This window comes from Trichosurus vulpecula, chromosome 7 (genome assembly GCF_011100635.1).
Source record: "Trichosurus vulpecula isolate mTriVul1 chromosome 7, mTriVul1.pri, whole genome shotgun sequence".
In the NCBI taxonomy this organism is placed as follows: Eukaryota; Metazoa; Chordata; class Mammalia; order Diprotodontia; family Phalangeridae; genus Trichosurus; species Trichosurus vulpecula.
This window is the reverse complement of record NC_050579.1, coordinates 264,910,727-264,982,815: the sequence shown is the minus strand read 5'-3', so window position 1 is coordinate 264,982,815 and position 72,089 is coordinate 264,910,727. Positions and strand designations below refer to the sequence as shown.

General features: G+C 36.4%; 2 protein-coding genes and 1 pseudogene across 2 annotated transcripts; 2 read left to right on the top strand and 1 right to left on the bottom strand.

Annotated features, from left to right (window-relative positions):
• The first annotated feature begins 26,288 nt into the window (after positions 1–26,288).
• Positions 26,289–27,233, top strand: LOC118857378 (annotated as a pseudogene).
• Positions 27,234–44,572: 17,339 nt separating this feature from the next.
• Positions 44,573–45,517, top strand: LOC118858062 (olfactory receptor 2G3-like). The gene has a single exon (XM_036768504.1). The coding sequence runs from the start codon at positions 44,573–44,575 to the stop codon at positions 45,515–45,517; it is 945 nt and encodes a 314-aa protein (XP_036624399.1).
• A 5,900-nt stretch (positions 45,518–51,417) lies between these two features.
• Positions 51,418–52,359, bottom strand: LOC118855880 (olfactory receptor 12D1-like). Its single transcript, XM_036765913.1, has one exon. The coding sequence runs from the start codon at positions 52,357–52,359 to the stop codon at positions 51,418–51,420; it is 942 nt and encodes a 313-aa protein (XP_036621808.1).
• Between the last annotated feature and the right edge of the window lie 19,730 nt (positions 52,360–72,089).

Here is a 72,089-nt window from a genome sequence, read left to right as displayed (position 1 = left end):
TGAGTTTGTTGACCCTTCTTAGGGTACCAAAACTCCACAACTAATCAGCAAAAGGGTATGGGCCTGGGGCTTTATACCTAGGTAGCAAAAGGGTGTGGGCCTGTAGATTTGCACCTAGTAAGACTTAATCAAAGGCATTTGATTACTTTAGCATTCTAAAAGAGAAAACAGTAAAAAAAAAGTCCCACCCTAATTACAGTAACACTCCACCCCTTTCCAGGATCCTTGGCTTTACACAATCTAAATAGCCATGAATCCTGGAACAAATAGAGGCATTATACATTGTGATCCAATCAGGGAACTAGAGCATAACATTCACAACATAACAAAATGTATCATTCAATGTCATTCCCAAAATACTTGTTCGCAATACAAACACGATCCACCCCTAGGTCGAAGCAAAGTACAATTTCTTCAGTCTACACAGAGAGCCCAAGTAAAATCTTTCTTGAAGGTATGTCCTTCTCTCCACACTGCTGTTGCAGGCTTCCTTCTGGTACTCTCAGGTACGGGCATGCTTTAAATAGCAAAGTCCCAATACAGAAAAAAAAAGTCCAAATAAAGTTTTCTAGGGGCTATGTCCTTCTCCCCACACTGACACTGTGGGCTTCCTGGGGAGAAGGACACATCCCCAAGAGAACTTTATTTGGACTTTTTTGTTTGCTTTGGGACTTTGCTGATTAAAGAATGCAGGTAACTGAGGGTAACTTCCAGGAGGAAGACTGCAACAGCTGGGTGGGGAGAAGGACATGACCTCAAGAAGGACTTTACTTAGACCCTCTGATTTACTAAAGAAGATTGTAATATGCTGTGTCACCTAGGGGTGGATGGTGTTTGTATTGTAACAAGAATTTTGGGGAGTGATACTGAATGATATGTTTTGTTATGTTGTTGTGAATGTTATGCTTTAGTTCCCTGATAAGATAACAATGTATAATGTTTCTATTTGTTCCAGGATCCCTGGCTATTTAGATTGTATAAAGCCAAGGATACTGGAAGGGGTGGAGATATATAGGTAATTAGGGTGGGACTTTTTTTAAAAATTGTTTCTCTTTGAGAATGCTAAAGTAACAAAGTAAAAGTAAAGTAATTTAAAGTAATAAAGCCTTTGATTAAGTTTACTAGGTTCTAAGCCCCAGGCCCACATTTTTTTGCCAATTAGGTATAAATTCCCTTTTTGGTGACTATGTATGTGATCAGAAAAAGCCTGTAGAATTGTGTTATTTGCTCTTTCATATTGTCTCTGTTTGTAATTTCTCTTTATGTTTGCTCTGAAGTTCGGAGTATTAGCTTTTCCTCCTGAACTAAGTAAATTATATATATATATACACATATATATGTTTGATTAAAGGGAAATTGTTAACCCCTTAAAGTTGCTTTCCTTAGAAAAGCACATTAAAGAATCTGTGCTGGCAGCTCTTGTTGCTGGTCTTGTTGGATCTTACACCCCTACAGCAGCTACTAGCCAAATTGTTGTTACACTAGATTGTCCTGAATGCTGAATCCATACTGATGCATTGTAGATAATGTTTATTTTTTCTTTTTTTTCCTGGAAGCACACCTCTGATGCCATAAATACTCCAGTATTTAAATGTCAACCATTTTGTTTGGATGAAGACTGAATAATGCTTAAAGGCTTGGAGCTAGCCCAAAATGGTTCTGCCTTTAAGAGAAAACTGCCTGCTTTCAAGAAAAAGGTTTCAAATGGAATAAAAAAAACAGAACAGGAAGTCCTTGAGGGCTTGTACAAAACCATTTTGAGCTCCCAAAGTTTGGCACTAAGCACACAAATTAAGGTGACCCCTGGTTTCCTCTAAATCTTGTCAATTTAGCTATCCAAGTACTATAGTACGCAGAAATCTGATTTTCCTGATTCTGAGGCTGTTTCATGAATGGTGAAAGTGGCCATAAAAAAATGGTGTGATGGAAATGGTACCTCTCCCAGCTTGAGCTATAGATTATTCAGGGTGGGTTGGTGGAAGAGGGTTGTTTACAAGGCCTCTTGAATACTTTGACATTTGCACATTGTTAATTGGGATGAAGGGAATAACTTGCTTTATTTGTCCATCATATTCTGTATCATTTGAAATCACAGAGACAGAATAAATAACTGCTCTATGAAAAAAAATTATTCTTTTTTACAAAAAAATTAAAAAAATAAGTGATGAACATTTTTGTGAAACAGCTTAAACATTATTAGATGGCTTCAGAAAATATCTAAAATATCAATAAATGAAATCTCCAATATCTGTTCCATTTTTATGCTCACATAAAATAATCACACGATCTGGGATATTCTCCAGATTAACAGAGTAAGAATTTGTATTGCATCACGATCTGAAAAGGTTGCTTTGACTACTTCTGCCTTTCTACACTGGATTGTAGAGTAGGAGATGGAGTGAAATGAAGAGAGACTTGAGGAAGGGAGGCCAACTATCAGGCTACTGCAGCAGTGCAGGTATTAGATAATGAAGGCTGACACCATAGTAGTGGCAATGTCAGAGGAAAGAAGAGGGCGTATGTGAGACAGGCTACCAAGGTAGCAATAATTGGATTTGACAACTAACTAGATTGGGTTTGGAAGAGAAAATGTTTGGGAAGGACTGAATAAGTAGATCTGAAAGTCATCTACATAGAGATAATAACTGAAACCATGGGAGAAGATGAGATCATTTAGTGAAATAATATAGATAGAGAAGAGAAAAAGTGTCCCAGAAAGAACCTTGGGAGACACCCACAGTCTGCAGGTGTGACCTAGAAGAGTCAGCAAAAGAGAGAAATAATCATAGAAGTTGAAAGGAGAACCATGAGAGCACAGTGTCATGGAAACCTAGTGAGAGAAGATTATCGAGGAAAAGAGGATGCTAAGGGGCATCAGTGGCTCCAGAGATGCAAAGAAATATGGATATTGAGAAAAGGCCATTAGATTTGGCAATATAGAAAGAATAAAGTCACAAAACTGTTGATACACTTTGAGACAGATGACTATAAGCCTCAAGGTATTCTAAGGCAACAATAAAGGACCTATATATGCCAAAATATTTGTTGCAACACTTTTTATGGCAGGGAAAAATCAGACATTTAGTATGAACCCATAGACTAAGATATGACTGAATAAATTCTACCATACAAATCTAAGGGAATATTATTGTAGAATAAAAAGCGAATATGAAGAACTTGGGGAAATTTGAGAACACGTTCATATCATGAAAGAGACAATGCCAAGAGAATAAAATATATAATTAGTACAATGATGTAGATGAAAACAATACTAAACAGCATTAGAAATCACTCCAAGGATGGGAGCCAAGATGGCCGCATGAAGGCAGAGTCTTACCGGAGCTCTCTCACAAGATCTGTCAGATTCCTATAAAAAAGTGAATTTGAGCAGATTTGAGAGAGTCAGAAACCGCGAGCAGTCGGCGTGGGGCAAATTTCCGAGCCGGGAGAGTCTGAAAGGCTGGAGGAACGAACCTGCAGGCTCGGAGAGTGCTCGGTGCGGAGCGGCTCCAGACCAAGGCGGAAGCGGCCGGCCGGGAAATCCACGTGGGAGACAGGCTGGGAGAAAGCTGGGCGCCCGAAACCGGCAGAGATCCCCAGGACTCCCAACACAGGAAGGCAGTCTGTGGGAGCAACAAGAGGCAGCGCAATGCCACCAGCCGTGAAAACACCCACTCCTGACGCTAGCAAAACCCAGGAACTTGGCTTCTTGAACTTCCGGAAGACTCAATGTCCAGGTAAACGGCTCTAATCCCTCCCCCCCCTCACCCAGAGAATTCCTCGGGAAAAAAAAAAAAAGAGAACTGAAACAGAGGAGAGAGTAGTGGGGCCTCACAGGACAAATACTAGAAGCAGGGGTCAACGCCAGGAGCCCAGACGTAACCTTGCTCCCCCAGGGGAAGTGCCAGACATCAGCTCAAACAACAAACAGCTGAGACCATTGCTGAAAAGCAAGTGCTGGAGAGCACCCGCAGGGAATGAGACGCCAGGGAGCCAGACCCCCTCCCCCACACCTCAGGAAACTGAAGGTTTTAATTCTAGACTCACAACCCCCAGAATAAGAAAGCTGGGACAGAGAGCCCAAAGACAGAAATTCGTTCTAACACCAGGAAAAGGTAAAACAACAAACATGAAGAAGAATACAAAAAAACCGAAGACAATAGATTCTTTTTATGGAGACAGGCAGGATCAAAATATCGATATAGAGGAGGATGGCACTGACACGGCAGATACATCAGATACCTCAAAAGCTAATATGAACTGGTCTCCAGCCCAAAAAGCACTGCTGGAAGAGCTAAAAGAGGATTTTAAAAACCAAATTAGGGAGCTAAAAGAAAACATGGAAAAAATGGAAAAGTCCCTAAAGAATAAGATTGGCGAAATGGCTACCGAGATACAGAATCTAAAGAGAGAAAATGACATCCTGAGAGGTGAAATCAACCAATTGAAAATGGAGGCTCAAAAGCAAAATGTAAACACTAACTCATTAAAAATTAGAGTTGAGCAAGTGGAAGCTAATGAATCTATGAGGCATCAAGAAGTAATAAAACAAAACATAAAGAATGAAAAATAGAAAAAAATGTGAAATATCTGATTGGCAAAACAACTGACCTGGAAAATAGATCCAGGAGAGACAATTTGAGAGTTATTGGTCTACCGGAAATCCACGATGAAAAAAGGAGCCTTGACAGTATCTTCGAAGAAATTATCAAAGACAACTGCCCAGAGGTCCTAGAACCAGAGGGCAAAATAGTCATTGAAAGAATTCACCGATCACCCCCTGAAAGAGATCCCAAACTGAAAACACCAAGAAATATTATAGCCAAATTTCAGAGCTATAAACTCAAGGAGAAAATACTGCAAGCAGCCAAAAAGAAGCAATTCAAATATTGTGGAACTACAGTCAGGATCACGCAGGATCTCTCAGCTTCCACATTAAAAGACGGAGAAATTGGAATATGATATTCTGAAGGGCAAAGGAGATGGGACTACAATCAAGGATCAACTACCCAGCAAAACTAAGCATAATTTTCCAGGCAAGGCGATGGACATTCAATGAAATAAGGGAATTCCAGACCTTCCTGATGAAAAGGCCAGAACGCAATGGAAAATTTGATCTCCAAATACAAAACTCAAGGGAGACATAAAAAGGTAACCAGGGGGAAAAACCCCACAAACCTCATTAACCAATAAGCTTAGGTTGTTTACATCTTTAAGTGGGATTATATCATCTTATGTATGTTTTTTATGTATATATATCTATATATATATATATCTATATATATATATATATATATACATATATAAGTCATTCTTGTGAATGGTACAACTATTATGACAAATGAAAGGGATATACATAGGTTGTGAATGCCTGTATAAATTAACCGATGTAAAGATATAAAATATAAATAAGAGATATAAAGGGAGGGCTATGAGGGAAGTGGTAAGGAGGTAGTAGAAAAGGGTAAATTACACCAAAGGAAGTGGCAAAAAAACATATTATAGTAGAGGGAAAGAAGGGAGGAAGAAGAGCAGTATTTGAGCTTTACTGTCATCTGATCTAATTCAAGAAGGGAATAACATACTCTGATAAGTTTAGAAATCTAACTTGTCCTACGGGAAGTGGGAGGGAAAGGGGGGGAAAAGGGAGGGGGGTGGGCAGAAGGAAGAGGAGAAGTAGCAAGTGGGTAACGGTTAGATAAGGGAGGGGAATAAACAGGGAGGGTTAACTGAGGAAAGCGGCGGTCAAAAGCAAAACTTTGTTGAGGAGGAGAAGGGGAAACGGAGAAATAAAAGCATAAACAGGGGGAATTAGGATGGAGAAAAAGACACAGATAGAAATCATAACCCTGAACGTGCAGGGGATGAACATTCTCACAAAACAGAAGCAGATAGCAGAATGGATTAAAAACCATAATCCTACAATATGCTGTTTACAAGAAAGGCATCTGAAACAGGGGGATACACATAGGGTTAAGGTAAAAGGCTGGAGTAAAATATATTGTGCCTCAGCTAAAGTAAAAAAAGCAGGTGTAGCAATCCTAATCTCAGACAAAGCAAAAGTAAAGATAGATCTAATAGAAAGAGATAAGGAAGGACATTATATCCTGCTAAAAGGCACCATAAACAATGAAGCAATATCATTGCTTAACATATATGCACCAAGTGGTAAGGCATACAATTTCTTAGAGGAGAGGTTAAGGGAGTTACAGGAAGAAATAGACAGCAAAACTATAATATTGGGAGACCTCAACCTCCCCCTTTCTGAACTTGATAAATCTAACCTCAAAATAAATAAGAAAAAAGTTAAGGAGGTAAACAGAATTTTAGAAAAGGCACATATGATAGACCTCTGGAGAAAACTGAATGGGGATAAAAAGGAATATACTTTCTTCTCAATAGTACATGGCACATACTCAAAAATAGACCATGTACTAGGGCATAAAAACCTCACAATCCAGTGCAGAAAAGCAGAAGTAGTCAATGCATCCTTTTCAGATCATGATGCAATAAGAATCATTTTTAATAAAGTACCATGGAAAAATAAGCTAAAAACTAATTGGAAACTAAATAATTTAATTCTAAAGAGTGAGTGGGCCAAAGAACAAATCAGAGAAACAATAATTTCATTCAAGAGAATGACAATAATGAAACAACATACCAAAACTTATGGGATGCAGCAAAAGCTGTTCTTAGGGGGAGTTTTATATCTCTAAATGCCTACATGAATAAAATAGCGAAAGAGGAGATCAATGATCTGGGCATACAGCTGAAAAAGCTAGAAAAAGAGCTAATTGAAAACCCCCAATTAAATACCAAATTAGAAATACTGAAAATCAAAGGAGAGATTAATAAAATTGAAACCAAGAAAACTATTGAATTAATAAGTAAAACAAAGAGCTGGTTTTATGAAAAAACCAATAAAATTGACAAACCTTTGGCCAATTTGATTAAAAAAAGAAAGAAGAAAATCAAATTACCGGTATAAAAAATGAAAAGCGTGAGGTCACCTCTAATGAAGAGGAAATCAAAACAATAATTAGGAATTATTTTGCCCAACTGTATGCCCATAAATTTGACAACCTTAGAGATATGGATGAATATCTACAAAAACATAAACTGCCCAGACTAACAGAGAAGGAAGTGAAATTTCTTAATGACCCCATATCAGGAAAAGAAATTGAGCAGGCCATCAATGAACTCCCTAGGAAAAAATCTCCAGGGGCAGATGGTTTTACATGTGAATTCTATCAAACATTTAAAGAACAACTAATTCCAATACTTTGTAGACTATTTGGGAAAATAGGTGAAGAAGGAGTCCTACCAAATTCTTTTTATGACACAAATATGGTACTAATACCCAAACCAGGTAGAGTTAAAACAGAGAAAGAAAATTATAGACCAATTTCTCTAATGAATATTGATGCAAAAATTTTAAATAAAATATTAGCAAAAAGATTGCAGCAACTCATTACAAGAATAATACACTATGACCAGGTAGGATTTATTCCAGGAATGCAAGGCTGGTTCAATATTAGGAAAACTATTAGCATAATTGACCATATCAACAACCAAACTAGCAGAAACCATATGATCATCTCAATAGATGCAGAAAAAGCCTTTGACAAAGTACAACACCCATTCCTATTAAAAACACTAGAAAGCATAGGAATAAGTGGAACCTTCCTCAAAATTATAAATAGCATCTACCTAAAACCATCAACAAGCATTATTTGTAATGGGGATAAACTAGATGCATTCCCAATAAGATCAGGGGTGAAACAGAGATGTCCATTATCACCCCTATTATTCAATTTGGTACTGGAAGCATTAGCTGTAGCAATAAGAGAAGAAAAAGAAATTGAAGGAATTAGAATAGGAAAAGAAGAAACTAAATTATCACTTTTTGCAGATGATATGATGATTTATCTAGAGAATCCTAGAGAATCAAGTAAAAAACTACTTGAAATAATAAACAACTTTAGCAAAGTTGCAGGATAGAAAATAAACCCACATAAATCCTCAGCATTCCTATACATTACTGACAAAGCCCAACAACAAGAGATAGAAAGAGAAATTCCATTCAAAGTTACTGAAGGCACTATGAAATATCTGGGAGTCTATTTGCCAAGACAAACCCAGGGCCTCTATGAACATAACTATGAAACACTTTTCACGCGAATAAAATCAGATCTAAATAAATGGAGAAATATCAGTTGCTCATGGTTAGGCCGAGCTAATATAATAAAAATGACAATTCTACCTAAATTAATCTATCTATTCAGTGCCATACCAATCGAACTACCAAAAAATTTTTTTACTGAGCTGGACAAAATAATAACAAAATTCATTTGGAAAAACAAGAGGTCTAGAGTATCTAGGATATCAATGAAAAGACATGCTAGAGATGGTGGCTTATCCACACCAGATATTAAACTGTACTACACAGCAGCAGTCATCAAAACTGCCTGGTACTGGTTAAGAAACAGGGGTGTGGATCAGTGGAATTTAATAGGTACACAAATAGGTGAAATCAACAAGTTTAGCAACCTACTCTTTGATAATCCCAAAGAGGCCAGCTTCTGGGCTAATAATTCACTATTTCACAAAAACTGTTGGGAAAATTGGAAAATGGTAGGGCAAAAACTGGGCATAGACCAATATCTTACACCATATACCAAAATAAAGTCAAAATGGGTTCATGATTTAGGAGTAAAAGTTGATACTCTAAGTAATTTGGGAAAGCAAGGAATAGTTTACTTATCAGATTTATGGAAAAGTAAAGAATTCATGACCCAACAAGAGATAGAGAGCATTACAAAATGCAAAATGGATAATTTTGATTACGTCAAATTGAAATGTTTTTGTACAAAAAAAGCCAATGCAACAAGAACTAGGAGGGAAGCAGAAAATTGGGAGAAAATCTTTGCAACTAGTATCTCTGATAAAGGCCTCATTTTGATACCACATCTCTCCTGTCAGATTGGCTAAAATAACAAATCAGGAGAATGATAAATGCTGGAAAGGATGTGGGGAAATTGGAACATTGTTGCATTGCTGGTGGAGTTGTGAGCTGATCCAGCCATTTTGGAGGGCGGTTTGGAACTATGCCCAAAGGGCTATAGAAATGTTCATACCCTTTGACCCAGCAATACCACTTCTAGGGTTGTATCCCAAAGAAATCACGCAAGCAGGAAAAGGACCCATATGTACAAGAATATTCATAGCGGCTCTCTTTGTGGTAGCCAAGAATTGGAAATCAAAGGGATGCCCATCAATTGGGGAATGGCTGAACAAACTGTGGTACATGAAGGTAATGGAATACTATTGTGCCATAAGAAATGGGGATGATGCAGACTTCATAACAACCTGGAAAAACCTACACGACATAATGCTGAGTGAGCGGAGCAGAGCCAGGAGAACGTTGTGCACAGCCACAGATATATGGATTCCGTGAGGATCAACCCTGACAAACCGCGCTTTTCTCAGCAACCTAAGGGGCAAGGACAACTCCAGGGGACTCACGATGGAGAATGCTATCTTCATCGAGACAAAGAACTGCGAAGTTTGAATGCAGACTGAGGCACACTACATGCTCGCCTTTTCTGCTTCTCTTTTGTTTTTGTTTTTGGGGTTTTTCTTTTTTTTTTTTTTTTGGTTCTGTTTCTTCTTTCTCATGATTCATTCCATTGGTCAAAATTCTTCTCCATGACTTGAGTAGTGCATAAATTAATTCAATGCGAAGTTATACGTGACAGTTATATGAGACTTCATGCCGTCTTGGGGAGGGAGGGGGGAGGGAGGGGAGAAAAACTGGAACTCAAAACTATGTAGAATCGTGCGTGGTAAACTAAAAATAAATAAAGAAATTTATAAAAAAAAAAAAAAAGAAATCACTCCAAGAATTGATGATGAAGTACACTCACTTTTCTTGGCACAGAGATTTTAGAGGACGTGTGCTGAAAGTTGAATGCTCTGTCAAATGTGGACAATATTAAAGGCTAAATTATTTTGCTTTGTTAGTAGGTTGTGCTAAAGAAGAGGTAATTTCTTGGAATTGACAGTGGTGTGGAAACATGAAAAATGTTATTGCTATGATGGGGTTTGTTTTTTAAGTGTCCTTTCTGTGTGTGCAATTAGTAGGATCTTTTCATTTTTCTAAATAAAATCTGATATTTTTTTTGCTTTGAAAATAATTTTGTCCCCTTTACGTTCAGGTTTTCAATCATTAAATTTTTATTTTTACTACCCCATATTCTGCTATATTTTTATACCGGTTTGATATAACACGCCTCTTAATTCACTGATATCAATTGTGAAAAAAGTGCTTATAAATCTTAAAGCATTATTTAAATATAAATTATTATTTTAGTGATATTTCAAACTATCAGTAGTTAGGTATTTTGAATGTTTTAAGTGATATCTTTAAGGGAGATAAAAATCGATCTATCAAACTCTCTTAGGGGCCATGTCCTAATGGATGGTGATATGGCCTTGGATCTTGGTTGACGTCCACCTCTTCCACATACTGTCTATAAGGCCCTGGGCAACTCAACCTTTCAGAGACTCCACATAAATCACAGGACAGCTGCTAATCTATACTGGGGGAGGAAGTCTCCTCACTAGAATTTCCACACACCAGTGAATTCATAGGTTTGGACAAAAAAGAAACAAGTTCCTCACCACTTTTAATTTTTGAGGACATGATTGAAGGGAATTTTCAGCTTCTCCTTGGCTATAATTGTTCCTTGAGTTTCTGATGACACGATAGAGATCATTGTTTGTCCACAAAGACAAAGACAGAAGTCCCTGCTGCATTTGTTTCACCAGAGGTATTTCTCTCAAGGTAGTACAAAGGAGTTCTTTGAGAGGGAGTCTCCAGAGGCCTCACCAAAACAACCAAAAGCAAAGTTTTCCATTGAGCGAATTTAAGAAGCATGTTACAAGTGTTCTAGTTTTTCCCATAAGCAGCTTTGTATCGGCACTGGAAATGTAACCAGAAGGTGTACAAGTGGTACATTTGTGTCTTCTATCTACAGTAATCGTAAATGGAGTCTTCCCAGAAAGGTAGATACACTGTGTCTTTGATACTAAGAAGGGTGAGTTACTTGTAGAGGGTATTTTAAGTAGTATTGATGCTTTATTTGAATGTTGAATACTTTTTGATGTTCCCTTCCAGTTATGAAATTCTATGATTCTGATTCCTGACTCTCAATATGAGATGAGTTGTTAGGGCAACATGAAGGAATATGAAGCTGACTGTTGTTCATGAAGGATGAAATCAGCTGTCCAGAGCTTTCCAAAAATGTATTTCCCTACCACCAAGGACAAGATCATCACCCTCTTTTACACTACAGTGACTGTCATTATTTATACCTTCACCTGTACAGGATCCTAACATGTCTCTCCTTTAACACTGAAAAAAAAAACAAGCTAAAGCTTGGCGACGTTATTGACTTACCAAGGTAAAAATCAGTAGTAAGTAGTAGAGGATGTAGTAAAGTTGACTGAGAAATTGCCGACTGCATTATAGACATAAGCCAGGAATCAGGGAATAAGGATATTTTGAAACAGAGTGGTCCAGAAGAGGTCAACTCATGAGTCACCTGGCCTCCATGGAGAAGTACCTTTCAGTCTTTGCAGGCACCAAACTGTCATGTTTTTAATGATCTGAAGGTAAGCAGGTTTCCAGCTGTCATGTAGCCCAGTGTGACACACTTATCAGGCTGATTCCATGAAGACCAAACCACCCACTAGCTATGTGAGAGCCTGCTGGGCAAGTCAATCAGAGCTTGAGTTTTAAGTGAGAGGTGAAGGAAATGAGTGCAGGGGAGACACATTGTAACGTAATGAAATGAACTTTGTTGGAATAATAAACAAGAACAAGTATCAACTGGTAGACTCACCAGAAGTTTACCACAGGTCTTGCATCCTAGATCCTTAATTAGTGAGAAAGAGAGCACCAGTGCCTTAACGAGCCTGCAGTTTGTTCTAGTAGTCAAGACTATCTAATGCTGAGTGACTCAGGAGGTAGGTTTTTGTTCTCTTTGGAGACTAGTTGAGAAAATACTGATATAACTGTATATCATTCAAAAAGCATTTAAAGTGATTATTATATACCAGGTGGGACAGGTAGGTAGTGCAGTGGATAGAGCATGAGGCCTGCAGTCAGGCAGATCTTATCTTCTTATCTGGCTTCACACAGTATCTGTGTGACCCTCGGCAAGTCAATTAACTCCTATTTGCCTCAGTTCCATATCTGTCAAATGGCGACACACTGAGGAAGAAAACGGAAAACTTCCATATCTTTGCCAGAAAACCCCATGGATAGTGTCCATGAAGTCCCAAAGAGTTGGGCATAACTGTGCTAAGCACTGGGGATGCAAAAAATGGCTCTCAAAAAGTTCATGGTTTAACGAGGGAGAGAAGCTGAAGACAATTGTATATAAACAAGTTATATGCAGGATAAATTGGAATTAAGTAACAGAGGAAAGTCCAACAATTAGGGGGATATGGGAAAGGTTTCTTATAGAAAATAACATTTTACCTGGGATTTGAAGTCAAGGAAAACAAGGTGTAGCGATTAGAAGGGAGAGACAGCTGGTGAAAATGAATGTAGTCATGGGATGGATGGTCTTGGTTGAGAATCATCAAGGAGGCAAGTGCCATTGCATTCCAGAGTATACAGAGGTCAGTAAAGCATAAGTAGGGCAGCTAGGTTGGACAGTAGGTAGAGCCCTGGATATGGAATCAGGAAGATCTGAATTCAAATATATCCCCAAATACTTTCTAAGTGACCCTAGGTAAGTCAATTATCCCTTATTTCCCATGCACAATGTCCATTGCGTCACAAAGAGTCAAGCATGACTGAACGAATGTACAACAACAAAAATATGAGAAGACTGAAAAGTCTTCTTACCTGAAAAGGTAGGAGGGGGTCATGTTGTAAAGGGCTTTGGATGCCAAACAAGATTTTATATTTGATCGTGAAGGCAAGGGGCAGCCAATGAAATTTAGTGAATGGACTAAGGATGTCATGGTTAAACATGCATTTTGGGGAGATCTGTTTGACAGCTGAGTAGCAGATAGGCTGAAGAGACTTCTATCAGGGAGACCAAACATTAGGCCATCATAATATTATAATAATCGGTAGTGAGGTCCTGTAACAACACAATAACCATGTATATGTGGGTTTCATTGTGGCCAGTTCTCACTGAACAAGGAATATAGGCCAACTTTTAATAAGGACTTGTGTTTTGTCACTGTTCTTTTTTTCTTGAGAAAATTCTCCTTAGCTGGTTTTCGATGAAGTGAAAGGTACATGAGCTCAGAATGAGTAGCTGTCTTCTGTGACCAAACAATAACATGAATCTTTCTTCAAGGTGATCATTCCTTCAAATTCTTGGAGGAAGCTATTGTGTTTACCTCTGAGCTTTGTCTTCTCAAGGATAAAAATTCCCACTTCTATAAACTAATATTTGTGTGACCTGGTCTCAGGGCTCTGCATCATCCTGGTTACCCTCCTCTGGTTGCTGCCTAGATAATTGATATTCTTTCTATACTTTGGTACCCAAAATACACCAGTCCCATCAAATCACTTATTTGTTTCTGGAGTCTATGCTTTTCATAATGCAGCCTATGTTGACACCACTTTGTTGTCTGACATTCCACATTCCAGACTCACTCATTTGGAGCTTTCCATCCACTGGAGACTGCATATTTTTTTTCAGTTCAATTGCTATCAAAGCATTCTTTCTCCCACTTGTATTTTATATCGTTCCATTTCAGTTTAATATACATTTGTTACATACTTATATTGTGTAGAATACTGGCATAGGTTTCATAAAGCTTATAATATTTAGATAAAATCGTACCCTATTTTGATGAATATGCAATTTAGTAAGGGGAATGACATATATAAGTAACTATAGTACAAAATAATACATAAGTTTATGAGAAGTATAAAGTAAATGTACAAGGAGGCTTGTGGTAGAATTATGGAAGGATTCCAGAAAAAAGTGGACTTTCTAGGAGGATCTAAAGGCTAAGTAGAAATTTAAAAGTTAAAGGTAGAGGAGGGCATTTTAGAATTAGAAAGAAATATAAACAAAGGCTTGGAGGAAGTGAAATATAAGGCATACAATGAGGTGGGAGATTGGCCTTGTTTGGCTAAACTAGATCATAGAATGAAACTGAATAAGATGAGGAGATTTATAGAGGTCATTAAATGTCAAGGTAAAATACCTAAAATACCTAAAATAGACCTTTGAAGGTCTATTCTAAACCCTCTGACTATTCATTACCGTAGTCTAATGATGTTATATCATTTCTTTTCATCAGAGGAAAGAAATAGCTGGATTTAAGAGTCAAGATGTTAATTATGGCAGCATGTATAGGATTAACTGAAGAGGGAGAGAGAAGACACAAGACTGGACTAAATACTCTTAATGCAAAAGCAAAAAGATAGCAATAAAAGACATCACATTGGTTGAAGCTGTGAGAATATAAAACAGATACGAGAGATTTTATTGTGACAGAATTGACAAGGCCTAGGAAATGAGTAGGTATAAGAAGTGAGGGAGAGGTAAGAGTCACTATAATACCAGAGTGTTTTCTGGGAGACATACATTGAATGTTTGTAATCCTAACAGAAATAATGAAGGCAGAAGAGGTTTCGTGTGGGATATATTGCAATCAAATTAGATATGAACCTGCAGATATTGCATAATTGCTTTTGACCTCTGTTTTCTCATATGTAAAATAAGTGATATCTAATATTTATTCTAGTTCAGAAATTCTTTGCATCTATGACTCTTCAAGGCTGTTTTTTGATGGAGAAAAATGATTGGAAGTTATGGCTGGTAAAGAGATAAACACAATTAGGAGGAGTAGCTCAGAATAGCATTGTTGATTCTGTCTCAGTTTTACTTTTAGCACTTATTAGGCATCATAGAAAATAACTCATTTTCAGATAGTCATATTGATTTTTGGTTTTCATTCTTTCAATTTATTCTATTTTATTTTATTTTATTTTTAATTTTTATTTTTAGTTTACAACACATGGTTCTACATAATTTTGAGATCCAGATTTTCTCCCCTCCCTCTCCCATCCCTCCCCAAGATGGCATGGAATCTCATATAACTATCACATATAACTTTCCATTGAATTAATTTATACACTAGTCAAGCTGTGGAGAAGAATTATGACCAATGGAATGAATCATGAGAAAGAAGAAACAGAACCAAAAAAAAAAACCCAAAAACAAAAACAAAAGAGAAGAAAAAAAGGGGGAAAAAAAGGCGAGCATGAAGTGTGCCTCAATCTGCATTCAAACTTCATAGTTCTTTCTCTGGATGTAGATAGAATTCTCCATCGTGAGTCCTTTGGAGTTGTCTTTGTACCTTGTGTTGCTGAGAAGAGCTAAGTCTGTCAGGGTTGGTCCTCACAAAATCCATTTATCTGTGGTTGTGCATAATGTTCTCCTGGCTCTGCTCCGCTCACTCAGCATTATGTCGTGTAGGTTTTTCCAGGTTGTTATGAAGTCCGTATCATCCCCATTTCTTATGGCACAGTAGTATTCCATTGCCTTCATATACCACAGCTTCTTCAGCCATTCCCCAATTGATGGGCATCCCTTTGATTTAAATTCTTGGCTACCACAAAAAGAGCCGCTATAAATATTTTTGTACATATGGGTCCTTTTCCCGCTTGTGTGATTTCTTTGGGATACAACCCTAGAAGTGGTATTGCTGGGTCAAAGGGTATGAACATTTTTATGGCCCTTTGGACGTAGTTCCAAATTGCTCTCCAAAATGGCTGGATCATCTCACAACTCCACCAGCAATGTAACAATGTTCCAATTTTCCCACATCCTCTCCAGAATTTATCATCCTCCTGCTTTGTCATTTTAGCCAATCTTAGAGGAGAGATGTGGTATCTGAGAGTTGTTTTCATTTGCATTTCTCTAATCAGTAGTGATCCAGAGCATTTTTTCATATGCCTATAGATAGCTTTAATTTCTTCCTCTGAAAACTGCCTGTTCATATCCTTTGACCATTTCTCAATTGGGGAATGGCTTGTATTCCTATGTATTTGGCTAAGTTACCTGTATATTTTAGAAATGAGGTCTTTATCAGAGATACTAGTTGTAAAGATTTTCTCCCACTTTTCTGCTTCCCTCCTAATTTTTGTTGCATTGGCTTTTTTGTACAAAAACATTTCAATTTAACATAATTAAAATTATCCATTTTGGAATGGGTGTTGTATTTTGTCAAAGACTTTTTCTGCATCTATCAAGATGATCATATGGTTTCTGCGAGTTTTGTTGTTGGTATGGTCTATTATGCTAATAGTTTTCCTAATATTGAACCAGCCTTGCATTCCTGGAATAAATCCTACCTGGTCATAGTGCATTATTCTCGTGATAAGTTGCTACAATCTTTTTGCTAATATTTTACTTAAAATTTTCGCATCAATATTCATTAGAGAAATTGGTCTATAATTTTCTTTCTCTGTTTTGACTCTACCTGGTTTGGGTATTAGTCCCATATTTGTGTCATAAAAAGAATTTGGTAAGAGTCCTTCTTCACCTATTTTCCCAAACAGTCTACAAAGTATTGGAATTAGTTGTTCTTTAAATGTTTGATAGAATTCACATGTAAAACCATCTGGACCTGGAGATTTTTTTCTAGGATTGACTTCTCTATCTTGTATTCCTATCCTATTCCACTGATCCATTGATGGCAGGCTCAATTTCTTTTTCTGAGATGGGGTTATTTAGAAATTTTACTTCCTTTTCTGTTAACCTGGGAAGTTTATGTTTTTGTAGATATTCATCCATATCTCTAAGGTTGTCAAATTTATGGGCATACAATTGGGCAAAACAATTCTTAATTATTGTTTTGATTTCCTCTTCATTAGAGGTGAACTCACCCTCTTCATTTTTAATACTGTTAATTTGATTTTCTTCTTTCTTTTTTTTAATCAAATTGACCAAAGGTTTATCAATTTTATTGGTTTTTTCATAAAACCAGCTCTTTGTTTTATTTATTAATTCAATAGTTTTCTTGCTTTCAACTTTATTAATCTCTCCTTTGATGTTCAGTATTTCTATTTTCTCCTTGAGTTTACAGTTCTGAAATTTGGCTATAATATTTCTTGGTGTTTTCAGTTTGAGATCTCTTTTAGGGGGTGATCGGTGAATTCTTTCAATGACTATTTGGCCCTCTGGTTCTAGGACCTCTGGGCAGTTGTCTTTGATAATTTCTTCAAAGATACTGTCAAGGCTGTTTTTTTTCATTGTGGATTTCCGGTAGACCAATAACTCTTAAATTGTCTCTCTGGATCTATTTTCCAGGTCAGTTGTTTTCCCAATCAGGTATTTCACATTTTTTTCTATTTTTTCATTCTTCACATTTTGCTTTACTACTTCCTGGCACCTTATAGATTCATTAGCTTCCACTTGCTCAACTCTAATTTTTAATGAGTTAGTGTTTTCATTTTGCTTTTGAGTCTCCTTTTCCAATTGGTTGATTTTACCTCTCAGGGTGTCATTTTCTCTCTTTAGATTCTGTATCTCCGTAGCCATTTCACCAATCTTATTCTTTAGGGACTTGATTTCGTCTTCTTTTACCTCCCTAATTTGGTTTTTAAAATCCTCCTTTAGCTCTTCCAGCAATGCTTTTTGGGCTGGAGACCAGTTCACATTACCTTTTGAGGTATCAGACACATCTATAGTGTCATTGCCGTCCCCTTCCATATTGATATTTTGATCCTGCCTGTCTCCATAAAAAAGAATCTATTGTCCTCGGTTTTTTAGTATTCTTCTTCATGTTTGTTGTTTTGCCTTTTCCTGGCATTACATAGAATTTCTATCTTTGGGCCTCAGGGCTCTCTGTCCCAGCTTTCTTATTCTGGGGGTTGTGAGTCTAGAATTATAGCCTTCAGTTTCCTGAGGTGTGGGGAGGGGTCTGGCTCCCTGGTGTCTCACTCCCTATGGGTGCTCTCCAGCACTTGCTTTTCAGCAATGGTCTCAGATGTTTGTTGTTTGAGCTGATGACTGGCACTTCCTCTGGGGGAGCAAGATTACGTCTGGGCTCCTGGTGTTGACCCCTGTCGACTCTGCCCCCCTGGGACTAATGAGCTTCTACTATTTGTCCTGTGAGGCCCCACTACTTTCTCCTCTGTTTCAGTTCTCTTTCTTTTCCCTGAGGAATTCTCTGGGTGGGGGGGGGGGGAGGGATTAGAGCCATTTACCTGGCCATTGAGTCTTCCGGAAGTTGACAATCAGTCACTTTTCTCTGGGAACATAATAATCTCTTAATTTCTTCCTTACAATGTAAACCTAGAAGTGAATTCAATATTCTAGGAATGTTCTGAAAAGGGTAGAGTTCAGTGGGAGGGAAGGAAGGAAGGAAGGATGGATGGAAGAAAGGAAGGAGGGAAAAAAGAATGAGGGAAGAAAATGAAGGGAGCAAGAAAAGAAGGAAGGAAGGAAAGAAGGAGGAAAGGAAAAAAGGAACAAAGGAAGGATGAAGGGATCTCTCTCATTCTGTAAACTGATTTTGTTAATGAAATTGATAATAATTCTGATGCTTATACTTGTGTAACATTTTATTTTTACAAAAGCACTCATTTGCATGGAATTTGTTTAAAATAAATTGAAAGGGGGCAGAGCCAAGATGGCCGCATGAAAACAGCATCTTACCAGAGCTCTCTCACAAGGTCTGTCAGATTCCTATAAAAAAGTGAATTTGAGCAGATTTGAGAGAGTTAGAAACCGTGAACAGTCTCAGTGGGGCAAATTTCCAAGCTGGGAGAGTCTGAGAGGCCAAAGGCACGAATCTGTAGGCTCAGAGAGTGCTCGGCTTGCGGAGCTGCTCCAGACCAAAGCAGAAGCAGCTGGCTGGGAAATCCACGTGGGAAAAAGGCTGGGAGAAAGCGCCCAAAACCGGCGGAGATCCCCAGACCTCCCAACACAGGACGGCAGTCTGTGGAAGTGACGAGAGGCAGTGCAACGCCACTGGCAGTGAAACACTGACTCCTGAGGCTTGCAACCCGAAGGAATTAAACGCGGTTTCTTGAATTTCTGGGAGACATAATGGCCAGGTAAACGGCTCTAATCACTCTCCCCCTCACCCAGAGAAATCCTCGGGGAAAAAAATAAAAAGAACGCTGGAACAGGGGAGAAAGAAGTACGGCTTCAGTGGTCAAATAGTAGAAGTTCATTAGTCCCAGAGGGACAGAGCTGGCAGGGGTCAACACCAGGAACCCAGATGTAATCTTGCTCCCCCAGGGGAAGTGCCAGACATCAACTCAAACAACAAACAGCTGAGACCATTGCTGAAGAGCAACAGTGCTGGAGAGCACCCATAGGGAGTGAGACATCAGGGAGCCAGACCCCTCCCCCACACCTCAGGAAACTGAAGGCTATAATTCTAGACTCACAATCCCCAAAATAAGAAAGTTGGGACAGAAAGCCCAGAGCCCCATAGGCAGAAGTTTGTTGTAAAGCCAGGAAAAGGCAAACCAACATGAAGAAGAACACAAAAAAACCAAGGACAATAGATTCTTTTTATGGAGAAAAACATGATCAAAATACCAATTTGGAAGACATCAGCAATGACACTATAGATACATCTGATACCTCAAAAAATAATGTGAACTGGTCTCCAAGCCAAAAAGCATTGCTGGAAGAGCTAAAGGAGGATTTTAAAAACCAAATTAGGGAGGTAAAAGAAAACATGGAAAAGTCTCTAAAGAATAAGATTGGCAAAATGGCCACAGAGATTCAGAATCTAAATAGAGAAAATGACACCCTGAGAAGTAAAATCAACCAACTGGAAAAGAGACTCAAAAGCAAAATGAAAACACTAACTCATTAAAAATTAGAGTTGAGCAAGTGGAAGCTAATAAATCTATGAGGCACCAAGAAGTAGTAAAACAAAATGTAAAGAATGAAAAAATAGAAAAAAAATGTGAAATATCGGAATGGGAAAACAACTGACCTGGAAAATAGATCCAGAGAGACAATTTAAGAGTTATTGGTCTACCAGACATCCACAATGAAAAAAACAGCCTTGACAGTATCATCAAAGAAATTATCAAAGACAACTGCCCAGAAGTCCTAGAACCAGAGGGCCAAATAGTCATTGAAAGAATTCACCGATCACCCCCGAAAGAGATCCCAAACTGAAAACACCAAGAAATATTATAGCCAATTTTCAGAACTCCAAACTCAGGGAGAAAATACTGCAAGGAGCGAAAAAGGAGCAATTCAAATATCGTGGAACTACGGTCAGGATCATGCAGGATCTCTCAGCTTCCACATTAAAAGACAGGAGAAATTGGAATACGATATTCCGAAGGGCAAAGGAGCTGGGACTACAACCAAGGATCAACTACACAGCAAAACTAAGCATAATTTTCCAGGCAAGGCAATGGACATTCAATGAAATAAGGGAATTCCAGACCTTCCTGATGAAAAGGCCAGAACTCATTGGAAAATTTGATCTCCAAATACAAAACTCAAGTGAGATATAAAAAGGTAACCTTGGGGGAAAAACCACACAAACCTTATTAACCAATAAGGGCAGGTTGTTTACATCTTTAAGTGAGATTATATCATCTTATGTATGTTATATATATATATATATATATATATATATATATATATATATATATATGTCAGTCTTGAGAATGGTACAGCTATTATGACAATTGAAAGGGATATACATAGGTTGTGAATGCCTGTATAAATTAACTGATGTAAAGATATAAAATATAAGTAAGAGATATAAAGGGAGGGCTATGAGAGGAGTGGTAAGGAGGTAGTGAAAAGGGTAAATTACACCAAATGAAGTGGCACAAAAACATATTATAGTAGAGGGAAAGAAGGGAGGGAGAAGAGCAGTATTTGTGCTTTACTATCATCTGATCTAGTTCAGGAAGGGAATAACATACCCTGATAAGTTTAGAAATCTAACTTGTCCTACGGGAAGTAGGAGGGGAAGGGGGGAAAAAGGGAGGGGGGTGGTCAGAAGGGAGAGGAGAAGTAGCAAGTGGGAAACGGTAAGATAAGAGAGGGGAATAAAGAGGGAGGGTAAAATGAGGAAGGTGGCAGTCAAAAGCAAAACTTTGTTAAGGAGGAGAAGGGGAAAGGGAGAAATAAAAGCATAAACAGGAGAAAATAGGATGGAAAAAAGACACAGATAGAAATCATTACTCTGAACGTGCAGGGGATGAACATTCTCATAAAACAGAAGCAGATAGCAGAATGGATTAAAAACCATAATCCTACAATATGCTGTTTACAAGAAAGGCATCTGAAACAGGGGGATACACATAGGGTAAAGGTAAAAGGCTGGAGTAAATACTGAAAAGCAGAAGTAGTCAAAGAATCCTTTTCAGATCATGATGCAATAAGAATCATTTTTAATAAAGAACCATGGAAAAATAAGCTAAGAACTAATTGGAAACTAAATAAATTAATTCTAAAGAATGAGTGGGTCAAAGAACAAATCAGAGAAACAATTAATAACTTGATTCAAGAGAATGACAATAATAAAACAACATACCAAAACTTATGAGATGCAGCAAAAGCAGTTCTTAGGGGAAGTTTTATATCTCTAAATGCCTACATGAATAAAATAGGGAGAAAGGAGATCAATGATCTGGGCATACAGCTGAAAAAGCTAGAAAAAGAGCAAATTGAAAATCCCCAATTAAATACCAAATTAGAAATACTGAAAATCAAAGGAGAGATTAATAAAATTGAAACCAAGAGAACTATTGAATTAATAAATAAAACAAAGAGCTGGTTTTATAAAAAAAAACCAATAAAATTGATAAACCTTTGGCCAATTTGATTAAAAAAAAAGAAAGAAGAAAACCAAATTACCAGTATCAAAAATGAAAAGGGTGAGCTCACCTCTAATGAAGAGGAAATCAAAACAACAATTAGGAATTATTTTGCCCAACTGTATGCCCATAAATTTGACAACCTTAGAGATATGGATGAATATCTACAAAAACATAAACTGCCCAGGTTAACAGAAAAAGAAGTCAAATTTCTTAATAACCCCATCTCAGAAAAAGAAATTGAGCATGCCATCAATAAACTCCCTAGGAAAAAATCTCCAGGTCCAGATGGTTTTACATGTGAATTTTATCAAACATTTAAAGAACAACTAATTCCTATACTTTGTGGACTATTTGGGAAAATAGGTAAAGAAGGAGTCCTACCAAATTCTTTTTATGACACAAATATGGTACTAATACCCAAACCAGGTAGAGTCAAAACAGAGAAAGAAAATTATAGACCAATTTCTCTAATGAATATTGATGCAAAAATTTTAAATAAAATATTAGCAGAAAGATTGCAGCAACTCATCATGAGAATAATACACTATGACCAGGTAGGATTTATTCCAGGAATGCAAGACTGGTTCAATATTAGGAAAACTATTAGCATAATTGACCATATCAACAAGAAAACTAGCAGAAACCATATGATCATCTCAATAGATGCAGAAAAAGCCTTTGACAAAGTACAACACCCATTCCTATTAAAAACACTAGAAAGCATAGGAATAAGTGGAACCTTCCTTAAAATTATAAATAGCATCTACCTAAAACCATCGACAAGCATTATCTGTAACAGGGATAAGCTAGATGCATTCCCAGTAAGATCAGGGGTGAAACAAAGATGTCCATTATCACCCTTATTATTCAATTTGGTACTAGAATCTTTAGCTGTAGCAATAAGAGGAGAAAAAGAAATTGAAGGAATTCGAATAGGAAAAGAAGAAACTAAATCATCACTTTTTGCAGGTGATATGATGATTTATTTACAGAATGCTAGAGAATCAAGTAAAAAACTACTTGAAATAATAAATAACTTTAGCAAAGTTGCAAGATATAAAATAAACGCACATAAATCCTCAGCATTCCTATACATTACTGACAAAGCCCAACAACAAGAGATAGAAAGAGAAATTCCATTCAAAGTTACTCGCCTTTTTTCTTCTCTTTTGTTTTTGTTTTTGGGTTTTTTTTTTGGTTCTGTCTCTTCTTTCTCATGATTCACTCCATTAGTCATAAAATATTTGGGATTCTATTTGCCAAGACAAACCCAGGGCCTATATGAACATAACTATGAAACACTTTTCACGCAAATAAAATCAGATCTAAATAAATGGAAAAATATCAGTTGCTCATGGTTAGGCTGAGCTAATATAATAAAAATGACAATTTTACCTAAATTAATCCATCTATTCAGTGCCATACCAATAGAACTACCAAAAAATTATTTTACTGAGCTGGACAAAATAATAACAAAATTCATCTGGAAAAACAAGAGGTCTAGAATATCTAGGGTATTAATGAAAAGAAATGCTAGAGAAGGTGGCCTAGCCATACTAGATATTAAACTGTGCTACAGAGCAGCAGTCATCAAAACTGCCTGGTACTCGTTAAGAAATAGGGGTGTGGATCAGTGGAATAGGATAGGTACACTAGTAGGAGAAATCAACAAGTTTAGCAATCTACTCTTTGATAATCCCAAAGAGGCCAGCTTCTGGGCTAATAATTCACTATTTCACAAAAACTGTTGGGAAAATTGGAAAATGGTAGGGCAAAAACTGGGCATAGACCAATATCTCACACCATATACCAAAATAAAGTCAAAATGAGTTCATGATTTAGGAATAAAATCTGATACTCTAAATAATTTGGGAAAGCAAGGAATAGTTTACTTATCAGATTTATGGAAAAGTAAAGAATTCATGACCCAACAAGAGATAGAGAGCATTACCAAATGCAAAATGGATAATTTTGATTATGTTAAATTGAAAGGTTTTTATACAAAAAAAGCCAATGCAACAAGAATTAGGAGGGAAGCAGAAAATTGGGAGAAAATCTTTGCAACTAGTATCTCTGATAAAGGCCTCATTTCTAAAATATACAGGGAACTGAGCCAAATATATAGGAATACACGCCATTCCCCAATTGAGAAATGGTCAAAGGATATGAACAGGCAGTTTTCAGAGGAAGAAATTAAAGCTATCTATAGGCATATGAAAAAATGCTCTGGATCACTATTGATTAGAGAAATGCAAATCATAACAACTCTCAGATACCACATCTCTCCTCTAAGATTGGCTAAAATGACAAAGCAGGAGGATGATAAATGCTGGAGAGGATGTGGGAAAATTGGAACATTGTTACATTGCTGGTGGAGTTGTGAGCTGATCCAGCCATTTTCGAGAGCAATTTGGAACTATGCCCAAAGGGCTATAGAAATGTTCATACCCTTTGACCCAGCAATACCACTTCTAGGGTTGTACCCCAAACAAATCACACAAGCGGGAAAAGGACCCATATGTACAAAAATATTTATAGAGGCTCTTTTTGTGGTAGCCAAGAAATGGAAATCAAAGGGATGCCCATCAATTGGGGAATGGCTGAACAAGCTGTGGTATATGAAGGTAATGGAATACTATTGTGCCCTAAGAAATGGCTAGATACGGACTTCGTAACAATCTGGAAAAACCTGCACGATATAATGCTGAGTGAGCGGAGCAGAGCCAGGAGAACATTGCACACAACCACAGATATATGGATTCTGTGAGGACCAACCCTGACATACTTCACTCTTCTCAGCAACGTAAGGTGCAAGGACAACTCCAGGGGACTCACGATGGAGAATGCTATCTTCATCCAGAGAAAGAACTGTGAAGTTTGAATGCAGATTGAGGCGCACTTCATGCTCACCTTTTTTCTTCTCTTTTGTTTTTGTTTTTGGGGTTTTTTTTTTGTTTCTGTCTTCTTTCTCATGATTCACTCCATTGGTCATAATTCTTCTCCACAACTTGTCTAGTGTATAAATTAATTCAATGCGAAGTTATACATGGTAGTTATATGAGATTCCATGCTGTCTTGGGGAGGGAGGCGGAGGGAGGGGAGAAAATCTGGATCTCAAAATTATGTAGAACCGTGTGTTGTAAACTAAAAATAAAAAAAAAGTAAAAAAAATATAAATAAAAAAATATTGAAAAAAAATAAAAATAAAAAAAAAAAGAAAAATGACTGATTGTAAGCAGGATAGAACTGATACCATAAGAGAATCATTTGAGAGAACAGTGAATTTTTGGCTTGGAAAACTGATGTTGGAGGACATTATAACTTTCTCCAATGTTGAGAGAGATGTCATTTGGAAGAGAGGTAAGACCCAATATGCTTGGTCCCAGATAGCAGAACTAAGAGCAATGATAGGAAATTGGAGAGGGGGATTTATGCTCCAAAACAAAAAACTTGCAAGCAATTAGTCATTCAGTGGTGGAATGAAGGACTTATTGGGTATATATTTGGAAGTTTCCTTATTCAGGTATTAGTTGTAGTAAATTATTTCTAGATACCTTCCACTTTTGAGAGTCTGTGATTCTAGGTATAATAATAATAATGATAATGATTGCAATGACTTTGTCTATCACCCTCCTTTATTTTTTCCTCTATCTCTACCTCTCAAAGACTCCATTTCTTTATAAATTTTACACAATTTTCTTTGTTTAACAATCTCTGCATAACTAACAATAGGTATTGCTATTTTTATGAATTTATCTTTTGGTCAACATGTCCATTTCCTGAGGTAACTATGCCATTGAGGGTAGCCTAGCTTCAAAACCAGGAAGATTAGGTTGATTCCTGCATTTGACATACATTGGTTGTTTAATTCATGTCAAGTCAATTAATCTCTAGGGTTCTAGAGTGTGTTTTAAATTAAAAACATGGTGACTTACAGTAGTAGAGGGAATTTCTTCACTCCGGATTACCGGAGAAGCCACAGGCTTAGTCCCTGTGCCTGAGTATCTCACTATATCTTTCATTTGGTATATGGGTTATGTCAATGATTTTGTTTAGCATTTTATGCTGCAGTGCTTTCCCTCCTTTTCTGCTTTTCCCTCCCTCCTTATTATAAGATATAGAAACTGTTTAATGAAAAAATAGTTTGTTGAATTGAGTTGTTTCCTGTGCCTTGGAAGCTCTTTCTACACATCTCACTCTGGCTAAGAGCTCTCTGCATCCTATCCATTCAGTGATGTATTTAGTTTCCATCTACTTTCAGGTCTATGTATATAATCTTGATTTCTAATCTCCTATCTGTTTATTTAGCCACCGATCCATTAACATGCAGGTACAATTACTACCTATCACTGAAACTTTCTGAAACCCTTGTTACAGGATGACACATGGGAATGATGAATAGGAGGAGACTCACAGTTAAGAGAAAATGGAAAGGACCAATGAGAGCAGCCCAGCAGGCTTCATCCTATTGGGTTTCTCTGACCAGCCCCAACTGGAAATGGTCCTGCTTTTTGCCATCTCCATCTTTTACATCTTGACCCTGGTGGGGAACACAACCATCATTCTGGTATCTTACCTGGACCCTAAACTCCACACCCCCATGTATTTTTTCCTCTCCAATCTTTCCTTCCTGGATCTCTGCTTCACCACCAGCATTATCCCTCAGATGCTATGGAACCTTGGGGGTCCTGATAAGAGCGTCACTTACATTGGTTGTGTGATTCAGTTGTTTATGGCTCTGGGGCTGGGTTCCACTGAATGTGTTCTCTTGACTGTCATGGCTTATGATCGCTACATTGCCATCTGCCGGCCCCTTCACTATGCCATTATTATGCACCCAAGGCTTCTCAAACAATTGGCAGCTGTGATCTGGGCCAGTGGCTTCATAGAGTCCTTGGTTCAGTCAATATTGACTTTCCAATTGCCTCTTTGCAGTCACCACAGGGTGGATGATTTCATGTGTGAGGAGCCAGCTTTGATTAAAATTGCTGCTGTAGACACCACCTTCTTAGAGACTGAGCTTTGCATAGCCAGTATCCTTTATGTTATAATGCCCCTGGGTTTTATCCTGATCTCCTATGGATAAATAGCTAGAACCACATTGAGGATAAAGTCAACTGGAGGGTGGCAGAAGGTTTGGGGGACTTGTGCTTCTCATTTGTTGGTGGTAATTTTATTTTTTGGAACCATACTTGTTGTCTACATTCAGCCCAAGAATAAATATACTCAGAATCAAAGCAAGTTCCTTACACTTTTCTATACTGTGGTAACCCCAACTCTTAACCCAGTGATATACACCTTGAGGAACAAAGATGTTAAGGGGGCAGTGAGAAGGTTGCTGTCTCAAAAACAATCTTCTAAAGAAACATAAACTAAGAGTCAGCGAATACTTTTTCCAGTACTTCACCATACATTTCCATATTTCTCTAGGACCACCAAACAAGGACAGGTCCTTGCTGATTTTATTTCCCTTCAGTTGGGGAATTACATTGCTTCTTTAAGCTTAACTGGAATGCTTAACTTAAAGTTATTAAAATATCATAAAACCTCAATTGCTAATAAGTATCCTTCCTGTCTTTTGATTAGAAGATATCAAAGTGTCATAAACAGGTAGAAAAGAGAGATTTTAAATGAATTTAGTCATAGATGGAGAATTTGGCTTTCTCTATAGCAACCAAGATAAAAATTTCTTGCTTTCTGTGACTACAATAATGGCTTCCTGTAGGGTGATATGCAAACTAAAGGCAAAAAAGGACCAATTTACCTCTTATCATAAATGAAATTTGGACTTTCCCCCCAGATTTCACCCACTTTGCTAGGTGATCTTTTGCCTAATCTTGCCGAATCTTGCCAGTAATTATGTATCCTTGTCATTACCATTTTCTCCAATTTCTTACAATTTCCTCACTGTGCCCTCTCCTCACAACCCCTGCAATGGGTACCATCTTCTGTTTTTTTAGCATCCCATTAGAATGTAAGCTCCTTGAAGGCAGGGGCTATCTTCCTAGTAGCACTTAGCTTATGTTCTCTCTCTCTCTCTCTCTCCCTCTCTCTCTCTCTCTCTCTCTCTCTTTCACTCTCTCTCTCTCTCTCTCTCTCTCTCTCTCTCTCTCAGCAAAACCCTGAATTTCCTTCTTTAGGATAATAGTCTTCATTCTAATTCTGTTCCCAATAAAATGTAATTTATTTTCTATTTTTAAAAAAAGTATTGTCTTTGACGAAAGTATCTGTTTTTCCATTCCAGTCAGGACAATTGCATCTGCCATAAAATAAAACAAACTACCAAAAACTCAGTCAGGAGTTCCTAATTGCTAGAGTAATTAGTTGTGAAACCCCTCAAAATCAGTATCTAAGTAGCTCAGTTTACTCACATGTAAAATTAGAATACTAGTATTTGTTATCTTTAGTTTAAAGCCCCTTGTGAAGCCCAAATTGTTTCATTTCTTTATTTTTTAATTTTGATATAGACATGTGATTTTATGCTAGTAACATCTGTTGTAGAAATCCCTTCCACCAATCCAGACTGGCAACTTGTTTATTAAGTCATAATTTTAGACAGTTTCTTGAGGACCTACGCGGTAAATCAACTTACCCATGTTTGCAGAGTATGTGTCAGATGCAGCATTTGAACTTATTCCTTTCTGTATCCAAGTCCAGTTTTCTAACCATGATACCACTCTGCTTCTAACACAATGTCATTAAAGTGAAAATGTCTTGGAAAAAATGTAATAATATTTGAATACAAGTGGTTATTGTGAACAAGATAAAACAGCGTCACTAATTCACTCTGATAACACTTTTGTAGCAACGGCCAACCTGGAAACATAGTAATTTAAGGGATACTGATATCTGTCTTTGAGAGTTAAATGGGTCCTGGTAATATTGTGATCTCCAGAAGGAATAAAGGATTTTACTGTTACTATGATGATTAAACTCCTTCACCAATTGGTGTCCTTCTTCTTGAAGAGGACCAAAATGACACCACTATACTACAGTCAAGTTACAGGGTGTGCCATTGTGGCTGATCACATCAATATGAGATTGGAATGTTAGACCACAAGTCAGGCACAAATAGTCTATGTGAACATTTGGGGTGGATTCTCCAAATCTGTGTAGCTCTTGTTTCTTTTCAGTTACTTCAATTCTGCTTTGCTCGTAGAGCACAGCTTCTTCTCTAATGTGGGCATGCCATGCCGAGAGGTTCTGTGCTAGTGTCTCCCATGTCACAAAATCAATTACAAAGATCTTTTTAATTAAATTTATTTATTTTCAGTTTTTGACATTCACTTCCACAAGATTTTGAATTCCAAATTTTCTCCCAATCTCTCCCCTCCCCCAACCCAGGACCGTATGCATTCTATTTATCCCTTCCTCCAGTCTGGTGTCCCTTGTATTATGCCCCTTCTCTTATCCCCTTCCCCCCACTTTCCTGTAGTGTACAGGTTTACATACCCAATTGAGTGTATATGTTATTCTCTCCTCAAGTCAAATCCTATGAGAGTAAGGCTCTCTTTTTCCTTGTGACTTCCCTTCAACTACCCTCATATGGAGAAAAGTCTCATGAGTTACAAATATCATCTTTCCATGTAGGAATGTATACAATGTATACACACACACACACACACACACACACACACACATATATATATATATATATATATATATATATATATAATACACACACACACACACACACACACACACATATATATATATGTATATATATATATATATGCATGTATATATATGTTTGGCACAGGTGAGTTGAATAAGAAGGGATGATATCAAAAAAGAATCAAATTAAGGGATGAGAGAGGAATATATTGAGAGAGGGAGAAAAAGAAAGATAGAATCGGGTAAATCATCTCACATAAAAGTGGCAAGAAAAAGCAGTTCTGTAGGAAGGGAAGAGGGGTCAAGTGTGGGGGAATGAGTGAATCATACTCTCATTGGATTTTACCTGAGGAGGGAATAACATACACACTCAATTGGGTATCTTACCCCATAGGAAAGAAGGAGGGAGGAGGTAAAAAAGGGGGGATTATAGAAGGGAGGCCAGATAGGGGGAGAAGGTAATCAAAAGCAAAAACATTTGAAAAGGGACAGGGTCAAGGGAGAAAATTGAATAAAGGGGGATAGGATAGGAAGGAGCAAAATATAGTTAGTCTTTCACAACATGAGTATTGTGGAAGGGTTTTGCATAATGATACACATGAGGTCTATGTTCAATTGTAATGCTACCCCAATTAAAGTATTTAAAAAATCATAATGAGTTAGAAAACTAATAACAAAGTTCATTTAAAAGAACAAAAGGTCAGGAATTTCAAAGAAACCAGGGGAAAAAGATATAAAGGAAGCAGATTCAGTAGTATCCCACCTTATACTATATTATAAAATGAGAGTATTGTTGAAGTGTAAAATGGATTTTTCTGATAATTTTAAATTAAAATTTTCTTGTATGAATTAAACCTATGCAGTGAAAAATAAAAGGAATTAAGAAAGTTAGGGAAAAAAATTTTTATACACAATCTCTCAGAACGTGATTGGGTTGTAATAATGCAGTTGTATAGGAAATGATGAGCTGCTTGATTTAGAAAAAGCATGGAAAGACTTAGACTTATGAAACGAGATTGCATCTACCTTCAAAGAAACAGATAACAAGTGAAAATAAGCACAGTATGATCTTACATGTATGAATGCATATGTGTATATGTGTTTCATTATAGCTATGCATGTATATGCACATATATATCTATATGTGTGTGTGTACATAGAGACATGTCTATAGCTATCTGGGTTTAATTGTAGCATTGGGAGGGAGGGGAAAAAAGTTAAAAGTGCACAGCAGAGAACAAAAGAAAACCTACAAGGAACCAAAGAACAGCTTGACAGCTTTGAAAACAATCTGTAATATTTATTTTCATGAAATGGAAATTTATAGCTTTTTATTGAATCCTCTCATGTTCTGCTGTGTGCATGGCATAAAAAAAACATTAAAAAAAGAAAAGAAGAAAATCTAGCCCATAAACTGCAAGATTTCTTATGAGGTTTTAGCTATCAAATTTATATTCTCTGGTAGAGAACCCACAGGCAAGGGTGCAACCCTTTGTGGACAGAGGGAAAAGAAGGAGGAAAGGAGAGGTGAGGAGAGGAGAAAGGAAAAGGAATGAATGAAGAAAGGAAGAAAGGAAGGAAGAACCTGTGTTGCCCAACTGGGACTGGCTAGTTAGGTCACCAGTAGGACATTTGATACTACTCACAGGTTGTTCTTTGTCCTTCATTCTCAAAGAGGGCATCAGGAAGATGATGCCATGACTTTCAAGTGAACTGGATTTAATTGGGGAAGGAATATGCAAAGTCACCAGGCCCACTATCTCCTCCTGAGCCATCTGGGTCCAGTGCCTAAACATCGATCAGTATAAATGGAGATGGCACACACCCATAGGCATAAGAGAGAAGGGAAAGAACAGGTAGAGGGGTGGAGCCAATATGGCAGAGTGAAAGCAGGGACTTCCTTGAGGTCTCCTGCAAACCCCTCTAAATACCTGTAAAGAATTACTCTAAACAAATTCCAGAGCAGCAGAGCCCATAAAATGACAGAGTAAAACAAATATCTAGCCCAAGAAAGCTTTGAAGGTGAACAGGAAAGATCTGTTGTGGCAGTCTGAGAGAGGAGCTCATTCTGTGCTGTGCTGGCACAGACTGGGCCTCAGCAAACTGGGAGTAGGCCTCAGGGGACTGAATCACTGGCAGCTGTGGTGGTTTCCAGGCTTCTCAACCCATAATTGCCAATGACAATTTAGAAGGTCATCAGAAAAGGTCTGTCTGACCTAGATGAGAAAGGAGTGGGGTCTGGCCTCATCCCTAGCCTGAGGGCAGTGGTGGCAGGAGCAGCAGTGGCAGCAGTAGCTGCTTCTGGAGCTCATGGCCCACAGATAATATGAGGATCAAGCAGGTGGTCAGAGGGGGATTTCAGGGATCTCTTTGCTGGTGCTGATGCAGGATTCTCTTCCTTTGTCTTTGCTTGGATCTGGGTAACAGTCCTGGGTGGCAGTTCTTGGGCTGGAGTGGCAGAGCTTGTGGTGACTGGGGAGAGGAAATCCTCCTCACAGTTCCAAGGCAAAAAAAAGAGTGCTTATGGTCACTTACAGACCACAGCCCAGACCAGGAAAGTAATGAACATATTTTTATCTCTTTTTATCATACAATCTTGGAAGAACTAAAAATTTGCAATTCCCTAGAAATATCTCTGAAAATATGTGGACAAAACCCCTGAAGCTTGGGATGCTGGACTCTCCAGTCTGGAAGCAGAGACATACCTTAACAAAGAGCTGAAAAGTGAAGTAATTGGCTGGGAAAATGAGCAAACAGTGGAAAAAAATTAAGACTATAGAATCATACTTTGGTGACAGGAAAGATAAAAACGTACAAAGAAGACAACAAAGTCAAAGTTCCTACATCCAGAGCCTCCAAGAAAAATACGAATTGGTTGCAGGCCATGGAAGAGCTCAAAAAGGAGTTTGAAAATCAAGTTAGAGAAGTAGAGGAAAAACTGGGAAAATAAATGAGAGTAATGCAAGACAATCATGAAAAATGAGTCAACAGCTTTCTAAAGGAGACTCCCAAAATATTGAAGAAAATAACACCTTAAAAATAGACCTACCCAAATGGCAAAAGAGGTCCCAGAAGCTGAGGAGGAGAAGCCCTTTAAAAGCAGAATTGGCCAAATGGAAAAGGAGGTCCAAAAGTTCACTGAAGATAATAATTCCTTAAAAATTGGAATAGAGCAAATGGAAACTAATGATTCTATGAAAAGTTAAGAACTTATAAAACAAAACCAAAATAATGAAAGAATAGAAGACAATGTGAAATATCTCATTGGAAAAACAAGAGACCTCCAGGAGATCCAGGAGAGTTCATTTAAAAATTATTGGGCTACCTAAAAACCATGCTTTAAAAAAAACCTAGACATCATCTTTCAAGAAATTATCAAGGAAAGCTGCTCTGACATTCTAGAAGCAGAGTAAAATAGAAATTGAAAGAATCTACAATCACCTCCTGAAAGAGATCCCCAAAGGAAAACTACTAGGAATATTATAGCCAAATTCCAGTGCTCCCAGGTCAATGAGAAAATATTTCAAGCAGCCAGAAGGAAACAATTCAAGTGTTGTGCAAACACAGGCAGGATAACACAAGATATAGCAGCTTCTATGTTAAGGGATTGAAGGGCTTGGAATATGATATTCTGGAAGTCAAAGAGGCTAGGATTAAAACCAAGACTCACCTACCCAGCAAAACTGAGGTAGATATGATACACCTCTGGAGAAAAAAAAATGGGGATAGAAAGGGATACACATTTCATTCAGTGGTACATGGCACATACACAAAAATTGACCATATACTAGGGCATAAAACTCACAATCTATTGCAAAAAGGCAGAAGTAGTCATTGCATCCTTTTCAGATCATGATACAATAAAAATTATTTGTAACAAAGGACCTTAAAGAGTTAGATTAAAAGTTAATTGGAAACTAACCTAATTCTAAAGAATGAGTGGGTCAAACAACAAATCAGAAACATTCAACAACTTTATGCAAGAGAATGACAATAAAGAGGCAACATTTCAAAACTTATGGGATGCAGAGAAAGCAGTTCTTAGGGGAAGTTTTGTATCTATGAATGCTTACATGAATAAAATACAGAAAAAGCATATCACTGAAATGCACATGCAAATGAAAAAGTGAGAAAAAGAACAAATTGAAAATCCCCAATTAAATATCAAATTAGAAATACTGAAAACCAAAGGAGAGATTAATAAAATTGAAATCAAGAAAACTGATGAACTAATAAATAAAACTAAGAGCTCGTTTTATGAAAAGACAATAAAACTGATGAACATTTGGTTAATTTGCTTAAAACAAAGTAAGAAGATAACCAAATTACCAGTATCAAAAATGAAAAGCATGAATTCACATCCAATGAAGAGGAAATTAAAACAATAATTAGGAATTTTTTGACCAATTTATTGCCCACAAATACGATAATCTTAGGAAAATGGATGAATGTATACAAAAAATAAATTGCCCAGATTAAAAGAAGAGGAAATAAAATACCCAAATAACCTCAACTCAGAAAAAAAAATTGAACAAGCCATCAATAAACTCTCTAGGAAAAAAAAAAATCTCCAGGGACAGATGGCTTTACAAGTAAATTCTATCAAACATTTAAAGAACAATTAATTCCCAATCTTTGTAGACTATTGGGGAAAATAGGTGAAGGAATCCTACCAAATTCTTTTATGACACAAATATGGTACTAATTCCTAAATCAGGAAGAGCCAAAACACAGAAAGAAAGTTATAGACTAATTTCCCTAATGAATATCGATGCAAAAATTTAAAGAAAATATTAGCAAAAAGATTGCAGCAACTTTTCACAAGAATAATATACTATGACCAGGAAAGATTTATTCTAGGAATGCAAGGCTGGTTCAGTATTAAAAAAATACCAGCATAATTGATCGTATCAACAACAAAACAAGCAGAAACCATATCTCAACAGATATAGAAGAGCTTTTGACAAAGTACAACACCCATTCCTATTAAAAACACTACAAGGCATAGGAATAAACAGTCTTCCTTAAAATGATAAGTAGCATCTACCTAAAAACATCAGCAAGCATTATATGTAATGGGGATAAGCTAGATGCATTTCCAATAAGATCAGTGGTGATACAAGGATATCCATAATCACCCCAATTATTCAATTTGGTACTAGAAATGTTAGCTTTAGCAGTGAGAGAAGAAAAAGAAGTTGAAAGAATTAGAATAGGCAAAGAAGAAACTAAGTTATCCCTTTTTGCAGATGATAGTATGATTTACTTTGAGAATCCTAGAGAATTGAGTAAAAAAAAACTACTTGACATAATAAATAACTTTAGCAAAGTTGCAGGATATAAAATAAAGCAACATAAATCCTCAGCATTCTTGCATATTACTAACAAAGCCCAACAGCAAGAGATAGAAAGAGAAATTCCGTTCAAAGTTACTGCAGAAACTATAAAATATTTGACAGTCTACCTGCTAAGACAAACGCAGGACCTATATGAACACAATTACAAAATCCTTTTCACACAAATAAAGTCACATCTAAATAAATGGAAAAATATCAGTCACTGGTGGTTAGGCTGAGCTAATATAATGAAAATGAGGATTTTACCTGAATTAATTCAATTATTCAGTGCTACAACAATCGAACTACCAAAAAATTATTTTTACAGAGCTGGATAAAACATTAACAAAAGTCATCTGGAAGAGCAAAAGGTTCAGAATATCAAGGGAATTAATGAAAAATAATGCTGGGTTACATGACCTAGCCATACCAGATATTACATTGTATTATATAGCAGCAGTCATCAAAACTACTTGGTACTGGCTAAGAAATAGAATGGTGGATCAGTGGAATAGGTTAGCTATACAAGTTGCAGTAGTGAATGAATATAATAATCCACTCTTTGATAAACCCAAAGAGTCCAGCTTCTGGGTCAAGAACTCACTATTTCACAAAAACTCCTTCAAAAACTGGAAAATAGTATGGCAAAAGTTGGGCATAGACCAATATCTTACACCGTATACCAAAATAAAGTCAAAATTGGTTCATGACTTAGACATAAAAGCTGATACTATAAGTAATTTGGGAGAGCAAGGAATAGTTTACCTGTCAGATCTATTGAGAAGGGAAGAATTAATGACCAAACAAAAGATAGGAAGCATTACAAAATGCAAAATGGATAATTTTGATTATGTTAAATTGAAAAGGTTTTGTAAAAACAAAGCCAATGCAACAAAGATTAGAAGGGAAGTGGGAAATTAAGAAAGAATCTTTACAACTAGCATTTCTGATAAAGGTTTAATAACTAAAATATACAGGTAACTGAGCCTAATTTGTAGGAATACAAGTCATTCCCCAATTGAGAAATGGTCAAATGATATGAATAGGTAGTTTTCAGAGTAAGAAATTAAAGATATCTATAGTCATATTAAAAATGCTCTAAATCACTATTAGAGAAATGCAAATCAAAACAACTCTTAGGTACCTCATCTCTCCTGTCAGATTGGCTAACATGACAAAATAGGAAAATGACAAATCCTGGAGAAGATGTTTGCAAGTAATTATACTGTTACATTGTCGGTGGAGTTGTGAACTGATCTGATAATTCTGGAGAGCAATTTGGAACTATGCCCAAAGGGCTATAAAAATGTTCATAGCCCAGCAATACCACTTCTAGGGTTGTATCCTAAAGAGATCATGCAAGCAGGAAAAGGACCTGTATGTACGAGAATACTGCAGCTCTTTTTGTGGTGGCAAATAATTGGAAATCAAGGGGATGTCCATCCATTGGGGAATGGCTAAACAAGTTGTGGTATATGAATGTAATGGAATACTATTGTGCAGTAAGAAATGAGGAGCAGATGCATTTCATAATAACCTGGAAAATTTATATGATCTGATGCTCAGTGAGGGGAGCAAAACTAGAACATTATACACAATTAAAGACACATGGTGTCTATGATGAGTAACTTTGATAGACTTGGCTCTTCTCAGCAATACAAGGTTCTAAGACAGCTCCAAAAAACTCATGATGGGAAAAGCCATCCACATCCAGAGAAAGGATTATGGAGTATGAATGCAGATTGAGGCAAAATATTTGCTCTCTCTCTTTCTCTTTTTTTTTTCTTCTTTCTTATGGTTCATTCAATTGTTTATAATTCTTCTTTACAACTTGACTATTGTGAAAATAGATTTAATATGAAAGTGTCAGATTGCATGCTGTCCTGGGAGGGGGAACAGGGGAGGAAAGGGAGTTGAGAAAATTTGGAACTAAAACACTTGTCAAAATGAATGTTGTAAACTAAAAATTAAAAAAAATAAATTTAAAAAGTCAACAAAAGGGAAAAACCATGAGAAAAAAAGAAAATAGTATGCTTTGATCTGCATTCAGACTCAATTGTTCTTTCCCTCGATATGGGTAGCATTTACCATCATAAGTCTTTTAGAATTCTCTTAGATCATTTCATGGCACAGTGTTGCTATTAGTGTGTACAATGTTTTCTTGGTTCTCTTTACTTCACTCAGCATCAGTTTATGGAAGTCCATATTTTTTCTGAAGTCCTCCTACTCATCATTTCTTATAAAACAATAGAATTCCATTACAATCGTATACCACAACTTGTTCAGCCATTCCCCAATTGATGGATCTCCCTTCAGTTTCCAATTCTTGGCCACCACAAAAAGAGGTGTTATAAGCATTTTTGTATATATGGGTCCTTTTCTCTTTTTATGATCTCTTTGGGATACAGGCCTAGTAGTGGTATTGCTGGATCAAAGGATATGCCCAGTCTGATAACATTTTGGTCATAGCTCCAAATTGCTCTCCAGAATGGCTGCATCAGTTCACAACTCCAAATACAATGCATTAATGTTTCAATTTTTCTGCATCTTCTACAACATTTATCATTTTCCTGTTTTGTCATGTTAACCATGTTTTTCTTTTTCAAACTTTTCTCAACTAAGGTACCAAATTGATATTCCTAAAGCACAGGTTGGATCATGCTGTTGCCCTGCTATAATAGCTACTTTTGGGATATGGTAAAAACTCTTCTGTTCATCATTTAAAGCCCTTACCAATCTGAAGCACATATTTCCAGACTGATTTCTTCTCATGCATTCTATGCTACAGCCTATCTAGTCTACTAAACCTTTCATCACTTGCCTCTCAGTCTTTGTAAATGCTGTCCCTCATTCCTGGAATGTTCTCTCCATCTTTGCTTATCTGTGAACATGTTGTATTCCATTCGAATGTAACCTCCTTGAGGTCAAGGGCTATCTCATTTTTGTATTTGTATTCCCAGTTTACATTGGTGGACATATATTAATAAAGAACTGCTGGTTGAAATGTAATAGTTAACTTTCCATCACCTTTCTTTCTCTCCCCATTTTTTTTTCAAAAATGTAATTTTCCATACCAGAAACTGAGCAGCCCTCTAAATGCCCATTGATTTCTGGCAATCTAGGCCCAGTGATCTTTGAAGCATATTGTGGTCTGCAATGTAGCTACAACAAGAAATTCCTCATGAATTAAAACCTATCTTGAGCCAGAAAAATGACAATTTTTTTTTCTGATGTGTCTCTTACTGGAATTCTCTGGATGATTTCCTCCTTTCTATACCTTAGTCTAGCACCTAATTGCCTGCCTGGGATATCCAGGCCCCAAGGATCTTTTGTAAAGAGGGACTTTTGGAGGCAGAGCTGAGATGGTGGAGTAAAGGCTGGAAGTCACCTGAGCTCTCTCACTCCTCCAAATAGCTTTACAAATGACTAAACAAATTCTGTAGTAGCAGAACACACAAAAATGATGGAGTGAAAGAAATTCATGGGAATTCTCCAAAGGTTCTTTGATTTGATATTTGAAAATCAAAATCAAGATATTCTGGGGGAGATCCAAAGCAAACACTCAGGAAAAGCAGTGACGTGGGTGGGGATGTTAACTTTGATATGTTTCACATTTAGCAATTACTAAATCCTAGATTGAGACAGTAAAGCCATACTGATGTGATGAACAACCAAACTTGGGTAGAGAGTAATACAAGTCAGTCCATCTTCCTCTCAATTGTCAAATAAAGTATGGGGAGATTTCTCATAGGCATGTTATTGTTTGTCCTTTGTTCTCATAGAGGACTGTGACATCAAGAAGGTGATGCCATGACTTTCAAGGGAATTGGATTTAAGTGAGAGAGAGCTGTGCAAAGTCACCAGCTTCACTTTCTCCTTGGAAGCCATCTGTATCCAGGATATATATGTGTATATATACATGCATACATACATATATATATATATATACACACACAGATATGTATATATGTATATACATATATATATACATACACACACACCCTCCCCCCATATATATATATAAACATATATATATACATATATATATATATATGGAGAGAGAGAGAGGGAGAGAGAGAGAGAGAGAGAGAGAGAGAGAGAGAGAGAGAGAGAGAGAGAGAGAGAGAGACCTAGAGATGGCCTGGGATGCAGTGGGAGACCTTCGCCTTTTTAAGCTAAAATCTTCCCCAGGTCTCAGTTTGACTGAGGCAACTCCCATTCAATGATTAAGGCTAGGCAGGAAACGAGGCAGAGAATGGCCTCTTTTAGCTAGTTTAAAAATATTACTCTAGAAGGGAAAAACCCTCAGGGTTTCTGACCAAAACCAAAACAATTGCTATTTACATTCACTGTGAGCCATTAGGGCCCAAACAGTAGTTGGGACTTATGGGGACCATCTCTTAACTCACTTCTTAAAGAGGCCTATTTACTGAATGGGCATTGCCTCACTCAAAGTGAGAACTTGAAAAGACCTTAGCCTAAAAAGGCCAAGGTCTCCTACTGCATCCTGGGCCATCTCCAGTGATCCTGTTAGATATCTGGCCACTCAACCCATGGTATCATGGGGTTTGCTTTTTAAGTGTCCTTTCTGTATGTGCAATTAGTTGGATCTTTTCATTTTTTTTAAATAAAATCTGATTTTTTTTTGCTTTGAAAATAATTTTGTCCCCTTTATGTTCAGGTTTTTAATCATTAAATTTGTATTTTTCCTCCCTCTATATTCTGCTAAATTTTCATACTTGTTTGATGTAACATGCCTCTTAATTCACTGATATCTATTGTCATGAAAAAGTGCTTATTTAGTGATATTTCAAACTGTCACTAGTTTAGGTATTTTGAAGGTTTTAAGTGTTAACTTTAAGAGAGATAAAAATCGATCTATCAGAATCTCTTAGGAGTCATGTCCTAGTGGGTAGTGAAATGGCCTTGGGTCTTGGTAGAAGTCTACCTCTTCCATATACTGTCTATAAGGCCCTGGGCACCTCACTTAACCTTTCAGAGACTCCACATGAATCACAGGACAGCTGCTAATCTATAGTGGGGGTGGAAGTTTCCTCACTAGAAGTTCCATACATCAGTGAAATCATAGGTCTGGACAAAAAGAAAAAAAGGACCTCACTGCTTTTAGTTTTTGAGGATATGATTGAAGGGAATTTTCACCTTCTCCTTGACCATAATTGTTCCTTCAGTTTTTGATGACATGATAGAGATCATTGTTTGTCCACAAAGACAAAGACAGAAGTCCCTGCTGCATTTGTTTCACCAGAGGTATTTCTCCCAAGGTAGTACAAAGGAGTTCTTTGAGAGGGCTTCTCCAGAGGCCTTACCAAAACAACCAAAACCTAAGTTTTTCACTGAGCAAATTTAAGAAGCAAGTTACAAATATTCTAGTTTTTCCCATAGGTAGATTTGCAAATGCCTGTATTGGCAATGGAAATGTAACCAGAGGGTGTACAAGGGGTACATTTCTGTCTTCTACCTACAGTCATTGCAAATGGAGCTTTCCCAGGAAGGTAGATATACTGTGTCTTTTTGATACTAAGAAGGGTGAGATAAAGGGGAATAAATCCGGTTACTTGTAGAGGATGTTTTAAATGGTATTGATGCTTTACTTGAATGTTGAATACTTTTTGATGTCCCCTTCCAGTTATGAAATTCTATGATTCTGATTCCTGACTCTCAATATGAGAGGAGTTGTTAGGGCAACATGAAGGAATATGAAGCTGACTGTTGCTCGTGAAGGCTAAAATCAGCTGACCCCAGAAATGTATATCCCTACCGCCAAGGACAAGGTCATCACCCTCTTTTACACTACAGTGACTGTCATTATTTATACCTTCACCTGTACAGGATCCTAACATGTCTCTCCTTTAACACTGAAAAATAAACTAAAGCTTGGTGACGTTATTAACTTACTAAAGGAAAAATCAGTAGTAAGTAGTAGAGGATATTGTAAAATTGAGTGAGAAATTGCTGACTGCATCATAGACACAAACCAGGAATTAGAGAATAAGGATATTTAGAAACAGTGTGATGCAGAAGAGGTCAACTCATGAGTCACCTGGCCTTGAGGGAGAAGCACATTTCAGTCTTTTCAGGCACTATGTTATCATGTTTTTAATGATCTGAAGGTGAGCAGGTTTCCAGCTGTCATATAGCAGATAGGCTGAAGAGACTTCTATCAGGGAGACCAAACATTATGCCATCATAACATTATAATAATTGGTAGTGAGGTCCTGTGCCAACATAATAACTATGTGTATGTGTGTTTCGTTGTGGCCAGTTCTCACTGAACAACAAATATAGGTCAACTTTTAATAAGAGCTTGTGTTGTATCACTGTTTTTTTCTTGAGAAAATTCTTCTTAGCTGGTTTTGGGTGAAGTGAAAGGTGCATGAGCAAAGAATGAGTAGCTGTCTTCTGTGACCAAACAATACTATGAATCTTTCTTCAAGGTGATCATTCCTTCAAATATTTGGAGGAAGCTATTGTGTTCATCTCTGAGCCTTCTCTTAAGAAGGATAAGCATCCCAGTTCTATAAACCAACATTTGTGTGACCTGGTCTTAGGGCTTTCTACCATCCTGGTTGCCCTCCTGTGGTTCCTGTCTATGTTATTGATGTTCTTTCTAAACTTTGGTGCACAGAATTGAACATAATACTCTTGATGTCATATGATAAGGGCAAAATACAGCAGTGCCATCAAACACTTCCTTGTTTCTTGAATCTATGCTTTTCTTTAATGCAGCCTATGTTGATACCACTTTGTTGTCTGACACTCACACTCCTGACTCACTCATTTGGAGCTTTCCATCCACTACAGACTCTGTATTTTTTCAATTCAATTGCTATCAAAGCATTCTTTCTTCATCTTATATTTTATATCATTCCATTTCAGTTTAATATACATTTGTTATGTACCTACATTGTGTAGAATATTGGTATAGGTCCCATAAAGCTTATAAGATTTAGATAAACTCATACCCTACTTTGATGGATATACTATTTAGTAATGGGAATGACATACATAAGTAACTATAGTACAAAATAATACATAAGTTTATGAGAAGTACAAAGGAAGTGTACAAGGAAGCTTGAGGTGGAATTATGGAAGGATTCCAGAAAATGTGGACTTTCTAGTGGGATATAAAGGGTAAGTAGAAATTTAAAGGTTAAAAGTAGAAGAGGGTATTTTGAATTAGAAAGCAGTATAAACAAAGTCTTGGAAGAAGTGAAACATAAGACACACAGCAAGGTGGGAGATTGGTCTTGGTTGGCTAGATCATAGAATGAATGAATCATAGAATCATAGAATGAATTCGAATCAGAGGTTGTTAAATGTCTAAGTAACATACAGAAACCTTTGAAAGTCTATTCTAAAACCTCTGATTATTCATTACAGTAGTTTAACGATGTTATATCAATTCTTACAGATGACTTTCATGAGAGGAAGGAAATAGCTGGATTTATGAGTCAAGATGTTTATTATGGCAGCATGTATAGGATGAACTGAAAAGGGAGAGAGAAGACTCAAGACTGGACTAAATACTCTTAATGCAAAAGCAAAAATATAGCAATAAAAGACATCACTTTGGTTGAGGCTGTGAGAATATAAGAGAGATATGAGAGATTTTGTTGTGACAGAATGGACAAGGCCTAGGAAATGAGTAAGTAAAAGAAGTGAGGGAGAGGGAAGAGTCACTATAATACCAGAATTTTATCCGGGAGAGATACATTGAATGTTTGTAATCCTGACAGAAATAATGAAGGGAGAAGATGGTTTGTATTGGATATATTGCAATCAAATTAGATATGAAACTGCAGTTATTACATAATTGCCTTTGACCTCTCTTTTCTCATATGTAAAATAAGTGATTTCAAAGGTGTATTCCAGTTCAGAAATTCTTTGGATCTATGACACTTCAAGGCTGTTTTTTGTTGGAGAAAAATAATTGGGAGTTATGGCTGGTAAAGAGATGAACACAGATGGGAGAAGTAGCTCAGGACAGCTTTGTTGATTATGTCTCAGTTTTACTTTTAGCACTTATTATGCATCATGGAAAATAACTCATTTTCAGATGGTCATATTGATTTTTGGTTTTCATTTTTTCAATTTATTTTAAACAAATTCCATGCAAATGAGTGCTTTTGTAAAGATAAAATGTTACATAAGTATAAACATCAGAACTATTCTCAATTTCATTAACAAAATCTGTTTACAGAATGAGAGAGATCCCTTCTTCCTTCCTTTGCTCCTTTTTTCCTTTCCTCCTTCTTTCCTTCCTTCCCTCTTCCTTGCTCCCCTAATTTTCTTCCCTCATTCTTTTTTCCCACCCTCCCTCCTTTCTTCCATCCCTTCTTGCTTCCTTCCTTCCTTCCTTTTTTCCTCCCTTCCCACCAAACTCTACCCTTTTCAGAACATTCCTAGAATATTGAACTCACTTCTAGGTTTACATTATAAAGAAGAAATTAACAGATTAATATGTTCCCAGAGAAAAGTGACCGATTATAAGCAGGATAGAACTGATACCATAAGATAATCATTTGAGAGAACAGTGGATTTTTGGCAGGGAAAACAGATGTTAGGGGATATTAAAACTTTCTCCAATGTTGAGAGAGATGTCATTTGGAAGAGAGGTAAGGCCTAATATGTTTGGTCCCAGATAGCAGAACTAAGAGCAATGAGAGGAAACTGGAGAGGTGGATTTATACTCCAAAATGAAAAACTTGCAAGCAATTAGTCATTCAGTGGTGGAATGACTAGCCTCAGTGGGTTTCCCATTACTGAATTTCTTCAAGTGGAGGTTGAGTATATGTGTAAAGGACTTATTGGGTATATATTTGAAAGTTTCCTTTTTCAGGTATGAGTTGTATTAAATTATTTCTAGATACCTTCTACTCTTGAGAATCTTCAGTTCTATGAATAATAATGATAATGATTGCATAGACTTTGTCTATCACCCTCCTTTATTTTTTCCTCTATCTCTATCTCTCTATGACTCCATTTCTTTATAAATTTTTACACCATTATCTTTGTTTAGCAATCTCTGCATAACTAACCATGGGTATTGTTATTTTTATGAATTTATCTTTTGGTCAACATGTCCATTTCCTGAGGTAACTATGCCATTGAGGGTAGCCTAGCTTCAAAACCAGGAAGATTAGGTTGATGTCCTGCATTTGACATATATTGGTTCTGTAACTCATATCAAGTCAATTAATCTATAGTGTTCTAGACTGTTTTTAAGTCACATAAACATGGTAACTTACAGCAGTGGAGGGAATTTCTTCGCTCCGGATTACCGGAGAAGCCACAGGCTTAGTCCCTGTGCCTGAGTATCTCACTATATCTTTCATTTTGTATATGGGTTATGTCAATGATTTTGTTTAGCATTTTATGCTGCAGTGCTTTCCCTCCTTTTCTGCTTTTCCCTCCCTCCTTATTATAAGATATAGAAAGTGCTTAATGAAAAAATAGTTTGTTGAATTGAGTTGTTTCCTGTGCCTTGGAAGCTCTTTCTACACATCTCACTCTGGCTAAGAGCTCTCTGCATCCTATCCATTCAGTGATGTATTTAGTTTCCATCTACTTTCAGGTCTATGTATATAATCTTGATTTCTAATCTCCTATCTGTTTATTTAGCCACCAATCCATTAACATGCAGGTATACTTACTATCTATCACTGAAAATTTCTGAAATCCTTCTTACAGGATGACACATGGGAATGACGAATGGGAGGAGGTTCACAGTTAAGAGAAAATGGAAAGGACCAATGAGAGCAGCCCAGCAGGCTTCATCCTATTGGGTTTCTCTGACCAGCCCCAACTGGAAATGGTCCTGCTTTTTGCCATCTCCATCTTTTACATCTTGACCCTGTTGGGGAACACAACCATCATTCTGGTATCTTACTTGGACCCTAAACTCCACACCCCCATGTATTTTTTCCTCTCCAATCTTTCCTTCCTGGATCTCTGCTTCACCACTAGCATTATACCACAGATGCTATGGAACCTTGGGGGTACTGATAAGAGCATCACTTACATTGGTTGTGTGATTCAGTTGTTTATGGCTCTGGGGCTGGGTTCCACTGAATGTGTTCTCTTGACTGTCATGGCTTATGATCGCTACATTGCCATCTGCCGGCCCCTTCACTATGTCATTATCATGCACCCAAAGCTTCTCAAACAATTGGCAGCTGTGATCTGGGCCAGTGGCTTCATAGAGTCCTTGGTTCAGTCAATATTGACTTTCCAATTGCCTCTTTGCAGTCACCACAGGGTGGATGATTTCATGTGTGAGGAGCCAGCTTTGATTAAAATTGCTTCTGTAGATACCACCTTCTTGGAGACTGAGCTTTGCATAGCCAGTGTCCTTTATATTGCAATGCCCTTGGGTTTTATCCTGATCTCTTATGGATGCATCGCTAGAACCACATTGAGGATAAAATCAACTGGAGTGAGGCAGAAGGTTTGGGGGACCTGTGCTTCTCATTTGTTGGTGGTAACTTTATTTTTTGGAACAGCAGTTGTTGTCTACATTCAGCCCAAGAATAAATATACTCAGAATCAAAGCAAGTTCCTTACACTTTTCTATACTGTGATAACCCCCACTCTTAACCCAGTGATATACACCTTGAGGAACAAAGATGTTAAGGGGGCAGTGAGAAGGTTGCTGTCTCAAAAACAATCTTCTAAGGAAACATAAACTAAGAGACAGCAAATCCTTTTTCCGGTACTTCATCATACATTTCCATATTTTTCTAGGACCACCAAACAGGGACAGGTCTTTTCTGATTTTATTTCTATTCAGCTGGGGAACTGCATTGCTCCTTTAAGATTAACTACAATGCTTACTTTAAAGATATTAAAATAAAATATTATAAAACCTCAATTGCTAATAAGCATCCTTCCTGTCCTTTTATTAGAAGATATCAAAGTGTCACAAACAGGTAGAAAAGAGAGATTTTAAATGAATTTAGTCATAGATGGAGAATTTGGCTTTCTCTATAGCAACCAAGATAGCAATTTCTTTCTTTCTGTGGCTACAGTAATGGCTTCCTGTAGGGTAATGTGCAATCTGAAGGCAAAAGAAAAACAATTTACCTCTTTTCACACAAGAAATTTGAACTTTTTCCCCAGATTCCACCCACTTTGATAGGTGATCTTTTGCCTAATCTTGCCAGGAATTAGGTATCCTTGCCACTACCATTTCGTACCATTTCCTCACTGTGCCCTCTCCCCACAACCCCTGCAATGGGTACCATCTTCTGTTTTTTAGCATCCCATTGACATTTAAGTTCCTTGAAGGAAGTGATTATCTTCCGAGCATTTAACATTTAACCTGTGTTCATTCTCTCTCTCTCTCTCTCTCTCTCTCTCTCTCTCTCTCTCTCTCTCTCTCTCTCTCTCCCCATCTGCTTCATTTTCACTTTCTTCCTTCCCCATTTCTTCTCTCCCTCCCTCCTGCCTGCCTTTTTAACTTTCTCCCTTCCTTCCTAACTTTCTCCCTTCCTTCCTTCCTTCCTTCTTTTCTTTCTTTCATTCTTTCACTTGTTTGTTCTTTCTTCTTCTTTTCTTTCTTTCCTTCTTCCTTCCTTCCTTTCTTTTATTCCTTTATCTCTTTCTTTCTTCCTTTCTTCTTTTCTCTTTTCTTCTTTTCTTTCTTCCTTTATCTCTCTATCTCTCTCTCTCTCTCTCTCTCTCTCTCTCTCTCTCTCTCTCTCAGCCAAACCCTACATTTCCTTCTTAAGCATAATAGTTCTCATTCTCATTCTGTTCTTAGTAAAATGTACTTTATTTTTTATTTCTTAAAAAAATATTCTCCTTGACAAAAGTTTATCTGTTTTTCCATTCTACTCAAGACAATTACATCTACCATAAAAAATAGAACAAAGTACTAAAAATTCAGTCAGGAGTTTCTAATTGCTAGAGCAATTAGTTGTGAAACTCCTCAAAAATCAGCATCTAAGTAGCTCAGTTTACTCACATGTAAAATTAGAATACTAATTTTTGTTGTCTTTGGTTTAAAGCCCCTTGTGAACACCAAATTCATTCATTTCTTCATTTTGATATAGACATGTGATTTTATGTTAGTAACATCTATTGTAGAAATTCCCTCCACCAATTCAGATTGACAACTTGCTTGCTAACTCATAATCTCAGACAGTTTCTTGAGGAACTAAGAGGTAAAGCAATTTGCCCATGGTTGCATAGCCAGTTTGTGTCAGAGGCAGCATTTGAACTTATTCCCTTCTGTCTCCAAGGCCAATCTTCTAGCCATGATACGACTCTATTTCTAGCAAAATATCAGTAAAGTGAAATGTCTTGGAAGAAAATGTAATACTCTTTATATACAAGCAGTCATTGTGAACAAGAAAAAACAGTGTCACCAATTCACTCTGATAACCCTGTTGCAGCAATGGCCAACCTGGAAACATAGTAATTTAAAGGATACTGATATCTATCTTTGAGAATTAAATGGGACCTGGTAATATTGTGATCTCCAGAAGGAATAAAGGATTTGACTGTTAATATGATGATTACCTTCCTTCACCAATTGGTCGTTGTCCTTCATCTTGAAGAATACCAAAATGACATCACTATGCTAGATTCATACAGTGTCCCATTGTGGCTGATCAGACGAATACGAGCTTGGAATGTTCTACCACAGATCAGACACAAATAGTCTATATGAACATTTGGAGTGGATTCTCTATATCTGTGAAGCTCTCAATTCTTTTCAGCTACTTCAATTCTGCTTTGCTCATAGAGCACAGCTCTTTCTCTAATGTGGGCATGCCATGATGAGAGGTTCTGTGCTAATGTCTCCCATGTCACAAAATCAATTACAAAGTTCTTTTTCCATTAAATTTATTTATTTTCAGTTTTCAACATTCACTTCCACATGATTTTGAATCCCAAATTTATACCCATCTCTCCCCTCCCCCACTTTCCACATATTCAATTGGCATCAGGAAGAGAATACCCAGGTTTCAAAGACTTGGCCCTCATTGGACATTACTTCTATTACCTTTTAATTTAATATTTTTAATGTATATATGCAATCCCTGCTTCAAATGTTTGTTTCTCACAAACACTGCAGAGGCTGCTAATTGTCTCTTTAAGAGTATAGAAGCTAAATGAAATCTTGAGTAAAACAGTGTGTACTGGTAATTTGGAGTGAACTCTTGGCTCTACAGCAAGAAATGGACCTCTCCAAGGCTAATATAACTCACCTTCAGAGCCATATCATGTTTGAGAAATAGGGAATTGAAAAACAAATTGCAGGCCTGAAAGAAGCAATCAGAATCCAGTGGACCCAACTGGAAAAAGTCCTTCTTCATCAAAAACAAGAGAACAATTGTATGCAAATGAAAATGGCAGCAAGTGAGCAAGTTGCACATGATAGGCACAAGTGAGTCAATCACCTAATGAAGGTCCTTAGTCTGATGTTGTACGATTATCTAGAGCTCAAGAAGCAGCTAAAAAATCAAAAGTAGTTGGATCAACAATATAAGGAAATTAATGCAGCAATGAAGCAACTGAACTTAGAAGTGAAAAGTGAACTCAGAATTGGCCTTAAGATTTTCAACCAGTCTCTCAATCCTAGAGAATGGACTGGAAGGTTTGAAAGAGAACTTTTCAATTTCCACCAATGAGGAGCATCAATAGTCTTTTTAAGAGAAGCTAAACTTATTCAAAGTTCACATCATGGAGGAGCACTGGCACAGAGAAGCAATGAGAGAGGAACTACCGTATTTCCCCATGTATAAGACACACCTTAATTTTGGGACCCCAAGTTAAAAAAATGTATTACGTAAAGTTATTGAACTCAAGTTTTATTCATCTGCTTATAGCTTTCAGGCACCTTTTGGGCAAGTACACATGCTTAGTCCATTCTGTTTCATGAACCTGAAGCACCAATTGTGTCCTCCTCTGAAATCAGTAACTTCTTTTTCATCAGCAGTTCTTCTTGCCTCATGCTAAACCATATTTGTGGGCACAGGAATTCCAGGTGCCCTTTGCTCTTGGCAAAATGTAACCTAATATACAGGTAAGAAATGAGAAACAATGAGCACAGAAACAAGTGTGAAAAAGTGGGAAATGCAAGTAAAAAAAAAAAAACTACAACCACTGTATAAGATGCAACCAGTTTTTAGACCCCAAATTTTTTGAAAAGGGTGCATCTGATACCTGGGGAAATGTGGTAAGTCACCATGAAGGGAGACTCAAGGCCCAGCTTTGCTGCTCTGTGTCTGAGCAAGCAGAGGCTTTAATGAAAGGCAAACAACAAACAATAGGCACTTTATGCCGTTTCAAGACACAAGTTGATGCTTTAGATGAACTGGTTACCAGAACCAATGCAGATTCTATGTTTCTGGCACCCAGCTTGTTACACCTAGGAGTTTCCCTAGTTGAAAATGCTCATCTTCACCAGGGCGCAAGGTGGGGCCTTGCCACAATGACTTGGTCGCAAGAGAATACTAGCAACACTTTTTGCCTTCCATACATGAGGAAATGTCTACTACCTTACTAACTGGCAAGTCAAAGTTCCTCTTTTCTGACCTTGCTAAAAACCAGCTCAGATCCAGGAATTTCATCGTAAGGACAACATGTTTTATTCTATGAAGCAAAGATTTTTGTAAGTCATTTGTACATATGGAAATACTAAAGCATAAAATTCAAACTGGGTGTGAAGCCAATGCAGCACATTTTTTGTAAACACATCTCTCCTTTGAAATACATGTTGCAGGGTATAAATTGAAAGGCTTGTACTGATGTAGCAGAACACCTTGCTGAGTTTAATCCCTCTATATTTGTTAATCTTGTCAAATTTATGTTTTGTGTAAAGTATATTTTCATATAAAAAAGATTAAACAAAAATATGACTATGAAGTGCTTCTCCCTATGGAATTAGGAAGAAAGTGTGTATTTTATTTGTTGTCTTTGAGCTCTATGATCAATCTGTGAAGAAGACAGAGAAGAAGATGACATTAATTTTCTTTTTAGTCAGAAGTGTTTTGATTTGTTATAAAGAAATCTTATAAATAAAATCATCTTTACTTAAACAGTTCGTATGTTTCATTAAAAAAACATAAAATATTATGAAGAGTCTATGAAGAGCTAGCAAATACAGTACATTCCAGAAACACCATTTCTTGTGCTTAGTTAAGAGAGCTCAAACAGAAAGAATTAAGCTAGATTAGTGGCTAAGAGATTGAATTTGACATTTTTCTTATTTTAAGGGACTTTAATCAGTTTTTTGTATTGAATTGAATGGTATGAGGTGGAATTTTCAGATAAATGAAAAAAAAGAGCTAAAGGTTCTCAGGCTATAAACTTTCTCAAAGACAGTATTAAGATTTGAAAGTTGCTCTGGTTATAAACTTTCTCAAGGACAAAATATTGTAAATAATTATGTGTCTGTTTTTATTGATTTGGTTCTTTGGTACTTGTGAGAAATGAGTGATAATTACAGGAAAGAAGGTTTCTCCAGTTTATTAAATGATTATTAATTAATCAACTCAGAGGAGGGTTAAGTTAATTAATGCAAAAAATTACAAATTTACTAATGAAAATAAATTTTCCAAACAACCCAGCATGACACTAAAGCTCAGAAAGATAAATGTAAATAGAAAAACAAGTAAAGGGGAAGACTTAGGGGTGACATAAAAGTGATATTGGCCATATTCCACAATACTGCCTACACATGGGGCCACTGGAGCAGAGCTATTCTTTTCTAACCTGATAAATATAGTATCTGAATCTAGTTTTTTTCTTTTAAATTTATATGTGCTTATCTTGTCTAAAAATAAAATCAAAGTAATATTAACAGCTTATATTTTTATTTCTATCCTAAGATATAAATTGTATTGTTTTAAAAAACCTTGCAATATAATCAATGTGTTGACTCATTTTGCTTAGTTATACTTACTACTCACAGGATCTCTGTGGTAAGTAGTGAGTGACAGTAATATAAAAAGAAAGAAAGAAAAAAGGAACAAAGACAAAATAAGAATTGAAAATCTGTCAACATAAAACCCACTTTTCCACCTAAAAATTATTATATTTTTAATGTTTTGTCAGAAGAAGAGTAATTTGTTACAAATGACAAAAGAAGAGTCCTTGAAGGAGTAAATGTAGGATTTTGGGAAAAGTATGGTTGTTACAAACAAAAGGCAAGGGTTCAAATCACTTTTCTTCCACTTAACTTTGAACAAAGCACATAACATCTCAGGGTTCCATTTTCCAATATGAAAAACCACAAGTGTGGATCAAATTATCTTGAAGAGTCCATTCTTGCTCTGCTATACAATTGTATTGTGATTCTGTTTTTTTAAATATACCACTAACTTCCAGAGTAGACAAGAATGTTGCAGAAGTCAAGAAGTTGTAATTGAAAATTAATGGGAAATGGGGACAGAAGGGTAGGCTTAGAATAGGAATCAACTGAGATCCATACTCTTGAACTTATAAACCATGAAAAGCACCTCCTCATAGCTCAAAACATAATTATGATGGGCCAAACACATCACATACCTGAAATCAGAAATTCAATCAGGGTTATGCTTCTCTATGAATTAAAAATGTCCCCAGAACAGTTCTTTAAAGGTGTTCAGGCCACAGCTTCCTTTTAATGGCTTTGCTCAGTGCCCCCTTCACATCCTTGTTCCTCAGGGTATAGACCAGGGGATTCAGAACTGGAGTAACCACACTGTACATGATGGCCACTATTTGGTCCTGATCTGTGGAGCTGCCTGAGGAGGAACAAATATAGGTCAAAGCAACAGGTATATAGAAAAATATGACCACTATAAAGTGGGAAGCACAGGTTGACAATGCTTTCTGAAGCATACTACAAGAATGACTCTTGAAAAGGAGAAAACTGATAATGTAGAAGTAGGAAAGGAGTATACAGAAGAAGGTACTGATGGCAATGGTACCAGTGACTGTTTCAAGCATCCACTCATTGAGCTCCGTGTTCCCACAAGCCAGATCCAGGAGTGGCTTGACATCACAGAAGAAGTGGTGGATATGGTTGGATCCACAGAATGTCAGGTGGGAAGTCAAAATGGAATGGAGCAAGGCATGGAAGAAACCAGTGATCCAGGTTACAGCAGCCAAGCAGAGGCACACTTGGTGCTTCATAAGAAGTGTATAGCGGAGCGGATTACAGATGGCCACAAAGCGATCAAAGGCCATGACACCCAGAAGGATGGCCTCTGTGCTACCAAGGAAATGGAAGAAGTGGAGCTGAATAATACAGCCCACAAAAGAAATGGTCTTGTGGATGGAGAGGAAGTCATCTAGCATTTTGGGCAGTGTTACTGTGGAGTAGCAGATGTCCAGACAGGAGAGGTTACCCAAGAAAAAATACATGGGAGAAAGGAGTTGAGGCTCACAGATGACAATCACCAGGATGGCACCATTCCCAATGAGTATGAGGATGTAGATGATGAGAAAAACCACAAAGAGGTAGTGTTCCAGTTCCTGAGTGTCTGTTACTCCAAGAAGAAGGAACTCATTCACCGAGGTATGGTTAGGCATGGCTGCAAAAGAACATAAAAATGGTAAGTGCTATCTCTGTCTGTAACCTGTGGTTGATCCAACATTCAATTCTGGGGCTAAAAATAGCACCAAAACATGGGAAAGTGATTTCTGTTCTCCATGACATCAACTTCACACAGTATGAAGAAACCATAATATCACTAACAGTGTATAGACAAGTAAGATATTATAAGCCTCATGAGAGCAAAGCCCATGACTTTTCTAAGCTTTAGTCCTCTTCCAGCACCTGCCTCAGTCCTCTATGTGCAGCTTAATAAATACTTTTGAAATTTAATCAAATTAACTGAATTAAACTGAACACCAATAGGATGACTTCATCATCACTATCAAGAAATATAAGACCCAGAACACACATATAGCAGCCAGGATAACTTGAAGAAGTGAGCAAAAAGAGCCAGCCTGAATAAGTAACTTCACCAATATGTTTTCTGATACTGTCTGGCCACTAAGATAGTGGTTGATGTGAGATGGACTCCTAGGCCTATTCTTCCTTCCACATTCTATAACCCTATTCTTCCCTGTCCCATTGATGCACATACTCAGTTTTAACAATATTTCCTGATTATATATATATATAAATATAAAGATATGTATGTATATATATAGTTGTATAATATATATAATATAATATGTTTAATATAATATATAATAGATATATAGATATATATAAAGATAAATATGTATGTAGAGAGATATGTAATATTTATATACATGTTCCTGTTTTCCTTTAGCAGCCTATTTTTTTATTCTACCTTGCAAACTTTATCTCTTACCTGTTCAAACTCTTGGACAACTGCCTCATTCTTTCCCAGCCCCATCACCTATTGTTATATTCTCAATAACATAGTCTCATTTTTAACTTAACCTGACAGAAAGAGAGTCATGAAGATGGATGAAAGAGAAGAATACCATAAAATATGCTCTTAATCACCTAAAAATGATGTTTAAGTTTTATCTACTCATTATTGTTGGTGCCATTGTTCCCCACATACCCAGATATCTGAAACTTCACAGTAGGAATATCATTGTTTTGAAGTCAAAGGAGGCAATGAATGAAACAGTGATGGTATGCTCAGGGTAAAGCATAACAAATAACTGGACTACCCCACTTGGATGAGGAGAGGACTCAATGAAGTGAAACATATAAATTCCTTTGCAACTTTAAACAACTTCAATGGAAGACCCTTTAAAATTCTTATAACTTACAAATGCTTTGAAAGAGACAAATTATTTTGTAGCTGATAAGAAGGCACTAAGCTTACTAGAAAACAATCAGGCAATTATAACTTTCACCCTAAATGGACTTCCTGACTGTGTGGAAAGACTGGAAGCAATAAGCCTTCCCAGAGGCATTCCATGAAAACTGCAACATTGAGACCTCCTTTCTGCTTTGTGTGTTTTTTATTGTGTTAAGCAAACTAAGGAACCTTATGAATATGCAAGACCCTGGAAGAGAGGTAGGAGGAGCAGGGATTTAGATGGAGAGAAAGGGGTGTTTGTGTGTGTGTGTGTATGTGTGTGTGTATGTGTATGAGTGTGTGTATGTATGTGTGTGTGTGTGTGTGTGAGAGAGAGAGAGAGAGAGAGAGAGAAGAGAGAGAGACAGACAGACAGACGGACAGACGGACAGAGACAAAGATGGAGAGACAGAGACAGAGGGAAACACACAGAGAGATGAGAGGATAAGTTTTTGAGGCTTTGAAAAATCATAATTCTGTGTCTAATGATAACATTCTACTCTCCTACATTCAGTTACACATATTAGGTTGCAATTTTTCTTTGTTTTAAGAGGTCATTTTGATGTTTCCTGAGCTTGCCTCGAGAGTGCGCTTTATTGGCAGGTCCACATGTAACTCAGACTTGCAGCTCTTCCTTTTTTTCTCTTGAAATAGTGAGACTCCTGAAGTATTACTTCCAAATGAGGCATTACTCTAAATTGCTACATTATCTAACAGCATAATGCCAGCCTCAGCCCCATGCCCAGGCAGTGATCTTCACCAGCAGTTAAAATCAAAACATTAACGTCTAAAAAGTATGAGGAGATACCACCCTGCATATTGCAAAAGCACTGGATGTAAAGATAAAGAACTAGAGTTCAAGTACTATTTCTGTCATTTGTTTATTATCTTAACGAACATTGTCAGGTCATTTAAACCTTTCTAACTCTTTACAAGGGAATGTTTGGAAATATCACAGGGTTTGTCACGGGACAGGTTTTGAAATCATGAATTTTCTATTTACTACCTATAATGCTTTGAAACGGTCATTTAAACTCTCTGGGCCTCAGTCTCCTGATTTGCAAAATCAGGGTATTTGACTAGATAATGTTTGATGACCTATCTGATTCTAAACCTGCTGGCCAATAGAATAAGAGTAGAAATCCATGAACTATTTTGTTGAGAGTATTGTGGAACAACAAGTTACAGCAGAGAAAATACTTCATTTGTCATCATTTGAGTTCAAATCCCAGGTCTGTCACTCATTCCCCATGGGACTTGAGAATCTACTTAAACTCAGCATCACTTAAACTCTCAGGGCCACAGTTTGTTCATCTCTGAAATAAGAGTTTGGACTATACTTGCCTCTAAGGATTTCTTCCTCCAAGTCAAAATGTATAATTCTACATCTTCCTGAATTTTAGTGTCTTTTCTGTGAGATTACCTACAATTTACCCTGTCTATACCTTCCTTATACATAGTTATCTGCATATTATCTTACTTATTAGACTATGAGCTCCTTGTGAACATACGCTGGCACAATGCCTAGAACACAATAGGTGTTAAAGAAACACTATTTGACTAAGTGACCTCACTATCTTTTGGTGTGTTTCTGAGCAAAAAAAAATATGTATGTGTGAGTGTGTATATAGATGTATATGTGTGTGTATGTGTGAGAGTGTATAATATATGTATATATATGTATATATATATGCATTCACATAAAGTACCTTGTGAACCATAAAAATGGTAACTAAATATAAATAATCTTACAGAGCCCTCCAAATAGAAATTTAGACCAACAGTGATGGTCTAAACCCTAACTCCTGGAGTGAATCTGTTACCCAGAGACTGGAAAGTGAGTTATTATAAATCAAAGAGGAAAAGCTCCCCACTTTAAAAAAGGGCTTCATGACAGTTTTATAATATTAGAATATTCTAAACAGAATATCCATTCCCCTATAGTTTAGAGGAACCAAAAAGCTTATTTTCCATAGCATTTTGGAAGATGCAATTTAAAGACATTCCTCAGGTTCTTAGTGCTTAGATAGAATAGATGATCATGGTAAGGGGATAAATTCTCCCTTCCTACTAGAACCAAGTGATTTATTAGCAGAGTTTTGGTCTAGCACTCAGATAAGTCTTAAAGTGAAAAATTAGAAAATATGAACTTCCTACATCCTCCTCCTCTCTGATCTAATTTTCAAATGCAAGGATTGGAAAAGTCCTCAAATCCAAAGGTATGCCAATGGTTGTAAGGGTTCTGGCTTTTAGAAAACCTACAGTCCTCCCAATTCTGAGGAATGCTTCATCTCTCTGGTCTTAGTGCTTTAGTAAAAGCAATACAGCTTAAAAGAATTAAAAGTAAAAGCAATACAGCTTAAAAGAATTAAATAAAGTAGTTCCAGGGTACCACCTAATCTGGTTGGGAGAGTTAAAGGGATGCTTCTCCATGTATATAGAGGAAAGAACATCCTTAGGGATCTCCTCTCTTGAGTTTATCTCTTCTTGTTCCTTTATTTCCTCCATGTTCTACTCTCTTTCCTCAATTTCAGTACCCTATATAGAAGCAAATGACTGAGGAATTTACCATTCTTGCCCCTGCTATAATTCACATCACCAACTAGTCTCTAGTCCACACCCTTAGTCCATACCTTAGGTTCCAATTTTCTATTGGTGTTTCTCCCATTTTGAAATTTTTGTTTACCAAATTGACTTTACCTCATGAAATGCACTCAGAAATTTGTAGAGGCAAGACACCAGTGATCCAATGGTTATAGAAAAGAATTCATTTGGATTGTCCTTTCAAGTTTACACACAATGCTACCTGTCTGACCTTATGACTTCTTTCAACAACATCTACAGTATTAGTCTACTTCCTGTTACTTAGAGAATGCTCCATCTCTTATTTTTGCTCTTCTCCATGCCTAGAATTTGCTCCTTCGTAATTGTAGTTTCTTAGAATCCTTGTTTTCCAGCCAGACTTAAACACATGAGGCTATTTCTGCCCAACTGCCTAGGCTTTCCTATCCAAGCTTACCTTGTATCTTATTTTTATGAGTGTTATATATACTAATGTCTTCATGTTGTCTCACTCATTAGAATGTCAGGTATCTGTGGTAAGAAATAATCATTTCTTGCTGGGGAGTTCAGACATAGCACTCAAGCTCAGCATTGAGAAATTGGAAGTAATTAAACAAGCACAGCTTGGGCTTTGGGCACATTCCTAACAGAAGGAACATCACATGCAAAATTACAAAGACCCAATTTATTTGGAAAATATTTTAAAATTCAATTATCCTGGAATAAAATATATATGAAGAAAGGAAGTTGCAGACATGTCTGCAAAGAAATATGGTGGCAAAGATCTAGAAGAACTTGAATTCTGGGCTAAGAAGTCTTGACTTTTTCACAAAGTAATAGGGAGCAATTGATCTTTGTTTGAAGTGGTGGGGACCTTTGGGAGGATTGATCTGATTGTAGTGAGTGAGATGAATGAGTGAATGAATCATTTATTAAGAACTTGTTATGTGCTAGCACTGTGCTAAGCACTGAAGATATAAACAGAAAAGCAACAATTTATCCCCTTACCATGATCATCTATTCTATCTGCTCTCAAGGAGCTCACATTCTAATAGGGAAGACAACACATGTGCTTGGGAGACAGAATAAGAAAAATAAAAGTGAGGTGTATTAGTGATTTAGATTTGAAGATCTTTCCCACCCACTAATAGGCCATGTAATCTGCTTATATCATAGGAAGCCTAAGTTACATGGTGGGAGGAGCTTCCTGACAGGAAAAGGAAATTGTGTCACAGAAAATGCTGAGAGAGAGAGAGAGAGAGAGAGAGAGAGAGAGAGAGAGAGAGGGAGAGAATGACAATATGGCTAATGGAGGCTCCTAAGGACTGCCCTCTTGATTGTTAGAACTGAACAGGCTGACTTAGCTGTACTGTGAGTTTGTTTTGGGGAGGACCTCAGCAGTGGGTCTGAGAAGTTTTGGGATGTTGAGGGTCCATGTTGTGATTTTCCATATTGAATGTTTTGGGTTCCTTGCTGTCATGATGAAGTGGACTGACTGGCTGTGGGAGCTGAGCATGGGATATTGTTCTCTGGTGTCTGAATAAATGTTTTACTTCTACCTTCTATGTGGAGAGTCTTATATACTTTGCAATACAGAACTACATAGCCATTTCGACAATTATCATCTATGTTGATATTAATGCCTTACTGTTTCATTAGGTCTAAAACAAGAATGTTGACAGTAGAAATAAAAAGAGGATAGCTAATGGAGAAAACATTGTGATGGTAAAATAATGTTTAAAAACTGATTAAATAAGAAGCAAAGGGGAAAAGAATTAAAATAACTGAGCTTTCAATTCTACAGAAAATATATCATTAACTTGTTCTATTATTGTCCAATATTAAAGACTAGTTAAAAGAAGTAAAGTAAATGGCATTTCTTCTAGATCTGCCACTTTGTCACTGAGAACACCACATAGGTGTAAAGGCCTTATACACAGTCAAGAAGAACACAACACCATGCCTATTTTTGCTGCTACTATTCAGGGGATTAAGGATCTTTATTGTGGGCATGACATCTGAAGATGAAAAAAAACTTTCTTTTTAAACAACCCAACTCTCTTTATAAGTCATCATGACAGCTAAACACTCTCAAGACTGTCTTTCATTTTATTGATGTATTTCCTGTCATCTCGTATCCATTACCTAATATATTGCTCCTCTTCCACTCCCATACCCATAAACATTAAAAATTTTTCTATGTAAATGTTCCAAGTAGTTTTTGATAAATAGGTTTCTTCATAAAGTAGTTTATGTTCTCAGGTTTATCCAACAGTTGGTTATTGAGTTCAGTTGTCTCTAATTCTATACTATCTTCCCTGGTCCACTGATCATTTTTCTACATTTTTTAGCTGGCACCAAATAGTTTTGATTATGTTATACTATGTCTTATTTTATATACATATATATATATATATATATATGTATATATATATATATATATATATATATACGTGTGTGTGTGTGTGTGTGTGTGTGTGTGTGTGTGTGTATTATACTTTATGGTATAATTTTAGGTCTGGAAATGTGAGACCATCTTCATTCCTAATTTTTATCCTGGACACTCTGCTCCTGAAAATGAATTATATTATTATTCTGTCTAGTTCTAGAGAATGTAACTCCTTGTTAGTTCAGTTTTGAAAACATTAAATCTATAGATAAGTTTACTTAGTGTAATTATTTTATTATGTTGGTATGGCTGAACGAGGAGCAATAAAATTCCCTCCAAGTATTTCAGATACTATTTCTTTAAAGAGTATTTTGTAACTGTATTTCCAAAAATCTTGATATCTCTTGGTAGGTTGACTCCTAGGTATTTTACGCATTACATGATTGTTTTTCAATGAGGGCCCCTTTCTATTGTTTTATACTTTGCTTCTATTGTTTTCTATTATTTTATTTTTATTACATAGAAATGCTAATGATTTAAGGGATTATTATGTATCCCATTTAATTACCAACGCAACTACTTGTCTCACTTATTCTCTTTGCTGATACTTTGGGCTTTTCTAAAAAAAAACTGTCATGTTTATTGCTATGCCCCATCAGGTCATTCCTCTTTCAAAGGTTTGAATAGCTCCATAAAGAGAAGTGGGGAATGTGGTACTGAAAAAATCAGTTATTGCTAAGGAGACCCCTGAGAAAATCCCAGTTTGCATAACAAAGAATGGACTCAGAGCTTTTGGCATTTAGCAAATGTCCCTGGGGCTCCATGACTCCATCAAGGAATGTCAATAAGATTATCCCACTTAACTATAACCTGTCAGAATCTTTTAATCTGTCAGGACCTTTGTTCCTGTTCCCTGGGACCACCCACCACCCTGTGACCTGGCCTGTAAAGTCCAAGAGATAATTAACCACTGTACCCTATATTTTCTGTATAAACTACTTCTTCACCCCAATTCGGGGCCATTTGATTTGGCTGGAACCCCGAATGGTTGCTGGCTAATAAATTCTCCATTTAAAACTTAAAAAAAAAACTGTCATGTCATTTGCAAATGGGAATGTCATCTCTTCTCTGATAATGTTTATTTTTATTTTTAATTTCCTGCTTTTGTCAAGTAGCATTTCTAAAATTCTATCATATAATAGGTTGGGTATAGTGCATCATTGCTTTATACTTGTATTTATTAGGAAAACATCTACTATTTGCATGATGCAAATTGATTTTGGGGTTAGGGTTAAAATTGAGTAGTTATGTAAATTATTTTCCTAATGCTGAAATTTACATTCTGACATATCTGATATGAATCCAATATGGTTAAAATGAATATTTTTTTAGAACTAGTGTTGTAGTATTTCTGAAGGGCTTTCTATTTTTTCCATTCATGTTCATTCCTTATTTTGGTATATAATTCTCTTCCCCCCCCCCCCCATTCCTGTGTTAGATATCAAGGCCATATCACAACTCTAACAAAAGGAATTTGGAGCACTTTAAATATGGGATAATACTTTATGGAACATGCCTATTAATTGTTTCTTAAATATTTGATCAAATGTGTCTAAAATTCTACCAAGTCTGGTGTTTTTTTTTTCTTTTTGATCATGGTTTTTAAAAATGTAATTATTTTAAGTTTTCAACATTCACTTCCACAAGATTTTGAGTTCCAAATATTCTCCCCATTTCTCCCCTCCCCCCACCTGAAGAAGGCATGCAATCTGATTACCCCTTTCTCCAATCTACCCTCCCTTCTCTCACCCCCTTCTCTTATTGTCTTACTTTCTATTTTCCTGTAGGACTGGATAGATTTCTATATCCTGTTGCCTGTAGATCTTATTTCCAAGTTGCATGTAAAAATAATTTTTGACATTTGTTTTGAAAGCTTTGAGTTTCACATTCCTTCCTCTCCTCCCTCCTCACTCACCATCAATGAGAAGGCAAGCAATTTCATGTAAGGTATACATGTGTAGTCATGCAAAACACTTCCAAAATAGTCATGTTGTGAAAGACTAACTATATTTCCTTCCATCCTATCCTGCCCCCCATTTATTCTATTCCTTTGACCTTGTCCCACCTCAAAATTGCTTGCTTCTGATTACCCCTACCCCTATTTGCCCTCTTTCCAATCATTCCCCCATATTACTTTCCTGTAGGGAAATACAAAATTGAATGTGTATGTTATTCCCTCCTTCAGCCAAATCTGATGGGAGTAAGGTTCACTCATTCCCTCTCATCTCCCTTCTCTTCCCTTTCACTATAAAAGGTTTTTCGTTGTTCTTTAATGTGAGATTATTTATTCCCTTCTACTCACCCTTTCTCCTTCTCCCAGTACATTCCTTTTTCACCCCTTAATTTTATTTTTTAGATATCTCTTTATATTCAACTCATCCTGCCCCCCATAGATACATATACACACACATACATACATACATATGTGTGTATATATGCATATATATACACATACACACATTATATATATATACACACACATTCTATATACATATATCTTTATATCTAAACATATATGTAGATCTATCTATATATATATATATGTAGATACATCTCTATCTATCTATCTATCTATCTATCTATCTATCTATATTCGCTCCAATGACTCTAATACTGAGAAAGTTCTCATGAGTTACAAATATCATCTTTCCATGTAGGAATGTAAACATTTCAACTTTAATAAGTCCCTTGTGATTTTTCTTTCCTGTTTACCTTTTCATGTTTCTCTTGAGTCACATATTTGAAAGTGCTTTGTTCTATTCACCTCTGGACTTTTCATCAAGAATATTTCAAAGTCATCTATTTCATTGAATATCCATTTTTTTCCCTTGTAGTATTAAACTCAGTTTTGCTGGGTAGGAGATTCTTAGTTTTAATCCTAACTTCTTTGACCTCCAGAATATCATATTCTAAGCTCTCTGATCCTTTAAGGTAGAAGCTGCTAAATCTTTTGTTATCCTGATTGTTTTTCCATAATATTTGAATTGTTTCTTTCTGGCTGCTTGCAATATTTTCTCTATGACCTGGGGACTCTGTTATTTGGCTACAATATTCCTAGGAGTTTTCCTTTTGGGATCTCTTTCAGGAGGTGATCAGTGGATTCTTTCCATTTCTACTTTAACCTCTGGTTCTAGAATATCAGGGCAGTTTTCCTTGATAATTTCTTGAAAGCTGATGTCTAGGCTCCTTTTTTGGTCATGTCTTTCAGGCAGTCCAATAAATTTTAAATTCTCTCTTCTGAATCTATTTTCCAGGTCAGTTATTTTTCCAATGAGATATTTCACATTTTCTTCTATTTTTTTCATTCTTTTGGTTCTGTTTTATGATTTCTTGATTTCTCGTAAAGTCATTAGCTTCCATTTTCTGCATTCTAATTTTTAAGGCACTATTTTCTTCAGTAGTCTTTTGGACCTCCTTTTCCATTTGGCTAATTCTGCCTTTCAAGACATTCTTATTCTCATTGGTTTTTTGGACCTTTTTTGCCATTTGAATTAGTCAATTTTTTAAGGTGTTATTTTCTTCAGTATTTTTTGGGTGTCTTTTAACAAGCTGATGACTAGTTTTTCATGATTGTCTTGCATCACTCTCATTTCTCTTCCCAATTTTTTCCTCTACTTCTCTTACTTGATTTTCAAAATCCTTTTTGAGCTCTTCCATGGCCTGAGACCAATTCGTATTTTTCTTGGAGGCTTTGGCTTTGTTGTCTTCTTCTGCTTGTACATTTTTATCTTCCTTGTCTGCAAGGAAGTAAGGATCTTGTCATCAAGAAAGTGAGATTCTATAGCCTGATTTTTTTCTGCTGTTTGATCATTTCCCCAGCGAATGACTTCACTTTTGAGTTCTTTGTTCAGGGGAGGGTTACTGCTCCAAGCTTCGATAGTTTTGTGCAGCTGTTTTCAGAGATGGTTTTAGGGATCTGTAAATTTTCAGTTCTTCCAAGATGGTATTATCAAAGAAGAGGTGTTTGCTTCTCTCCAGGCCTGTGCTCTGGTCTGTGAGCAATCACAAGCACTCTTTTCTGCCTTGGAACTGCGAGGAGGATTCTTCCTTCACAGCTGCCACAAGCTTTGCAATGCCAGTGTTCCTTTGCCCCTCAGGACTGCCACCAAGGACTGGGACACAGATCCCAAGGTGGCAAAGGAAGAGAATCTTGTCTCACAGTAAGCAAATAAATCCCCTTTGATCCGCTACTCAATACCCCAATTTCTTGGGCTGGAAATTTGTTTCGGTCTGTCATCTTGTGGCTTCTGCTTCTTTAGAATTTGCTTAGAGTCATTTTTCACGAATTTTGAGGGGCTTGGGGGAGAACTCAAGCAAATCTCTGCTTTTACTCTGCCATCTTTGTTCTGCTGTTTTGCTTTTTTTCTTTAGAGCTCTAGGGGTAATCCTGAGGAGATAGATGCTCTAGTAGCATCACTTAAAACTTCACCAGTATGCTCCCAATTAATTATCAGCTGATGAAATATATTTTGAAAAGATTAATTCCTAAGATTATTTAAGTGAGCACAAACAGAATTCAGCTACCTTATTTTACATAGAATAAACCTGATGCTTTTCATAAGGAGAACTATTAAAAAGATTCCTGAGAGACTATCATCAGTTTCCTAAGTGAATTGAATGGTATAAAGCTGAATATCCAGACAAATGAAGAGGAGTTATCAAGTCTTATATTGCAAGTTGAAGTCCTTTTTCCATTGCAAAATAATTTCCTCCAATATTTTTGTTCTTAAACAAGAGTCCTGTACTCCCCTCTTCCGTACTCTAATGTTTTGCATTCAATTGCTAACCCTAACCCTAACCCTCTTTAGGGCTATACACCAATTTTTATTGTCTATTCTTCAGTTCTCTATAAACAGAGCTAACTTGGACTGACTGCAGAATGCTTTCAAAAGTATTTTGACCATCTCATATTAAGAATGTGAGAACCAAATGTATATAAATTCCTTTGCAACAACAACAACTACAAAACTCTGCAAATGCTCACTGACTACTTTCATACATGAAGGGAGGAAGTGTTCTAAGGAGTAATCAGGCTTATTAGAAAAATTTTCAAGAAATAAAATCTTCCAGTCTATTGAGGTCCTACAGCCTCTTCTGACTCTGTAAAACCCAAGGCTATAGCCTTTCCAGAAGTCTTTGGTGGAACCTGCAACACCCTCCTTTCCTTTCCTCACAAAATTTACTCCTTCATGTAAGTACACCATCATAAACAAAGGACACTGACTGTGTAAAAGCATGAAAGAGACAAAGAGGACAGAGTATTGAAAATCATAATTTGGGAAATAACTCTTCCAGATTTCTAGTCATACTAAAAAATCAAAATTGACTGATGACAGTTTCAGAAAAAGAAGAGTATATTAGTACAATAGATTAGATAAGGAAGAATCAGAACTGCTCAAACTTAATAATCAATATTAGATAAGGCTGACAACATGAATTGCTTGAAGAAGAACCTTTTTGAACAAACATTGCTAGACAAACTGGGGTGAAGTTTGGCAGAAATTAATCTTAGACCAACATCTTCCACTAACAATACATTTTACAATAAGCTCAAAATGCAGACACAATCTGAATATTAAAGACCAGACTATTTAAAAAAAGCATCATTCTCTTTCTTCATGAAGAAATGAACACAGAAGAATACTTATGTATAAATGCATTTGTGGCTCTATACACATAGATATCAAGAGATTGAGATGTGAATTTTTCCTAATTTTCAGGGTAAAACAGAAATGGGCATTGTCATAGTAGGATACACTAATAGAAAAAAATAGCCATTAAGATGAGGCATGGGCACTGAAGGAATTTCAAGCAAGAAGTGTAATGGGTTGAGGGTGATGGATGAAGTAGATAAGAACCACAGGCCAGGGTAAACCAAAGGGAAAACAGAAGGAAGTGGAAGGGGGGACTTACATAATCATAGGTCCAAGTGTTGTAAAAGGGACTTAGATATTGATTAACAATATATGGACTTTTAAACAGGATGGTCCTTGAACAAACAATTTGTCCTTTTGTTTTGACACTCTTAGGTTAATAGAAAGCATGTGAAAATTCTATTAATAACTCAATCATCCACAGATTGTAGAGTGAACCAGCATTGAGCATTGTGGAAAAGACTTTTATTGCTTCACAACAAATGTATTAAACTACCTTCCACAAAAGAGATGAAAAGCTTCCCCTACACAGTTTCAGTTGGAAAAAAATAAAACTCTCTTTAGGGTCAGGCTTGAAAGATGAAACTCATACAGTTCTAAAGACAACAGTATGAAACAAAGGGTGAATCCAAGGTAGGAATACATAAAATGCTTTCCCTCCCACCTATGAGCCAAAACATTGGGTTATCATTCAGCAATGCCTTCTAATCTAACAATCAGCTGAGTATTGAACTGTGAAGTACAAAATATGAGATATCTACAAAATTATCTTACCTCTTCACATTTTCAAATCCAGGAATTATAAACGTTCTCAAATTTGGCAAGTATTACAAAGTTTCAAAGGCAGTGGAAGAGCTTAGTGACTATAGAATAATCAATAATATAATATAATGAGTTTTCAATAATCAATAAGAAACTTCTTATCCATCTTACGGATATGCTACCTGCCTCTGTAAGAGTAATACACCTCAAGAGCACAGGAGACTTAAGTAAAAGGGTCTCTGGGATGTCAGAAAATCCTGACTGGATAACTTGAAAAGGATGTTTACCTATGCATAAACAGGAGACAATATCCTGAGGGATTGTGTCTCCTGAGTTTGTTTTTTCTTGATTCCTCATTTCCTACATGCTCCATTTTCCCTCATCAATTTCAGAACCCTAAACAGTAGGATATTCTTCAGGAATATCACGCTCCTTATTTTCTACCACTAACATGCTTACCTTTCCAACAATACAACATCAACTGCCCTCCTTTTAAGGAGCATGGAAAGTAATACACCTTAATTTCCCATATCTTCAGTTATTGTTCCTTTCTTATCAGATTCTTCTTAGCAAAACAGTTTTCGCTTTGTGAGGTGGACAAGAAAAAAATGAAAAGGAGATTCTAAAAAAAAAGAAACTCAGTGACCCCATGGTTGTAAAAGTAATAATATTAGCTTATATTTATGTTGTGCTTAGAGGTTTTCAAGAACCTTTTCTCACTACAACCCTGTGAAAAAGATAGAACAAGTAAGTTTTTGGCAATTTGCATGTGAAGAAATTGAGAGTCCCCCTAGAAAAGTGCCATGCCCATAATCACACAACCGGAAACTTTCAGAATTAGTATTCAATCCCAGATTTCCTGATTCTAAATCTATCTATTCATCCACCAACAAACATTTTAAGTGTTATTATCTACACTGTAGAAAGCACTAGGAATATAAAAATAGATTAGAAATGATTCCTGCACTCAGTGATGTTAAGTTTTGAAGACAGAAATAACATATACATATATAAATATAAGACATATTAAAATCCAATAATAGGTAACCTAAAGGAAAACATTAGCACTGGGGAACCAGGAAAAGCCTGCACAAGGTGACACAAGCTAAATCTTAAAGGGTTGCATAAGGTAAAAGTAAGGAAAGGATCTTCTAAAACTGGTGGACAGTTGTGAAAGCATTGTGGAGTCAAAATTAGCAAACAAGCCAAATATAGATAAGTCATAGAGGGTGTAAAGGGTATTGATGTGTAGATTGACTATAAAAGTCAAAAAGAGTGGCCAACTCAAGGAGATCTTTAAATAGCAAACAATGGAGTATACGATTATGTCAGAGGTAAAAGGGAATTGTTGAAGTTTATTGAATTCAGAGACATGCCTTTTGCTATATATTATACTGTCTTTTAGGGTTTTTTGCTAGTTTATACAGTTTTTCATTCATTCACTATTTATTTATTGCTTCTTATTATTTATTAAAATTACTAATTATTATTCATTGAATTATTATTATGTATGGGTTATTATATTAGTAATATAGAGAAAGAATAATAAAATAGTCTATTCCCTCAAAAGAACTATAGGATAATAAGAGAAATAGGCAACATATGTAAATAATTCAAGGGAAATTTTAAAAATCAAATAAACACAAATTGCTATAGGAGTTCAAGAGTGGGAAGGATTGCCACCAGGATCAGCCATGAAGGCTTCAAGACCAGGAAGTGAATCAGGGTCAGTCTAAAACTGTTCACAAGGGTGAGAAGAGTTTCCAAACCCATAGGGTGGGGGAGTGGCAGTCTGACTTTGTGTAGGGAGCAGAAGCATGGTCCAACTAGCAGCTCTATCTCTCAGTACAGCCTAGTGATTTATGGATCTAGGATTGACTGATAAGGGAACTTGAACCTAGGAATGACATTCTAGAGCAAAGAGTGGTCACAGGCCCTAAACTGTGCAAGTACAGAAGCGAGAGAACATCTGGGTGTCTGTGATTCCTGAAGTGGAGTGGAAAAGGGGTTAGTTTCAGACCCCAGTTCAATTTGAAGCCAGAAGCAAAGACTAGGGCAGGACTCCCAGAGCAAAGGAAAGTGAACAGTCCTGTCAAAACAATTGTTCTAGAAAACATTGAGGAGTGATTTAAGAACCTAGCTGAAATCCACAACAATGAAAAAAGCCAAAAAAATCACATTTCAAAATTAAACTGTATAGATCTCTTAGAACCAAAGGGTAAAGTGAGAGGAGAATGCATCTGCCAGTTACCTACTTTAAAAAAATCCAAAAGTAATAGCTCCCAGAAACATTTTAGCCATAATACAAAGTTTTTAGATTAAGGAAACAATGTTAGTGTAAGCAGTCAGAAAGAAAGAATTTAAGTACCGAGGAGCCACAGTCAGTATCACACAAAAGTTAGCAGCCACCACTGAAAGGAAGGGAGAGTTAGGAATAAATATTTCAAAGGACAAAAATATAGGCTTACAAGAAAAATTAACTCACCAAGCAATATAGTATAAACTTTTGGGATGAAGGAGAAGGGAAGATCCTTTATTGAAATAGAAGACCTCCAAACAATATAGCTAGGTTTTCTAATACAATATTGAATAACATTGGTGACAGTTGGCATCCTTGTTTTATACTGGGAAGGCTTCTAGCTTTTCCCATTACAAATTAGGCTTACTAATGGTTTTAGGTAAATGCTTCTTATCAATTGAGGAAAAGTCCATTTATGCCTATAATTTCAAGTGTTTTTAATAGAAATGAGTGTTGTACCTTATCAAATGCTTTTTCTGCATCTATTCATATTATCATATGATTTTTGTTACTTTTATTATTGATATAATCAATTATGATAGTAGTTTTCCTTACATTAAAACATCCCTGCATTCCTAGTAGGAATGCCTCTTTGTCATAATGTATAATCTTTGGGATATACTTTTGTAATCTTTTAGCTAGTGTTTTATTTAGGATTTTAGCATCCATATCAATTAATGAAATTGGCCTATAATTTTCTTTCTTTGTTTTTACTTTTCCTGGTTTAGGTATCAGTGTCATATTTGTTTCATAAAACAAGTTTGGTAGGATCCCTTCTTTACCTAATTTTTAAAAAATTATTTAATATTGCAATTAGTTGATCTTTAAATGTTTGACAAAAATCACTTGTAAATCTATTTGATCCTAGTGCTTTTATCTTTATAGCTCATTTATGGCCTGCTCAATTTCTTTTTCTAAAATAGGCTTACTTAGCTATTCTGTTTCTTCTCTTGCTAACCTGGATAGTGTGTATTTTTGTAAATATTCTTCCATTTCATTTAAAATATTAAATTTATTTGCATATAATTGGGCAAAATAATGCCTTATAACTGTTTTGATTTCATCTTCTATAGTGGTGTATTTATGCTTTTCATTTTGATACTAGTAATTTGGTTTCTTCCCTTTTTAAATCATATTAGCCAGTGGTTTATTTATTCTGTTGGTTTTTTTCAGAACACTAGCACCTAGTTTTCTTTATTAATTCAAGGGTTTTCTTACACTCACTTTTGTTCATTTCACCTTTAAATATTTTTAGGATTTGCAATTTAATGTTTAATTAGGGATTTTTAATTTGTTCTTTTTCTAGTTATTTTTTTTTATTGCATACCCAGCTCATTGGTCTGTTCTTTATCTTTTTAATTGATATAAATGCTTAGAGATTTAAATTTTCCTCTGATTACTGCTTTGGCTGTATACCATAGGTTTTGATATGTTGTTTCATTATTGTAATTTTCTTTGAGGAAATCAATGATTGTTTGTATTATTGCTTCTTTAACTCACACATTTTTTAAAAAAATTAGGTTATTTAGTTTCCAATTGTTTTTTTCTTCTGTTTTCATGGTCCCTTATTCAATATATTTTTATTGCATTTTAGTCTGTAAAGGAAATGTTTAATATTTCTACTTTTATGCTTTTAGTATAAAATTTTTGTGCCCTAATATATGATCAATATTTTTAAGGGTACCATCTACTCCTGAGAAAGAGATATATTCCTTTCTATTTCTGCTGAATTCTCTTCAGATATGTACCATATACGGCTTATATAAAATTCCATTCACTTTCTTAACTTCTTTCTTATTTAATTTGGGTTAGATGTGCCTACTTCTGAGAGGGTAAGATTAAAATCATCCACTTTTATAGTAGTACTATCTATTTTCACCTGTAATTCATTTAACTTTTAAAAATTTGGATCCTATAGTACTTCATGCATATGCTTAGTATTGATATTCTTTGTTATCTATGGTACCTTTTATCATAATGTAGTTTACCTATTTATCTCTTTTAGTTCAATTGATTTTAGCTCGAACTGTCTGCTGTCATGATGGCCACCCTGCTTTTTTTTGCATTGGCTAATACATTTACCTTGCATAATAGATTCTACTGTGGCCATTTGTTTCAACTCTGTGTATCTCTCATTTTTAAATGTGTTTCTTGTAAACAGTATGTTCTCAGATTCTGCTTTTTAATCCATTCTCTCCATTTTATGGGTGAATTCATTCCATTCACATTAAATGTTATAATTACCATTTGTTTATTTTCCTTCATCCTATTTTTTTTTCACTATTATCCTCCTCAGCCTCTCTTTTTGCTCTATCCAGAGTATAGTTTACTTCTAATCACTACTTCCCTATTCCATACCCTTTTAAAGATTCTCTTCCTGTATTTCTCACCAAACATTTCCCTGGTTTTTCTTGGGTTGTTCTTACTCCTTTTTCCAGACTCTTACTGGATTTTTAAAGTCCTTTTTAAGGTCTTCTAAGAACTACTTTTGGGCACATGGCCATTTAATATTATTCTTTGAGTGTAGGAGAGGGTTTTTTTTTTGGCTACAGTATCCTCCTCTGAAAATGAACCCTAGTCTTCCCTATTCCCATAGTAGCTGTCTATGGTTGGATTCTTTCTCTTTTGCTTTCTCATTTTTATTTTGTTTGTTTTTAGCAACTTATTATTATAATCACCTCTAGTTCTAGGATATGGGGGATGGTGCCTCTGGCCTCAAGTCTTTCTTATTGTTACTTTTTTGAGCCTTGAGTCTTTGTCCAGGACCCAACCTTGCAACTACTTTCTCCTTCCAAGTCACAACTAGGGCCCCCAGGCACACTATGCTGGAAAAGCTTTTGCTCTCTGAAGACCCTTCAGGATCTATAACCTTCGGTTCTCCTCTCTGGTGTAGAACCAAATTCAAGAATTCAGCTCTCCTGTAAGTATCCAGAGCCAGCAGCATCCAGTGCTACTGCTTCTGTATTCACTGGGCGAGTGCTGGTTCCTTCTTGCCTTCAGCTGAAGCATGCAATGATCCCATCTTGACAGGTAGCTGGGCCTGGTATCTCTTAGCAGCAGATAGTCCTTCAATCTTTCTCTTCTCAGATGTCTGACCCCTACCTCCCTCACCCCCCACAGTATCTGTGGGATTGAGAATTTCAGTGGTTGAGGCTGAGACTACCTTCCAACCCAGCTGCCCCTAAGGCTTATTGTTTATTGCTTCAGTGGAGATAGCCTGCAGGGGCTTGCACTTCACTCAGGCTGAATCTTTTTCTTGGGGTTTTTCCTCAAGTCTTCTCCTGTTGTCCCAGGAGGACTACTGCTTTGCCCCAACTCTTATTTATTTCTGCTGTTCTACATTCACCCTGAGGTACTATTTTGTCCTGCTTGTGGAAGAAATATGGAAAGCTTGGAATGTTCTGACCTATTTTGCCATTTCCCCAGAATCGCCCCCCCAACCTAATTTTAAAATGCATCAATTTACACAATCTACACATTATTTCATAAAAATTACACAACCATGCAAAAATCCAATATCCAATGTCCTAATAACTTTTATCTCAGGATATATTTCTCAAAGGCTTTCATGATTCTCACACATATTCCTCACAGAGTTAATAAGTTTCCATGTTCTATCTAAAGCCAAAAATTCAAGAGAGGCTGACATATTTACCACAGATAGTGAAACTTCCCAAATGATTTTGTACTTCTCTGAGGAACCACATTAACTCTTACTACAAAAGGTTGTATTACAAATTAAATAATTACTAATATCATATATACAGCATATATAGTACATAATAATACATAATAGCTACTATACACTTCTATCTAGCTATCTATTCCTTTACAAATATTATCTCAGTTTTCCTTGCAAGAACACTGGGAGTTAATGTGATTATTTATCCTCATTTTACAAATGATGTTATCTGTGAGCGACAGATCTCCTGAAATCTTCGGTAGTTTTCTGGATTGAAAACTGTGAATTCTTTTTTATGCTGATGGGGACATCAAGAATGACATCATCAGTGAAAGAATTTTCATTATACTTGAAATAATGACAGTGATGATAATCTTTGTGTTTTAGTTCAATTTGTGACAAGGATTGTTGGTCAAAAGCATCCCCTAATTACTGTTTTTATTATGTTGTAGTCTAAAAAGAATGTACTTAATATTTCTGTTTTAAACATATTTTATACAAATTCTTTGAGCCCTAGAACACTATCTAGTGTGTAAAGGCCCCACGTCATGCTGATATATATATATATATATATATATATATATATATACATATATATATATATAAAAAAATTTTTAATATTCACATTCAGAAGATACCATAAATCTCAATTCTCCAATAGCAGCTGATTTAGTGAATATAAAAGTGTTTTATTTTTATTAATTTCTTGCTACTAAGCTAACTTTCTTAATCAATTTAAATTCCATGTTTGTCACTTATTTGTATAGTATTGCTTTAATTTCATTTTCTATGGTTCCTGTAAACATAATGGTTTCTGTTTTCAATGTCTCTACATTGTGATAAATATATGTGTGTGTGTGTGTGTATACACATATATATGTCTGTGTCTATATTATATAGGTGTATATATGTACACATATATTTAGATCTTTATTCATTCATATGTATATGATTATATATATGTGTGTATGTAAATATATGTATGTAAATTAGCTGGTTTATCTGTGTGCATTGATTTATTTATACATACATTTCTGAAATTGTTAGAATTACAGCTGCAGTC

Bases quoted from the DNA above. Each gene is read 5' to 3' on its own strand.
- LOC118858062 (XM_036768504.1), top strand. From the start codon at position 44,573: ATGGAAAGGACCAATGAGAGCAGCCCAGCAGGCTTCATCCTATTGGGT.
- LOC118855880 (XM_036765913.1), bottom strand. From the start codon at position 52,359: ATGCCTAACCATACCTCGGTGAATGAGTTCCTTCTTCTTGGAGTAACA.